The 72089-nt window shown below is 38.3% G+C and overlaps 1 non-coding gene across 1 annotated transcript; it reads left to right on the top strand.

The window, feature by feature from the left end:
- The first annotated feature begins 28499 nt into the window (after positions 1-28499).
- LOC142441629 (small nucleolar RNA SNORA48) lies at positions 28500-28643 on the top strand. Its single transcript, XR_012782992.1, has one exon. It is a non-coding gene; the product is annotated as a small nucleolar RNA SNORA48 (small nucleolar RNA).
- The last annotated feature ends 43446 nt before the right edge of the window (positions 28644-72089 follow it).

Genomic DNA, 72089 nt, shown 5'->3' with positions numbered 1-72089 from the left:
GAGTACATGCGGTATGTCTTCAGTCTGACATTGATTAGAGTAGATTGAAGTTGAAGGACATTTTTAAAATTTCTTCAAACTATGACCTTAAGTTCATTCCATCTGAATTTCAAGAATATGTCAAGAACAGATTTGAAGCTTTGAATACCAAAGATCAAAACTAGACAAGTTGTAGGGTAACATCATCACTATCCCACATGAAAGAGGAAGGTCATTCACAAGACAAAAAAGGAAGGAAGGGGGAAGGAAGAAAGGAAGGAAGAAACCGAAGTGTATGTCAGAAGAGACTCTGAAGCTTCATCTCGAATGATGAGTATATAAAGCTGAACAAAAAATGTAAAAACACTGAGTAGAAAATTTCAAGTCATTTCCCAAAGTCAAAATACACTGTCAACAGTGACATGTGCAAGGACCTGGAATTAAAAACCACAAAGGAGGGAAAAAAAATTAACCTTATCTCAACTGGATAAAATGACAAAAAATTAAGCCTCAGGTATTAATATTGAATGATACAATAGGTAAAATATTGAATGATATAAGAAGTATTAAAAGATATTGGAAAGAGTACACAGAAGTTGTCTCAAAAAGAAAATCAATGTTTATGCATTTCAAGAGAGAGCCTCTGAGCAAGAAGCATGATATTTAAGGGAGAAGTCAAGCTCCACTGAAGTCATTAATGAAAATCAAGGTTCCAGGAACCGAGGAGACACAATGTAATATGTCAGCAAGCTGAGGAAGCACTGGCTAGTCTACGCCAAAGAGTTTGGAAGACACTGCATTGCCAACACACTAGAAGAGACCTGTATTTGCACCCACGCCAAAGGAAAGCAACCCCATAGAATGCCAACATTATCAAACAAGAACACTAATGTCACATAAGTAAAAATTTATTGAAGATAATTAAAACGGTATCAATGTCACCATTACATTGACAAGAACTGCTGAAAATTCAAGGCAGGCACATAGAGCAAGGGATATTATTGTTGATCTTGGTTAAAAGCAGAGAATACTAGAAAGATAATTTGTTGTTGTTGTTGTAAGAAGTCATCTAATAGGTCCCTACTCTTGGCAACTTTATAGACAACAGGACAAAACACTGTCCCATCCAGAGTCTTTCACACATTATGTTTGATCCCATTATTGAAGCCACTGGGTCGATCCCTCCCATCGCACATCTTCCTCCTTTTCACGGACCCTCTACTTTACCAACATGATGCGTTTTTTCAGGAACCATAGCATGTTCAAAGTACACAAATGGAATTTCACCACCCTAGTTTCTAAGGAGCATTCTGGTAGCACTTCTTCCAAGACAGATACATTTGTTCTTCCTGCACCCATGATAGCTTCAATATTCTTCACTAATATCTTAATTAAAATGCATCAAGTTGTCAATGATCTTCCTTATCCATTGTACAACTTTAATATGCATACAAGTGGATTGAAAATTCCAAGACCAATGCACGACCGCTTTCGGTTTCGTGGATGCTCCTCTAATGAGCATTGATTCTTATTCCTAGCAGAATGCAATTCTTTACAAATTCAATCAGTTCTCTGTAGACCAGTATGCTATCTAATGGTCCCTATGTGATGCTTTCTGCACCGAGTTTCAATCCATACTGCAAACGTAGCATTCATTTGATTTTCATAAGTAACTGCTTATAGCCTTATTTGTTTTCAATAAATAAGACTGTCACTTTCAGATCACAAGTTGTTAATCAACTTTCTCCCAATCCAAATGCCCCACATTCCTTTTCATTCAGTCAAGTTTTTCTGATTATTTGCTCACCATACAAATTAAATAAGAATGGTGAAAGGACAGAGCACTGATACACACCTTTCCTGATGAAAGCCATGCAGTATTCTCTTCTTTTGGATGATTGCTTATGGGTCTTTGTACATATTCCTCATGAGCACAATGATGTCTCCTGGGACTCCTTATTTCTCACTGTTATCCGTAGTTTGTTATACAGTTGAAAGCCTTTGCATAGTCAACAAAACATCAAAAGTCAACATCTGTCTTGTATTCTATGCTTCCTGCCAAGATTCATCTGACATCAGAAATGATATCCCTAGTTCCTTGTTCCCTTCAGAATCCAGTTTGAATTTCTGGTGGCTCAAGGTAGATGTACTTCTGTAACAATTTTATAAATCATCTTATACAAAAGTTTATTCTCGTGTGATATTAATGACATTGCTTAATAATGTATGCACTGAGTCATCTTATACTGAAATGGGCACGCATGTGTACCTCTTCCATGCAGCTGTAGTCCAAGTTGATTGGCATATGCAAGTAAGTATATCTGGTGCTTCCTCAGCTTGTTGAGACATTTCTATTAATATTTCAACAATTCCTGGAGCCTTGTGTTTTCACAATGCCTTCCCTTCAGCTTTGGTATCTTCCTTCAATAACATTTCATCACAGGCTGCTTTTGAACCGGTTGATCTCAACACGTTATTTTTGATAGTGATTGAGCATTTTTGAATCAGTTCTTGGGAAGAGTTAGGAGTCCAGTGTGCTATCCATTGCGCCACAAAGCCCAGCTGATTGGGCATTTTTTCTACTTTATTTTGAAGATGTTTGTATTGGTTTTTTACTTTGCCCATGGAATGCTAAAATATTTTAACCCCTGACCTGAATATTTTATTCCACTACAGCATCTTGAGATACATGGATTGTGTTCTTCCTCTCTTGGCTTTCTAACTTCGAGTCTCAAGACGTTTCATTATAATAATCTCCTTTGTCTTACTGAAAGTCACTTTGGAATCATCTGTTCAGATTTTTTATTTCAGTATTTCTTCTATTTTCTTTAGTCAACTGATGCTGAAGAGTAAGTTTCAGAGTCTTTTCTGACATCCATTTTGACCTTTTAATTCTTTCCTATATTTTTAGTATTCTTTTTCTTTCTTCGTTTATGATGTCATTTTGTTGATATAAACCTCTCCATATAAGTTTCACTAGTTTTTATCTTCTAGAGAACTTCGCCTGAGACAATCTTTAAATGTGTAAATTCTTATGAATATGAATGTACATAATGTTTCAGAGCTATGCGGTCTGTATCATTAATTGCATTAAAGATTGATTACAGGCTGTGTGAGTCCTGGTAGATTAGAGAAACAAATCCATAGAGATGCATATGTGTAAAAGAGAGAGTTTTATATAAAGAGTAATTGCACATTATGAAAGCATCTCAATCCAGTCCCGAACAAGTCCATAACCCAATATTAGCCAATAGGTCTGATATCAGTCTATAAAGTCCTCTTCAGACTCACGAAACACACGCAATAACACCGAGTGCAGGACATATTCCTAGGATTGTAGGATTAAGTGTAAGTGTTACTTGTGGTAGTTACATAGTCTGGTGTCAATTTGGGACTTGAGAGGATTAAAAGTGAAGGGGTGGAGTCTACTCTGCCAATCAGATCACAGTCAATGAGGTCTCTGTGTGGGCATGGCCTTCTCCTGAGAATTCTGGGAAATCCAGTACTTCCTCCTTGGAGACAGGAGACAGTTTTCTCTCTGGGCTCACTCCCTGGGAGACATTACAGCTGACAAAACACATGGAACTACACTAGTGTCCTGAGGTGGAGAAGCCACATGGACCTCCCTGATGCAACCAGACATCTGAAGCCAGAAAAGCCAACTAGAGACCCCTGCCAGCGCTGAGATGCTTACAGCATCACTGGATCCAAAGACTATCTACTCACTGGCCTGTGAGTGCCCTGCATTTGGCATCATTGCATGTATTTCGTGAGTTTTAAAAGGACTTTATTGATTGGTATCAGACATATGGGCTAATCTCAGACTTATGGGGTTGAACTGGGCTGGGTTGGGATGTTTTCCTAATGTACACTTACCCTTTATATAAAACTCTCTCTTCTACACATATGCATTTCTATGGATTTTTTTTCTAGTCTGCCCAGACTAACACACAAGCTGTGATACATTTTATTGCCAAAATAAAGGAGGAAAGGTTGTAATCATGAGTTTAAGCATACCTTTTGGAATTAAGGTATTTAATATTGAAAGCTCATTCTTGGGACATGGCAGGAGAGGTTGGAGGAGCATCGGGGAGCTAATAACAGTGAGTACAGCATAGAAGAACAGGCCCTAAAATTGCTTGTGATATTGATTGTACAACTCCTCTTGATATAATTGAACTATTGAAGTGTGTTGTGTGTGGATTATTCACCAATATAGTTGTTTTAAAAAGCAAACAAAGAAACAAACAGATTTATTAATGGGATCTGTGGAGCCTGATAGAATGGAGATAAAGAAAATGGTAATCTAATATTCTAGCATCAGGGAATTTAATCTTTTTAAAGAACTTTTTTGAAGTCAATGTGTTTATTTTACAAAATTATATTTTAGTTCACTAAAAAGTTGCATTGAACATAGGAGTTTAGATTGCATAAACACAGAAATTTATGGGAGAAGAGAGTATATGGCATTACCAAGGCCATAAATCTAAAACAGGCTATAAAATGAGAGGATACATCTGAGATCTGATCGTAAAAATGAAACATCCCTTTAAGAAAGATAGAGTCATATTTCATTTTTATCCAGATCTAAAGTGACTGACACATAATAGTCAATTCAGGGACTTGTGCTGAATAAATGATCATAATAAGCATAGCAGTGTGAATAGAGATCTCTGGTATGCTGTAAAATGGGTCCTCTCCATCCATACATCTATTGCAGTGAATATGTGGGTGAAATGTCTTTAGTTCTGTACTCAGTGACATGGTGCATGATAACAGACTCCACTCTATCACAACAAAGTAATGTTAAATAATCTATACAATGTAGTCAATATTGTGTGTGTGTGTGTGTGTGAGAGAGAGAGAGAAAAAAAATTTTGACTACACATCTTCTTAGAGTCATGGCCACTGTTGACATAGCACATTGTGAGCAATTGCCATACCTTTCACAACATGAAGGGATTATAGGAAAGAAAGTAATATAATTTCTCCAGGGAAAAGCTTCAACTTGAATATAAGTAGAAAGACATAACCCTTAAATGAATGCTAGTTTACTGGACCTGTAATACATTATTAAGTTAGTCATTTTAATATAAAAAATGACTAAAATGATGTAAAGTTGTAAGGGCAGTGTAAGATATGACAAAATTATGTTAATTTATAAATTATCAAGGGTTCATGAGGGAAGGGAAAAGTGAGGAGCTGATACCAAGAGCTCAAGTAGAAAGCAAATGTTTTGAGAATGATGAGGGCAACAAATATACAAATGGGCTTGACACAATGGATGTATGTATGGATTGTGTTAAGAGTTGTACAAGCCTCCAATAAAATGATTTTTAAAAAAACCAACCTTAAACTTCATTTTTATCAGTAACCTATGAAAAAATGAAACTCATTAACAATAAAAAGCAATCACTCTTAAATTACTTGCTTTCCTTTGGTTTATACTACAATTTCGAAGCCTCTACTCTCATTCTCCAAAGAACCTTGATGACAAGGTTAAACATCGGCTGTAGACCCCAAGGTCAGTGGGTCCGTGGGCACAGGATGAAGCTCTGCTCCTGTAATTACCATCTGGGGTACCATGTGGCTGGTGACCCTGAGCAGGAGGCAGCTTCATGACAGCAGTCTTCTTTTGGAGATTCATCCTCCGGAGGCCGTGAAAAATATGTTTCAGCTTGCTTCTTTGGGATGAAACAGGGTTACCAATGGAGAGCATGGGGTATCTTGCTTTTAGATGACATTGTATGTTTAATTAATTCCAATAGTTAAAACACAATGCATAAAATAAAAAATATTATATGACTAACTCCACTGTGACCTAAATGTATTATTTTAGGTAATTTCATTCTGCTGAGGTGATGTGCTTTTCTCCATTTTTATGACAAAGGGAAAGAGATGAGTAGAATCTGATATTGATGAAATCTTGCTTTTGTGGCAGAAAACATTTTTTAATTTAGTTAATTAGTCACCAAATATAACAGAAGTACAATAACAGTAATTTTGGGATGCTTTTAGAGTGTGCTTTAAATAACTATTTGGATCATTATGGTAGGTTTGGCTTTTTCAATTAAATTTAGTTTTAAAATTGCATTAGTTGATCATCCTTAGCTAAGCTTCTCATTCATTCACTTATCCATCCACCTAATTATCCAGTGCATATTTATTAAGCTAATTAACTTTCCTACTTTTCCCCAATCTTTCAGGGAAGTTGATAGTGAAGGCAGAAAAGAAAATAAGCATCAATCTTTCCATTTATTTTCTGTTTAGCCTTGGGTATCAACTTTCCAGAAAGATTGGGCAGAGGTTAGAAAGTTATATATATTGGACACCTCAGATTTCAATTCAAGCATTTCCTTATTTAAGAATGAATAGTCCTGAAAAAGAAATAGTAGCTTTATCACCATCGATCTCCATAGCTGCCTTTGGGTCTGCGCCCATGACTCTCCAGGGAGAGGATTTTGGCCTGTGGCTCTGCTGAGCTACCAGAAACTGTGATGACGGATGTGAGGCTGTCATTCTGCTCTCAGAGCTGGCAAAACTGACTGGTGCCAGAAGGTGAAATATAAGGCAAAAACCTTAAAGGAACTCTGTAGAGCAAGACAGGGAACGAAAGGAAATCACGGAGCTTCATTTTTAGGATCTTCAAAACTGCCACTCTACATTAAGCTCCCTTCTGTATTATCTACATAAATGATAAAAAAGAGAGATAAAATTACAGCAAAAGGAGAAATGGATTGATTTAAAAAGGTATTTTTCACATAAAATTACAAATGCAAAGACACAGTCTGAAAGATACACAGACTTTTCACTGACATGATTTTCCCTTCAATTACTAACAACAACTGGACACCTCTGAGCGAGGCAATCTCATTTCTTTCTAGGAGCACACAGCAAAGAAGAAGAGTATTAAGTCCCTGTTAGAATTCTTAGATTCCTAAGCCACAAACAAGACATTTTGTTCTACCCCTAATTTATGGCTTTATGTACATGTTATGGTTTATTCCTGTGGGTGATTAAGTATAAATTTATGGCACAATTTATTCTGTTTGAATTTAGAATCCATAGCCAAAGAAAAGGAAATTAAATTAGTTGTCAAAAGCTTCCCAAGAGTAAATTCATACCAATGGCACAAAATTTTATTTCTGGGTTGATCAAACTTGTTTCAGTTATTCTGGAAACTGAAGGTGCTCCTGAGGCTAATGAAGGTACTACTGTCTTCAGATGAGAGGCACATGACAACAGGAAGCTACAGGGGAAACTTGCACTTCGCTGTGAAGTCCAATTGTCACAGACTTCCACCATTTATCCTCGTGCAACTCATGATTAATTCCTGTCTGCATTCATCTCTTATTTATGAGATAAGACTTTATCCACTCAAATGTCTCACTCTTTCGGGCTCTCTTGTTTGGTCTTTAATGTTTTTCTATTTATTTTTTCCTCATTGTTCAAGGTCTCTTTATCCAGGCTTATAGAGTTGTTTCTGTAATACACAGATCATTGTAATAGGATTAAGGATATATCCATTAAAATGATGGACATGTTTATTTCCCAAATAAATAATGAACATTTATTAACCTAATCCTATAATCCACACTCAGAAATACAGGGTCCATGATACTTACAATTAAAGGTAATTATTATTTTCATATTACTTGTAGATTATATAAACTTCATAATATGAAGACTAATTATATTCTTTGGAATTTGGATTAAAATAAAGAACATAAACACTTAACAAAAAATAGCTCTAACATAGAAATAAGATTTAAGGTGATATAATAAATAGTTGTTAAGGACAACGATATTAAATTTTGATTTATTTTCATGAATTAGATAAATTCATTGAAAATTACAGATAATATATTTATAAAAGAAGGATACTTTGTCTTAAAAATGACCATTCTAACAAATAATTAAAATATGACTATTGTATGTTTTAAAATGTATTATTTATTTCTTAATTTTAATGATTTGTGAGTGTACAAATGACTACATTGTTTATAGTTCCGATGTTACTTGAATTACCTCTGTAGGAACAGTTAGTATTTTCTGAAATCTAAAGGACATATAGATTTTTGGATTTCTTTCAAAGCAGTATATTATATGATCCTGTTTGTGCCTGGAATTTCAGTTTGAAACCTTTAATCTGGGCCTGCTATGTGTTGGAATTGACTTGACAGCAGTTGGTTTGGTTTGGGGGTTTTGAGCTTGGATGCAAATTCTTGTTTGAGAATTTTGCAGAATTCTTATTGAGGCAAGATACATCAGCACACAGAACATATAGTCATGAGATAAGCTTCTAAAATGATATATTTGAGGATAAGGGAGAATGCAATCGTATCAAAATTTAATTGGATATAATTAGGGAAAAGTTTTTTGATAAGATTTTCTTTAAGACTCCTTTTAATGATAGCATTCAAAATAGAATTACTTTTAATATTTAATTACATAAACAAGTAAAGAGATGTAGGATTGACTCTTTGGCTGTTTCTATAATACTGATAGTACATGTATAAGTATCCCTGGTGGTATGCTAGGTTAAATATTGGGCTTCTAATGGCAAGTCGGGCATTTCAAATCCACAAGATACTCGAAGAGAGAACAATGCAGCTGTCTGCTCCCATCACACTACACAATCTCAGAAATGATTCTCTCCTACATCATTGCTATGAGAAAGAATTTATATAGTAGTGGGCTTGGGTTTTGTTTGATTTTTTTCATGTTGATATGATAGGGAAAAACACCGTAGCTAAAAATAAAATAAGACGTTATCATTTTCTTGTTATTAAAATAACACTTATAGTAAAATATATAAATTAAAAAGTGCCTGCCTTTCTACACCCCTTTCAGATGGCCAGTAAAAACCAGGTCAAAATAATATTTTTAAAAATTTACCAAACTTTCTGCAATTATTCTTAAACAGCAAGATAAATGAGCATAGGTTTGGGCTATGTCAGAATATTTATTCTTCTCAAAACTAGAGTGATGAATATAATTAGTTGAAGATAGATGTCCTTGGGGAGAAGTGTTACAGCAAGCTGACTTAGAACATAGCCAAATAAATAGCATTGAGAATTCAAATAGTAAAGGCTTATGCTCTTGGGAAATGCCTGATAAATCTATGAATATGTTAATAGTTTTGAAACTATAAGGATAATTAAGCACTTACCTTAAGAACATTTTCAACTTAACTCGCCGACAGGGAAAGATGCAACAAGTAGCATGGACTGGCTATATCTGACTTCCTGGCCATCTCTCTTGCCATGAAGCAGGGGGTTGACAGGCCTTACTCTCCATCCTTCTGTGCCCTGCTCTGACGCCAATCATTCCTTGCAATGGCCAAACATCTCATAGACAACATTCATGATTAAGGGGGTTTATTAAAGCTGCTTACCATAAGTCAAGACTAGTAAAGAGTGAGAATAGAATCATTGGTCCACAGCAACATCTTTCCTCAGCCAGCAGTCAAGTCTGTCTCTCTCTCTGAATCTCAGCCTGGGTGCCCATGGACCAGTCCCTTAAACTGGAGCCAGATGAGGAGAAGGTACCCCATAGGTGCTGGTCCTCTGAGCCTCCTTGTCACAGTCTCTGGTGCTACAAGCTAATCTTTCCTATGCCATTCCAGATAGGTCTCGATTGTGCTCTTCAATTGGTTCTAGCAATTCTTTTGTGCCCAAGATGAATTTTATACACCGAAGAATGCCTTTGATGGAGGTGTGGTTTTTGTCTTTCATAACCCCCAGGAAATGGAGGATGTCATTTGTTTCACACCTTCTACTCAGGTTGACTTTTTGTTAGGTGCCATCTAGCCAGATCCAACAGAGAAGCCCTATGTACATTAGAAAAAAACACTGCCCAGTCCTGACACCCCTACAATTGCCCCTGTGATTGATGCTATCATTGCAGACACTGTTAATCTGTCTCCTTAGGGGCCTTGCATTTTTTCACTTGACCTCTACTGTACAGAGCATGATGTCCTTCTCCAGGGGCTGATCTCACCTGACAACCTGTCAACATATAATTCCACGTTAATTCTGTCCAGTAGTGTAACAGAGAAGGCCCTCCAAGTTGGGAGTATAACCACAGGCACAGAGCCCACACGTATCACATTCACACGAGAAGCTCTGGCTAGAAAGGCCATATTAATTGACTACACATCCAAAATGAATGAAAGGAAAATATAAAAAGACAGAAGGTTCTGATAAAAAGGTGTTTGCTTTCAGGTTATGAAGAATCCTAATGGTGAAAAATATACAGACACATATACAGCCATATTGCATTTTATTATTAAATGTTAAGTTTAGATAGTGGGTGTAAAATAACAGCTCATTTTATTCAGTTATTTTAATCTTATCTCTTTCCCTCAATGACATAAGCATTCTTCATCTTAAACTTTGGTCTGTGACAATATACATAACATTCACCAATGTGATAGTCTGCACATACTTATATAACTCAATTGTGTAACCATCACTGCAATTCTTTCTCACATGATGGCATCCCTTTTAACACAAACTCACAAACTAAAACTATTCATTACCATGTCCTTTTCGCTCCTGGTAATTACAAACAACAGTTTGTGCTTCTCTACAGTTTCTTGTGTACATAAGTGAGATCCCAAATACAGTATTTGTCCTGTTGAGACCCATATCACTTTGCGTAGTGTTGACAGCACTTGTGTTGTGGCATGCACCAGACTTAATCTAGTTTTATAGTTGAGTAATAGACCAAATATTTTACATGGTGACAGCACCATTTTACAACATATACCATTTGGCAACATAGCCTATAAAGTACAAGTGTACATGTGTATATCTAGACCAGATTAAGTAGAGCAAGGCCATCAAAGGAGATGTTATCTGAGTTTCAGCTTGAAGGACAAAAACACTGCTTTGAAAGGATTCTTTTGACAGTAATATGCATAATGAATTAAATAGGAGAAGCACTTCGTGTCAGGTAAACAAAGGCAAGCACTAACAAAGATGCCATGTGGTCAAAGCAGGATCTGATGTCAATTTGTTTTAATCATAATGGATTACTGGAGAAAAAAAAAACTCCTCCCAAGAATGATAGTTTTAAATTAATATTATACGTATATCAGGTGACACTGTGGTGGCCAATGCACTTGTAATAACCACGATGCTAATGAGGCCAGGGTTATGGGCTGCTTGCTCTGCTCTATGACCTTCAAACACAGGCCAGACAAGAATCTTATAAACGTATCAGTGAATGACATGGACACATAATGCGAACAACTACATGAATTTCATGACCACGATGATCACTATTAAAATGGCACTGTTTTTGTTACGTACTATCAAGTTGTCAAGTTCTTACCCACAGCAGCCTTTGACCTGGAGCACACACCCAGGGTTTTGATGGCCGAGCCTATTGCTGCAGTCATTGCCTTCTCATTGCTGACGTTCTGCTTTATCAAGCAAGAGTCCTTTCCCCAGGAACTGGACTTCAGGTAACATCTCTGAAAATATGAAGCAATGCCTTTCCTTGCTCACTTCTAACTAGCATTCTGGTTATACTACTTCCAGGATATATTCTTTTGGCAGGCCCTTGGTATAGTCATGTTCCTTGTCAATTTCAGTAAATACAATCCTCAAATATGTATATTCAATTGAAAGGTGTCCCAGAACCAGCGCATTCTCAAATAGAATTATAATATCCTAACAGAATAAAGATTCAGGTAAGGGTTTTGTTAAAAAAAAACAAACCAACACCCAAAACCGAATATATTCTCAGAATCCGCAAGGAAGTGGTGAATAGTGGAACATATTGACAACTGATTATATTTATTCATAAATATTATTTCCAGAAGTGTTATCTTCACAAATCAGCATTTTCACCACTTCTACTTAATGGCGGTAATGATAATTACAACAACAAACATGAAAAGTAATAGTTAACATAGCCTAAGTAATATGTGATTTGGGTAATGTATTAATAAATAGATATACTGTATTTAGAACACATGTGCTAAATTCTTTACATATCATTATACAATTTGATTATTGAATTAGGAATTTTTATAAAACTATGTTGCAGACGAGGAGATTGTTACTCTTATAACTACAAAGTGGCTAAATTAGGATTCAAACCTGTGTATATGCCAAGTCCGGTAAATTCTATAATATTACGCAGACTCTAAACATTATTAAAAATATGAAAATGAATTTCTTTTAAAGGCTCAATATAAGCCTGGTCCAAATGATGTGGTTAAACGTATTTTAAATATCTGATTTCCCTAAAAATGCTGTAGCACTCCATCAGCCCTGTTATCAGCTCCCACTCATCCCTTCGGTACTGTCTCTTGTGCCCCTGTAAGGCTCATAGCTGGCAGGAAACATGGAGGAACTGGATTGAGTGGTTTTGGAGGCGAGTACATTCCAAATTCATAATTCAGACATCAGACTGTAAGATTCTCATAATATCCATCAGTTCCGACGGTTAGTTCACAGGACTGCCGAAGCTTGTGAATTGGGTTAGATGACAATCTTCTGGTCCAAGTAGTAAGAGCTGGAGGTCAGGACAGATAAAGGTAAGCCACATGCAAGGTCCCGAAGGGAAGAGTAATCATCATCAAAGTGGCTGGATGCAGCTGCAGAGCCATGAGACGATGCACAGTGAAAGAGCTCTTGCTCGGTCAAGCCGAACTAGCGCACCAGAGCCCATGCCGCTAAGACGGAGCCTTGCCCACACCAGAGCCTTTTAAGGAGGTGTGTATGGTAGCTGCCATCTGCCATCCGAAGGTTACTTAGGTACAGGATATACTGATTGAACTCTCTCCTGAGGTGTAGATTGAAGATATAACCCACCCCAGTTCTGCCTAATTAGCGTAACATTATTCTTATTCCAAATTGAAACTGTAGCCACAGGTGTAGAGTCTGGGATGTAGAACACATCATAAGCTGGAAGACTGTAGCCAGAATGCTATCATATTAAATAATTAAGTACACTGCTATGACTCCTATAAACATTTTTAGGTTGGGCGCTTCCTGCTCTGGCTGCCTAAACTAAATGTTTTGTTCATTGGAATGTGTGGAAACAAAAGCCATATGATGAGTTGCCTTCAGCAGTGATTGAATCTCTAGTCAGAATAGTGCTCCTAGGGTTTCCTTGTGATATTCTAAGATGAAAACTTTTATTTGGAAATTCAAATCGAGTTTTTAAATAAAAAAGGGGTGTGTATGGATAGCTGTCCTCATATCCAAAGAGTAAGCTAAAATACACTCCATAATGCTATGATATGGATTTCCCTAACCTCTCAGTCTGCATTTTTCTTCCTGGTGTGTGACACTCCATCTAGTTCTTGAAATCACAGAGGAGGCAGAAAGGAAGTGAGATGTCAATCCACTAGATTTTGTCCCAGATCTTCAAGACTTTGTTCTCTGAATGAGTGATTGTGTGTGCTTGTTCCTTACACAGTGTCAACCTAGAGGCCCCCCAACAAGAGGAGCCTTTGAAGGAGCTGGGTGGTTACTGCAATGGTTAAGTGCTCTACCAACAACAACTCACTAGTGTGGGTTCAATGCTATCTCATAGTGACTCTCCAGGAAAGAGTAGAACTGCCTCTGTGAGCTTCGAGACTGTAAGCAGAAAGCCCTAACTTTCTCCTGCACAGTAGCCTGCAGTTTCAAACTTCTGATCTCACAGGGAGCAGCCCAAAGCACCCACTACCCATACAGGGCTCTCAACAGAAAGCATACATATTGATACAGTAAATTCACCCAGAAGCAACGCGAAGATGCATGGTGTTCTACTTCCAAAGGGTCACAGAATTTGAGAACCCTCTAGAGCAGTGGCTCTTAACCTGTGGGTCACAACCCCCTTTGGGGGTCGAATGACCCTTCCCCAAGGGTCGCCTGATTCATAACAGTAGCAAAATGACAGTAATGAAGTATCACCTAAAATAATTTTATGGTTGGAGGTAACCCCAACATGAGGAACTGTATGAAAGGGTCGCGGCATTGGGAAGGTCGGGAACCACTGCTCTACGTAGTGTGTTTACGCAAGTGAGGAGACTGCTCCCCGAGAGTACAAAGGTTTTAATCGTCACAGGGAGGAGCACTGAGAAATGTGTTTGTTGTTTTAATCCTGAAAAGAGAGTGGTATGCCAAATGAGTGTGAGAACCAATGTAGGGTAGAAGAGTATGTTTCTATTCAGAAAAAACTGGGGCTGTAATGAGTTGCAGTCAACTTCATTACGAGTGCTTCTTTCCCCCTTTTTTGCAAAGAAACTCCACCACTTCTAAAATGACATGTTTAGGTATATTGAACAGGGTATTTAATAGTATGAAGTTGAGAGGGTGAAAAACATCCTGACGTTTTCTTCACCTGTTGTTGTTCTTGTTAGGTGCCATCAGGTCAATTCCAACCCATCCTACCTGATGCACAAAGAACAAAACACTTCCTGGTCCTGCACTGTCCTCACCATTGGTCCTATGTCTGAGCCCCTTGTAGCAGCTACTATCTATGTGAATCCATCTCCTGGAGGGTTTTCTTCTTTTTCACTGCCAAGCATGCTGTCATCCTTCAGGGACTGGTCTCTCCTGACAACATATGCAATGAATGGAAGATGAAGCCTTGCCATCCTTGATTCCAAGGAGCACTCTGCTTATACTTTTTCCAAGACAGATTATTATAATCTTTTAGCAGCGTATGGTGTTTTCAATATTCGTCTCCAGAAGTATGATTTGAATGCATTGATTCTTCTTTGGTCTTCCTTATTCCCATGTCCAACATTCACATGCAGATGAGGCAAATGAAAATATTGTGGTTTGGGTCAGCACACGATAGTCCTCAAAGTAACACCCTTGCTTTTTAATATTCTAAAGGTTCGCATGCAGTACATTTACCTAATGCAACACCTAATTTACCTAATGCGATCTTTTAATCTCTTGACTGCTGCATCCAAGAACATTGATTGTGGGTCCAAGCAATACAAAATCCTTGACAACTTCAAATTTTCTCCATTTATCCTGATGTTAACTTTTGGTCCAGGTGTGAAGATTTGGGCCTTCTGTACGTAGACTCACAATCCATACTGAAGGCTGCAATCCTTGATCTTCATCAGCAAGTGCTTCAAGTCCTTCTCACTTTCAGCAAGCAAAGTGTGTTGGGTGCATATCACAAGTTTTTAATAAGCCTTTCTTCAAGCTTGATGGTGCATTCTTCTTCTATAAACCAGATTCTCTGATGATTTTTTCAGAATACATATTGAATAAATATGATGAGAGGATACATCCCTGATGCACACCTTCCCTGATTTTACCATGCAGTACTCCCTCGTTCCACTCACACAACTGCCTCTTACACTGTGTACAAGTTCGCAGGAGCACAATGAAGTGTTCTGGAATTCCCATTTTCTCAAGCTGATCCACAGTTTATGATCCACCCAGTCAAATGCTCTGGTATAGTCAACAGAAAAACAAGTAAACATCTTTATGGTATTCTCTGCTTTGTTCCAAGATCTATCTGACATTAGCAATGATAACCCATTTTCTACTCCCTCTTCTGAATCTAGCAGAACTTCTGTCAGCTCCCTGTCAATGGACAACTGCAAATGTTGTTGGTTGAGCTTCAAAACTTTACTTGCATGTGAAATTAGTGACATTGCTCTCTAATGGGGCATTCTTGTGAGTTACCTTTCTTAGGAAGAAGTACAAATATGAATATCTGCCTTCCAAGTAGTTGGTCAAGTACCTGTCTTACACATTTCTGGCATAGAAGACCAAATGCTTCATCAGCTTGTTGAAACATTTCAATTGTCATTCCATCCTTTCTACCAATCAACAACAACAAACAACCAAAGTCACTGCCATCGAGTCCATGCCATCTCAATGACCATGTAGGGCAGGGCAGTACTTCCCCTGTGAGTGTCCAAGAGTAACTCTTCACAGGAGTAGAAAGTCTCATCTTTCTCCCATGGAGAATCTAGTAGATTCAAACTGTTGACCTTGCTATTAACAGCCCCATGTTTAACCACTACACCCTCAGGGTACCATTTCTTAGCCTCATTATATTATCACAATTTTCCCTTAATCCTGAAATTTTTATCCTATATTAACATATGTATTAGTCACTTAATTCAATTGGCATATGCTAAATCTAGTATCATACATTTTTTTGTTATGAGGTGCCTTAGAATTGGTTCTAACTCATAGCAACTGGAAGGACAAAGGAACAAAACATTCCCATCCTCACAATTATTGTTATGTTTGAGACATTGTTGCAGCCGTTGTATCAATCCACTAAATTTAGTGTCTTCCTTTTTTTGTGTTGCCCCTCTACTTTACTAAACATGATGTCTCTTTCCAGGGACTGGCCCCTCATGATAAGATCCCCAAAGTAAGTGAGATAAAGTCTTGCCATCCTTGCCTCTAAGGAGCATTCTGGCCCTACCTCTCCCAAGACAGATGTGCTTATTCTTTGGCAGTCCATTGCACTTTCAAGATGTTTTTCCATCACCATAATTCAAATGTGTTGATTCTTCCGTGGCATTAGGGATAAAAGTCAAGTTGACTTCACTGTCATAGTAACCTACCTGGTTTTGACTGCATCTGAGATATAGGAGTTATTGGGTGGCGCAAAGGACTGCTAGACCATCACTGCCATTGAGGTAATGCTGATTCATATCGACCCTATGGATTTCTGAGACTATCACTGTTTACAGGTGTATAAGCCTAGTCTTTCTCTTGAGGAACTGCTGGGGGTTTTGACCTGCTGAGCATTGGATCACAACCTATCACACAATCACTATGCCCACCAGGGCTCCTTAGTGTTAGACTATGGTTAGCTAAACAAGGTGTTTTAGTCTGGGTACTTTAGAGAAACAAATCCACAGAAACTCATGAGAGAGTTTTACATAAAGGTTAAGTACACATCAAGAAAATAAACCAACCCAGTGTTGCCCAAGCCCACAAGTTCAACATTAACCCATATGTGTGACACCAATCCACAAAGTCCTCCTCCATCTCACAAAACACACACTATGATGCAGACTGCAGGTGGAAAGCCGAGTCAGTGAATGTGTAAGCATCTCAGCACTGGCAGGGATCTCCACACAGCTGCTCCAGCACCCAGGGCTCCATCGGGGTAGATTCTTGTGGCTTCTCCTCAGGGATGTCTTACAGGAAGTGAGCCTTGCCATCTGAAGCAGGGAACTGGTTAAGGCAGTTGCACCCTAGTCCGACCATGACAAAGCAAGAGACCTGAGAATTAGAAAGGCCAGGCTCAATGAGTCATTTATCTCTCCACCCTTTAATTAACTCCACATGTGTTTATTGGCCAGGTTGGCACAATAAACTAACTACCACACAAGGTAAACAAAGGGAGGAAAGGTGATGATGGTAGAAATATGGCAGGAATTTGGGGAGAGGTGGAGGCAAGTTTCCCCACAAACATTTCCAGTATCAAGGAAGGTGAAGGGCATAACCCTGGGAGGTAGAGAGGTGATGGGGGAGGGGTGCTCTAAAATTGAAGGGGAGGTGATTATACATTTTGAGGTGATATGATTGAACTATTGAATGATATATTAAATTATGTACCAATAAAAACAATTGGGGTAAAAAAAGAGATGCATTTCCTTATCAATGGAAGAGTCTGGAGATAGGTGAGAGGCTGGTTGGAGAAAAGGAGGATGTTTACTCTACCCGCACATGACTGAATAGACTCTTGGGTTTGGGGCTCGCACACAGGGACAATGGGATATTTGGGGTGCAGAATTCACCTACCTGCAAAGAAGGAAGCACACTACACGGAACCAGTCAATAGCAGAAGAGCTTCCAGGAATCCAGCCAAATGGGGGAGGCCTGCCATCAGTGGAATAAAAGACCTGTGTCTACATTCTTCCAGGCCCTTTAGACTTGCTAAGGCCCTTTGAACTTCTTTTCCAAGGAATCCACTTCAATAAACTCACTCTTTCTGTTCAACCATTTTCTCTAACTCTGGTCTCAGTTTTGTCGTTTGCTTAAAATCATTCTTATGAGTGGGTTAATAACCAATAGGTCTAGAGAATGGAAACCTAAAGCCACCTCCCAGTAACATCACTTAATGAAAAGATGGGCAGTTAACCCACCCAGGGAAGTGTCAGAGAAAAGGCCTGTTGATCTGCTTCTAGAAAGATCATAGTTCTCTTCAGTAGCACATGGGATCACCGTGAGTCCAAATTGACGTGATAGCAATGGATTGTGGGGTGTGACATATTTCGTCAACATCTTTCTCAGGTAGAAAAGGTTTTGATGATGAACGAAGCAGTAAGCCCAGGGCGATGCAGATGATGAGATTTATTGGCCGGATCGGAGCCTGAGTTACTTACCAAATATAGAAGTTATATGTTATGTTCAGATGCCATTATTCCGAAAATAAGAATTCACCAATGGCATATTTAAATCTAAATAATAATAATCCAAAGAATTTTCTATTAATAGTCCTCCTGTTGAAAGGAGTCATGTGACTCCGTTTTTTAGAAAGAACAGTTGCAGACCATGGTCAGCCCAGGGCTCAGAGCATTAGCACTAATCTTAACTTAGTTATAATGACTTTGCTTTCAACGGGCCTCTGCAGAGCTACCAAAGATGTGCATTGACTCAAGTTTTGACTAATTTACAGGAAAGATATTCCAGTACCCTCTGCTTTATTAGAGTGTTACTGCAGCCTTGGGGCCCAGGAAGTAATATGGTATGTTTATTCATCTAATGGGTTCCATTTATGTAAAATCAGGCTGAATTAAAAACTAATGCAAGCTTGAGAAGATAAAAGAAGGTGTAAACAAGGAAAGAAGAACTCTCGGCTTGTTACGGCTTCAGAGTTTGGAGTGTGGGGACAACTAGTGCATGCTTTTAGGAGTCGTTACCAGCACGAGTATTAGGATTAGTTACTAACCCCTTTCTCAGAGGATATACCCCCATGGTTCCTTCCCCCAGTCACCACACCGAGTATTCACTAAATCAGGGTAGTTATAAGTGGGGGGGGGGGGTTAGGATAATTAGTTTGGTTCTTAGAGAAAATATGGCATTCAATCGACTTTGTGCTTTGGCAAAAGTCTATACAAAAAAATGCAGCAGTTGAAATAAATCCCACTTTCTCTCTTCTTCCCTATATTTCTTGCTCCTCTCCTTGTTGGTAATAATGTGCATACATTATTTACCTGTTATATTATGGTCATCCTATTATGTGTGTAAATCATATATCCTTACTTCAAAAACTATTGCAAATATTTCAGGTAAATAGAGGCAAATGCTAATATATATCTTTGTCAAGTGTAAAGGAAAAACAATAACAAAAAACCCATATATTGAAGTTATTGTCCAAATTCAAGCAACTAGAAAGTATAAGAAATGTAATTAAAATGCCTCTTCATAAAATTTATAATTTTACAGGTTGTTACACTCTTTTGCAGTAGCATAGAATAGTATAAAACATATATACTCTTCTATTTTTTGTTTATATTGTAATTTAAAGAATGAAACAAAAAACCAAAATCACTGCTATCAAGTCATTCTGACTCATAGCAATCCTGAAGGACAAAGTGGAATTTCCCCTGTGACTTTCTGAGACTAGAAATCTTTATAGGAACAGAAAGCCTCTGCTTTCTTCCATGAACCAGCTGGTAGTTTGGAATTGAAATAATAGACAAGCAAATACACAATCCTAAAAATAGAAAAAACTTAGAGATAGATATCTTCATTTTAGTTGTTAGGTTATCGGTGTTCCCGAAATAAAAGTGGAACACAAAATGTGATGGTGGACTACTTAAATGATGAGACAACGTTTTATCTGAGTATAGGCAGGAACCATTTCATTGTCTCTGAAAATCCATGAGCTCAGGCAGTGTGTGGTTAAAACACTTCCATGCTAACTGAAAGTTCTGTGGCATCAATCCATTCCTTGTCTCCCAGGAGAGGAGGTGGAGGTCAGTATTCAGGAAGATTTCCTGTGTTGGAAACCCCGTGGGGCAGGTCTATTCTTTCCCGTGTATTCACTATGAGTTGATATTGACCAGATGACAATGGCTTATCCTTTTCTTTTTTTTTCTTCTTCTCGCTGGAAACTTTTCTCCGTCTTTGAAAAGTTATTGATCACTTTATATCTTACACACACAAAAAAAGCTTTGTTCATAGAAGGCAAAATATCAACGTCCACATGACATTTTAACGAAATCTACAGCGTAAGCAGAAATCATCTCTTGACAATTGTTCCACTTGAAAAAGGGTCTGAGTCAGCATCTTGTAATTAGTACGATGAAAAGGTCACACTTGGTCAGCACGTGCACTGGGACTCTTCAATTATGATAGATCTGAGAGACAAATCCCAAGAACTCATTGCCGTCCTGCTGAGGCTGACCCTATGCATAGCACACCCTATGCATAGCACAGTGGAATTGCGCCTGCGGATGACTGAGACCCTCACTCTTTATAGCGAAACAAAGTCTTACCTTGCGCCCAGAGTGGATGGTGACAGTTTTGAACTGCTTGCCTTGTGGTAAGCAGCTGGAAGCGCAGCCCACTACATACCCTCCCAACAAACACACTCACGGTCTTCGAGTTGATTTCCACTCGGAGTGACCTTATAGTCTAGGGTAGAACTTCCCTTGTGGCTTTTTGAGTCTGGGAGTAAAAAGCTTAGTTTTTCTCCCAAGGATTGTTAGTGACCTTTCAGTTTGCAGTTCAATGTGCAACCCACTAAGCTTCCACGTGCCCCATAAATCCCAAGAGTCCCAGGCGACTTGGGTTCTTTGGCAGAGACCAACTGCTGACATGGAAGGAGCCAGCCGGCTCACTGGCCTGCTGAAAACGGGTGAGCTGCAGCCACCGGGCCTTTTTCCATAATTGGGAAACATCTATCAGGACTGGTAGGGTAAGTAAATGGATTGATTCATAAAATACACTCCATAGAAGAAAGGGCTTCAAAAGCTCATGGGAAAAAATCACAGTATTTTAAATTTCATTTTTACATGAGTTTTTTGAAGCCTTCTCAGAGCATCTTGTATAAAAGCCTTTTAAATCTTTTTATTTATCCACTAATTTTTATTGAAATGTCTATAGAACAACCTAAATTTTCATTCCTTTTAAATGCTATATTTTAGATATAAATACTCTTTATATATTTTTTGAAATTATTGTCACAGTCATATATTTTAAAATAAAAAGAACAAAATAAGAAACACTAAATTAGTTCCTAAAATATGAAAGCTGGTACATTGATAAATCACTACTGGTTCTTCCTTGGGCATTAATTATTGCAGGTGATGCTCTCTTCTCTGTTTGTGCTTGTGTTTGTGATTTTTCAGGATGAGTTTGCCTGAGTAACCACCCAGCAGCTCCATGGTAATGGGGATTCATATATACTTTGCAATGGTATCTATTTTAACTGACTTTTAATACGGTTTTACTTCCCAGGTGCTCTCCACATGTCCCCAAAGTTTAATAAAGCTGAAAAGCTTTTATTTTATTGTCTCAACTATTGATTATCTGCTTAATGTTGAAAACTGTGTTATATATTGCCCTCGCCACACTGATAAAGTGGATTATCTTAAAGAAGAAAAGCTTCTGCTTCAAAGAACAAAGCCCTAATGCAGTAAAACCGTTACTTTCCTATGTTGCTTTTGTCTCCACTAGGAAGCATGCAAACTTTTATTTTCCATCTCTGAAAGAAAAGAAACTCTATTGACTCACAACTGATTTAGATATTCCCAGAGGCACCACACAACAATTTAGAACTCTACTTCTCAATTTTACTGCCAACATAAGCATACTTAAAGAAATGAATAACAGGAGTCTGACTTCAGAGGAAGGGAAATAAATAAGAAAGAAACATCTTTTAGATTTTGACCTCACTAAAAGAAACCAAACAAAAAAGAAAGCATCAAACTATTAGGGACAATATGGAATTATACTGTAAATAGTCAAGCTAATCCTAAAATATGTCTGATCTTAACAGAGAACGATAAACAAATATGGCTCATGTACTGAAGGCTGCAAGAGTGTTAGAGAGTCCAATCATTCATCTGGAGAATGTATCTTTAGCGAGGAAATTTAATAACATATCTGATTCACTCACAGAAATAGAATACTTTTCCATCCTACTAATCACATAGGCCCTAAAACAGACATGTTTTTCCAGCCAATATAGGTTATTAAAGTAATAGTGTCCAACTTTTAGAGCAGCCCTAGTGATTCAGTGGTTAAGCAATTGGCTACGAACTGGCAAGTGAATATCGTAGCCTTGGAAACCTGATGGGGCAGTTCATCCTGGTCCCATTGGTCACTGAGTCAACTTGACTAGATTGGAGTGCTGATACACATACGATGGGATAGCAACTCATTATCTGAATGGGATCCTCCTCTTCTAAACAAGCAAGCCTGCTCAAAATGGCCAAGTGGAGAGCATTTGAACTAAAACATCTCATCAGACTTTTGGGAGTGGGCAGAGGGCGAGGCGAACAGTATGCATGTCCAGGAGAACCAAGTGTGGCATGTTTTCATCCTCAGGGACACGTCCGTCTGCAGAGTAGAGAACACCAAAGGGTTAAGATGAATAGGAAAAGGTGAGCAGACTGAAAGTCTAGAAAATATAATAGTCTTGATCATTTCTATTTGATTGATGTTCGTCATGATTATGTGAATCAATAAATTCTCCCCTTTGCCTAATGTAGTTCAAATTTAGACTTTGTAACTCTCCCACAATTGGTTACAAGTTTTGTATCCAAAGGGACTAAGACAGGATAGTACCCGCAGGAGCACTTTCTAATACTGCATTCTGAAAGCAATTTTAGAAATTATGTCCAGCCTTTTTATTCCATGTATGCTATAAGGTATTTCTGCTGATTCTATTTTCTGTTTCAAAGGTTACAGAGATACTTTGAAAAAATCATTATGGAAAGGTAAAACAAGCAAACTCATCATGGAAATAAATGTGGAATTTAAGAATTCATAAAAATAAGGAATCAAATTATGATACCAACAATAAACTTCCTGATTCTAAATTCTGACCATTTATCTAGTTTGAAGTTGCTCCTCCAGAAAATACTTAACAGGGAAAATGAAACAGTTGCTAAATATGTCTCCAATATACTATGCAAAAGACTTTCATTTAGTGAAATAGCATTACAATCTTCCCTTTATTTCTTATTCTTTACCAGTAAAATCTTCTAGATTAACTTCAGAAGAATTGTCTGGACCCATTTCATAGGTTATTTATCTATGATTATAGCACATGGAGTAAGACTAAAGGTACATATGTAATGTATAATTAATAACTTGATATATATTTTCACTACTTGTGTGTGTTAAATGTTAATGGGTCTTCTATGTAGAATATCCACTCTGAGAAGAGAACGTGAGTTCCACAAGGGTGAGAATTAGTATCCTGACTCAGTTACTCTCAGCTTACTGCAAGGGATTGCATGATCCTTGTAATGATTTAACAGTTTCTGTAATTGTTATTTACTTTGAGGTAATTTATGCTTAAAAACAGAGATTGATCTTTAAATAAAACTGAATAGAAATTTCAGGCTAATACCAACTATAATTATCAACTACATTGGGTTAAGTGATCAATGAAGTGAAAAGACATTATGTGTCTCTGCTGCATTAATTTTATCTCTGTAAGTTTTCCAGGCCTATTAGTAAATTTCCACATTTGAATGCTGCATTCTCTAGATGCATGCTCAGACTCAATATATTATCCTTTTATTATTCGATACTTCATCATATCTGCTTATTTATTAGTCTCTATTAATATCAGATCTATTTTAAGATTTGTTTAAATATTAAATATTTTGGCTGGCTTTTATTCAGTAGTTCCATGTTATCCCTAATAATTTGATGATTTATTTGTTTATTGGGGTTTTTAGTTTTTATTAACCTGCTACATATATTCAATTGATATTAATCCTCAATTTCTATTTTGTTGTCAGAGATTTAATTTTACTTGGATCCACAATTAAAGCCTTCAGAATCAGTAATCAGGAAATCAAGCTGAATACTGCATTGAACAAGCTTGCTAAAAGCTTGTTTAAAATGTTAAAAACAATATAACACTTTGAGGACAAACACTCGGATCCAAGCCAGAGCATTTTCAATTGCCTCATCTGTATGTGAAAGTTGGGCAAAGAATAAGAATGATATAAGAAGAATGGCTGCTTTTGAATCATGTTGTTGTTGTTACTTCCATGAAGTTGGTTCCAGCTCACAGCAACTATGGGTACAACACAAACACTTGCCCCGTCCAGAGCCATCCTCACAAGTGTTCTTAGGGTTGAGAGCTCACTGTTCTCAATCCATTTGGCGAGGGCCTTCCTCATTTTTGCTGCCTCTCTATTGAACAAGCATGGTTATTCCTCGAGGACACCCCATGGTGTAGTGGTTACGTGCCGGGTTTTCATCTGTAGAGTTGGCAGCAGCTCCGCAGGAGAAAGACCAGGTTTCTCCTCATAGAAACCGTTACAGTCTTGGAAATCCACGGGGTCGCTCTAAGTCAGCATTGACTTGATGGCAGTGGGTTCAGTGCAAGTTAGTTTAGATGTCCTTCTCCAGGGACTGGTCTCGCCTGCTAACATGTCCAAAGTAAGTGAGATGAAGTCTCCCCATCCTTGCCTTGAAGCAGCACTCTGGCCAGATTTCTTCCAAATCCAATTGGAATTATGCGATTGGTGAAAATATTGAATATAGCACGGATTGCCAGAAGAATGAACAAATTTGTCTTGGATTAAATACAACCACACTGCTCCTTAGAAGTGGTGATGGGGAGCGTTCGCCCATGCACTTTGGATATGTTCCCAAGAGGGAGAAAGACGTCGTATTTAATGATGATGAGCAAAAAATCCCGCCAAACAAACAAGGAAAATCTTCAACAGGATACTGACACATTGCCAACAACAATGGGCTCAATATAGCTATTGTGTGAGGATGGTCCAGTACCAACTGAACATTGGGGTCACTGTGAGGCAGAACTGATGAGAGGTCACCTGACAGCAAAAACAACCCTTCAATCCTAAAATTGACATTCTAGTTTGAGTCATTTTTAAGCCATATTACACATTTAATATGCACTAATTAAACTCATGATTTATTCATAGCATCAAAAAATTTATAAACATTATCAACGTTTCATTTCTTTTTAACTTTTTTTTTCTGTATTACCTGAAGGTTTACAGGGAAAATCAGTGCTCCTTCAACAATCCATACATATTTTGCTTCATGTCATTGATTGCAATCTCTACAATGGAGTAATATTGATCCCATTTCCTCCGTGTATTTCCGGTTTTATTTCCCTCTCTTAACTTTTCTTTCCTTGGGAACTTTGTCCTTGGGCACATGCTGCCATTTTGAGGTCAAGAGTTTTGTTTTTCTAAGCGGTGTACTCCCTAGTATTATTGTTGTTTACTTTATGGGCATGTCTTGGTTGAGAAGTAAGCCATGGAATGAGTTCAGTTCCAGGCTGGAAGGGGAATTAGGAGCTCTAGTATCCAGGCTTCCCCCAGTCTCTACCTGACTGGTGGGCTAGTCTTTATATTTTTGAGTTTCATATCTACTTCTTCTGGTCTCAGCATTGTAGAGGCTGAGATCCAAATAATCCCCTAATCTATTGGACTAATTATTTTTAAACATATTCAAACTTGTTTATTCTTCTTTGCTTCATTGAGGAGAGACCAATAATGAATACATTGTCATATACAAGCCAAAGAGAATTTTAAACAGCCAGTTCTGCACCTTCTGGAGAATGATAAATCTTACCTGATGTTAACCCTCATTCTCACACCTACTGATAGAAAGCGTAGTGACTAGCAAGATTCTTTTAACATCTTGCTTGTAATAAATTCATCTAATTTAACAAAATATGTATTGTGTTTGTTCTACAATAGAAATATTAGTGTAGTAGTACCTGTGTATAATTTATAAACACGCATATTTGCTTTGCATTTTCAATAATTTTTATGTGGTGAATAATTGAAAGAGTAGCTTTCTACACTATTATCTCTTATCTAGGAGTGTGAATTAGTTATTTTTAGGAAATGTATTTTACTATGCAAATGTCAGGGCACCATTAGAAATTTTGATTTTAGGATGGGGTCCTGACAAATATAGTTTCAAAAAATTACTATGGGCTTCAAATCAATAATTCCCATTTGTAACAGCATAACAATTTTATTAAGGTCATTTCTTGTATAATGCTGCTGGAAAACTACAGACACATATCTGCTGCGGTTCCACAGTCCTGAGACTACGAGAATGTCCATCTTGTTCCTTCTTTGGCTCTTGAGGCGGGTTCAGGGGAGGGGGGTGAGGAAACTGCATAGGCATTTCTGTCACTATTTTTGCAACCCTCTATTTACTGATTGGAGCCTTGATCATGTAGACAGTTATATATCAGGTTACTAACCACAGGGTTACCAGTTCAAAAGCAGCTTCTCCATGGAAGAAAGATGAGACATTCTAGTCTCATAAAGAGTTACAGTCTCTGAAACCCAAATGGGGCTATTCTACTCAGTGCTATAGGGTTGCTATGAGTTGGATACCGCTTAATGGCAGTGAGTTTGGTTTGGTTTTGGCTGGTTGACCAAGTAATCTATAACACAGGGATTGGCCTTCCCTGTTAATCTCAAAAATATATGAGATGAAATTTTGACATTTTTGCCTTTAACTGGCATTCTAGCTGATTTCTTCCAAGAAACACTGATTTCTTCCAAGATTCACTCATTCTTTTGGCTGTTGATAATATAGTTGATATCCTTTGTCAAAACCGTGATTTGAATTCATCAGTTATCCTTCACTTTTCTTATGATTGGCACGCTTGCACATCCATATGAGTCGACTGAAAATGCCATGGCTTGGATCAGGTTGCATTATTGTCCACAACCTGATAGCCTTGCTTTGTAGCACTTTTAAGAAGTCGTTTACAGCAGATGTATCCAATGCAATATTTCATTTGAATTTTGATTGCTGATAGCATGGGTCCTGATTGTCAACTGAAGACAAAGAAATCCTCCACAGCTTCACTCTTCCTTAGTTGGTCATGTTGTTTGTTGAGATGTGGCTCTGTATCGATAAGGAGGTAACCTGAATACAAGTCTTCTGTTGCCAATGACTTAGTGCTGTCCTGTCAATTTCAACCTGCACAATCTAAAATGATTCAGAAGCAATGTTAAGAATAATTTAAAATTGAACACATCTAAATGCTAGTTTTGATGAAATGTTTTCTATTCGGATTCAATTTGGAAATTTCTCTATGTAAAAGAAACTTATGCAGTACTGTTGCATTAGGCAACACACATTTTGGTGCCTTAAGTGCAAGACTTGTTTCTAGGTAAGTTTGACCTGCTGATTCCAAAATGACACCAGTTTCATCCTCTCAGCGCTAATTGTTGTGATACAGAATAGATGCCAAATACCACTCTTCACTCTGATCTCCCATAACATCAGGATATTTTTATGTAGTGTTTAAATTATTATCTCTTAAGTATGAAGGAAAAAATTAAAAAATAATAGTTTACGCATGAAAATCTGCTTATTTCCTAAGAAAAGCACATATTTCTAATGCAAACTCCCCAGTTATTCAACACACAAGAAGTTCCTTTTTTAAGATTCTGAGAGTGGGCTATGCCGGGACAATCCTGATTAAGATTCCAACAGTGCGCTGCCAACATGTTTCCATCCCATCTCCCTTGATTTCTGGCTTCCATCGTTTTTCATCTTGGTGCAGATTTTCACCAAGGTTCTCTGGAAAGCGATCTAAGTGACAGTGTAGATAACCCTCATGGGAAAGCCCAGCCTGTTGAAATGTAAGACAATGTTGTTGTGAGGTACCATCCAGTCAGTTCCAACTGCACAGTCATCCTTTGTACAGCAGAATGAGCCATAGCCTGTTTCTGAACCATGTTCATAATCGTTCTATTTGCAAGTTATGTCAATCAATTTTTGATGGCGTTCACTAAGCATGAGGTCCCTTTTCAGGGACTGGTCTCTCCTGATAACAGATACAAAGTATGCAAGATGAAATTTTGCCATCCTTGCCTTGAAGGAGCATTCTGGCTGTACTTCTTCCAAGACAGATTTGTTTATCCTTTTGGAAGTCCATGGTATTTTTAATATTCCTCTCTAGAGCCATCATTCAAACTCATTCATTCTGAATCAGTGTTCTTTCTTCAAATGGAAGTTTTCACATGTATCTGAGGCAATTGAAAATAATATGATTTGGGTCAGGTCGACCTCAGTTTTCTAAGTAACATCCCTGCCTTTCAATACTCTCAAGAGGTCTTGTGCAGCAGATGTACCCAATGCAACTTGTCTTTTGAATTCTTGACTGCTGCTTCCATAACCATTGATTGTGGGTCCAACCAAGCAAGACACAATCTTTGACAACTTCAGCCTTTTCTACATTTATCATGATGTTACCTATTGATCTAGTTGTTAGGATATGAGGATATTAAAGAGCATATCCTCTACTAATTGTATGTAGTTGTCTTCTGATTTCCAAGAAAGTTTTTCACCATAGAACAAAGGAGGTACCCCTGGCTATGGGCAAAGAGACACCTGATTGGTGGTGGTGCTCTTATATCAGTCAGGGGCAGAGCAGACTGGCAGCACTTTGTTCATCCTAGCTTGATGCCCAGATCGTGGCCAGGGCTGTTTCATGCATAGGACACATTAAAAAAAAGAAGAACAAAGGAGAATCAGGTACATGATTCATCAATGCTATTTAGAAGTTGTCTGTCTGTGGACCATCAAAAATCCCTGCCTTTAGTTTCTACATGATGAATCCACGTAATTTAAGTGCTATGTTTTCAATGCAGAAACTGTCTTTGTTTTTAAAACTTTCAAATTATGTAGTGGTGGCAGTATGATTCTATCTCACGCCATCAAAGGTTTATTGATGACATTCTTTTTTTCCTTCAACCACTATATATTCTCTTAGAAGTCAATGTTTTCTTTCCAATTGTTCATGTTTGGTTCACTAGCCCAAAGGAATAAAAAGCAAAGAGACTTCGTGTGGCCACTTGGTTGACCAAGAAGAAAATTAATTATTTTCAAGTCTACACAAACCATCAATTGATATTCTTGGTAATTTACCTTTTCCAAGACTAAAGAGATGGCTTAGTACTGTTCGTTTATCCCGGTGGAGTGACCAATTGGAATGGAACCTATTTGTTTAAAAGAACACATTTAAAAGAACACATTTTGCACTATGTTTTTAATTGTTGATGAAAAGAGGCTACTGACTTAATTAATATTTGAAAGAAAATCTTCTATAGAAGCTTTCCAATGTCATTGCAGAATCCCAAGAGGTGGCCTTTCGTAAAGATGGCAGCAAGTACATTTCTTTTTCTATAACATTGAAATTATTCCAGGCTGAAATAGATTTTTTTCCTTTAGTCTGAAGGCAAGCAATTCAGAAGACTCATTGGAAAGATTGATGTTCATGATCACATTACTCAACTCATTCTGGTCAAATCATGTGCACATGAAGTTGTCTGGAATTCTGGGTCGCTGTCCCCACCTTCTTTACCTTGGGTCGTATCAGTCCTGCAGGACTCACCCTCAGCAGTGTGGTTGTTCCTGGAAAGATGGAACAGGTACAAGACCGGTGTTTGAAACAGTTCACATAATAGGGGAGGAAGAGAACCGAGAGCTGTGAAACAAAGGCCATTGTACACATACACACAAATGTGGGTAATTTAAATACATACATTTCCCATTTAAATAAGAAAACTTATAACATCCCAATTCTGTGCAGGAAATATTTTAAAGAGTGGACAAAAACTTAAAAAAAAATCAATCCTGCCTAAGAACCTAGAGCTGATGCTGTCAATCCAACGATGTCTTGAATTGGTGCCCCATTCGCCTTAGGGCCCTTGAGGCCTAAAAGCCGAGACACCAAGAAAAAACATTTTGTTGTTGTGGGCTGTCTTATCCTTGGGAACACTGAATTAATGCTTTTTAAACCTTATAACAAAAATATTCCCTGAAGTCATCTGAAAACTGTACAATTGTTTAGTTTAACTAGTAAACAGTTTGGATTAACAATAGATTACTTTAACTAGTAAAAAGGCTACCTTTGTGGGACATAGCCTCAGCAAAGCCATTTTGTATTTAAAAGTCATACAACAACTGGGTGGGGAAATTCCCGTAAAGGACTCAGATGCTTGGAAAAAATCAAAACTTAGTAACATTTGTTTAAGCACAAAGGGGCTAGAAGACGTAATGACCAGAAACTTACAGATAATGTCCCCAGAATGTTCAGAACATTGTGATCAGAAACTTATAGATAAAGTTCCCAAAATGTTCAGCTAAAGGCTAACCGCAAGGTCTGCTTCTGTTCCTGCTTGCTTGCTTGCACAGCTGCAAAGCCCCGTATTTATCCAACCCTGTAAAAACCCAAGTCTGTGAGCTACCGGAACCACTCTCTCTCCTCAGAGGGCTGGTCCCTGCGCAGGTTCGTTTTCTCCTTTATGTCCCCCTTTAATAAACTGCTTTGCTTTTCACCAGAATCTGAGTAGTTCCTGTCCAGTTCATGTACAACATTTTGGAGGTGCCACCGAGATATGGTGACCAGGTTGTACGTTAGCAGGACAAGAGAGACCCTCAGCCCCAGTTGTTGGATCCTGTCCAGAGCGCTAACAGGTTGGTATGCACTCTCCAGGTTAAGAGAGAGTAGGCTGGGTTGGACGTAACATTCGGGCAGTCCCAGAGGTCCAGGGAGACGTCTCTGTGACCTCCTGTATCTTTCAGACTGATGCCCTACTGGTGGCATATTATTATTTTCCTTATATGTTTAGGTCCTGTGTTATTTGTCTTCTGTTGTTTTCGGTTGTGTGTGGCTTGCTTGCGCTCCCGCTGGTCTTCTGTGAGTGTTTGACTTTTAACAGGTGGAGCGGAACAATGGGTCAGACACCTTTTTCTACCTCTTTTATAACAGGTGTGGAAATATGTTGATGAAAAACCAAGTCATCCAGACCAAATCCCCTACATAGATGTGTGGATTGACATAGCCTTTAATACACCTCTGTATATTTGGAATGTTCTTCCCCCAAGCAGGTCCTGGTGGCAACAGAAAAAGTAACTCAATCCAAGGACAAGAAGCCCCAGCGACTCTATCCCTTAATCCAGAGTGCCGAAGAGGATCTTGAAGCCCGTTCTTCACCCCAAGCTCCCCTTGAGGCAGCCAGGCCCCCTGTTCTGCTTCCCCCTCTCTATCTGTCTGCGAGGCAGGCCCAACCCTTACAATGAAGGCTGCCCCATTCAGTGTCCCCACACCCAAGGGGATGGGTGGGGAAGTATATGCAGAGCCAGGAGGGGAACAGGGCAAGCCTGCTGAAGCCCCAATTGGTATTTTTCCTTTAAGACAAACTGTTCCTCCACCTGGGATAGACCAGGTGGTCCTGTTAGGTAGCTTAGCCTAGGGAATTGGGAAGTCCATTTACGCATGCCCAGGAGAGCCAGCAAAGGACAAAAGCTGGATTTTCCCGCAGGTGGGCCCAGATGGGCGTTATACCTGGAGCAGCCAGGTGATTGCAATTCAGCCAATGGGATTGACCTGGGGTCGTTCACCACACCTACCCCAGGAACCCTTGAAAAGGCAGGGACCGGAAGGGAGAGGGGACTTGGCTTGTCTTTGTCTTGTCTTGCTTGGTGGTCTGGTTGTCTTCGTGGGAGGGAAGAGATCCTTGCGTGACCTGGGGCAGTCAACCTGGGGCAGTCTCTGCCAGGCCGCTTGGTCAAAGGAATCCTATGGGTGCTGCGTAAAACCTGATGCTTCTTTGAACTTTCATTAAATTCACTTGGATCACAAGCCCGGCTTCAGCGTGAAATCTTTCTCGCACAGAGTCAAGGACTGAGGTTGGGATCTAGTCCCGGAGAGAGAAACCTAACAGTCCCTTTCATGGTATATGTTCCTTTCTCCACCAGTAATTGATGTAACTGGAAGCAGCAAAACCCATCCTTCTCTGAAAAGCCCCAAGTCTTAATCTCCTTATTGGAAACTATTTTTTCATAGCCACCAACCCACGTGGGATGATTGCCAGCAGCTTTTATAGGCCCTCTTCACTGCAGAGGAATGAGAGAGGACTCAGAGAGAAACCCATAAGATATTATTCGGCGTAGACAGGCAACCTGTGGCTGTCCCGCATTTGCAAGAAGTCTTGTTTCCAACCCAGCGCCCACCATGGAATCCTAAGGAAAGTCCTCACCAGGTATCACACATTTCTGTTGCAGGGCCTCTGGGGTGTGCTAAACAGCCCATTAATCTAAGGTAAGTGAGACAGTGCAGAAAGCTACAGGTGAGTCGCCAGCCACTTTTCTTGAATGCCTCATGGAGGCTTACAGGCTGTACACCTCAATTTACCTAGAGGCCCCTGAGAACCGCCGGGCCATTAAGACAGGTTTTGTAGCTCAGTCAGCCCCAGAAATTAAAAAAAAAAGCTCGATGGGCTTGAGGGAAAAAAAATCTTAGTGAGTTAATAGAGATAACCCCAAAGGTTTATAACAACAGGGAGGATGCACCAGTAACTGCTATATGGCAGATGGCTAAAATCATGGTGGCTGCTTTTAAAGAATAAGAATAGAAAAATTAAAAACCACAGTCGCATAAGGAAAGAAACGGAAGGTGCGCTTGGGGGCGGCAGGAGCTGTGGAGTCGGGAATCAAATCAAAAGGCCTGGGAAGGCGGCAGAGCGGGAACGTGGGCGGAGGTGGAGCTGGCGGATGAGGGGAAAGAATGAAAGAAAAGAAAGATAAAAGAATGCTGATGGCGCTAGGATGGGAGGAAAGGAAACTGAGAACCCCTGCAGTGGAACAGTGAGATGGCTTCAACAAGATAATGATGCTAAACCATGCCTTTGGAAACCCTGTAATTGCTTCTCTGGTCCTGAATAGACATTGCCACTTAAGTCCCCAAATGAAAGAGTACATGGGAAACAAGCGAGCTGCTGTGGAAGTGAAGGATGCCTTCTTTTCCATTCCTTTGTCTCCTCTAAGGCAGCCCGTTTTTGCCTTTGAATAGGCCGATCCATAAAGAACTTTCACTGGGCAATTAACCGGAACTGGGTTGTTTCAGGAGTTCAAACACTCCCCAACCCTCTTTGGGGAGGCACTGAACCAGGACCTCCAGGAATCCGGAGTAAAGAGATACAAAATTCCACAACTCCAGAAGTGGACTCAGGCAGCAGGTGAACAATGTCTGTGATGTGCCCAAGTTAACATCCCCCACAGAGCATGTCAGCCACCTTAGCCAAGGGCACGAGGACATTCCCCTGGTCAATACTGGGAAGTGAACTTCACCGAGGTAAAACCAGGACTGTATGGTTATAAATATTGGCTTGGAAAAATCAAAACATAGTAGCATGTGTTTAAGCACAAAGGGGCTAGAGGATGTAATGACCAGGAATTTACAGATAAGGTCCCCGGAATGTTCAGGACGTTGTGATCAGAAACTTACAGATAAAGTTCCCAAAATGTTCAGCTAATGGCTAACCGCAGGTCAGCTTCTGTTCCTGCTTGCTTGCTTGCACAGCTGCAAAGCTCCATTGCTAACCCCACCCTATAAAAACCCAAGTCTGTGAGCGATCAGGACCACCTGCTCCTCAGAGGGCTGGTCCCTGCGCAGGTTCCTTTTCTCCTTTCTGTCCCCCTTTAATAAATTGTTTTGCTTTTATCAGAATCTGAGTTGTTCTTGTCCAGTTCGTGTACAACACCTTGAGTGTTATGATCCTGTAAAAAATACTGATATGGAAGGATAACTGGTAGTTCAATGTGTTAAGGATTGGGCTGCTAACCTCAAGTTTGGCATTTCAAATCCCCCAGGTCTTCTCCAGAAGAAAGGTGAGACTTTTTGCTTTCATAAAGGTTTACATTCTTGAAAGGCCTAGGAATCAGCGCTACCCCGTCTATAGTGTTGTTATGCATCAGACTGAACGGGATGGTTTTAGTTGCTAGGTGCCATCAGGTGGGTTCTGGATGATGGCGACAGTGTAAACAACAGAAGGAAACATCACTTTGTTCTGGGCTAACTTCACCGTTGTGAAATCTGAGCCCATAATTGTAGCCGTGGTCATCAATCTGCGTCATCGAGCATTGCTCTTTGTTTCTGAGCCCCTCTCCTTTACCAAGCTTAAAGTCCTTTGCCTCCACTTGTCTGAAAACCTCACGAATAACTGGTGGGAGTGGTCAGTAAATCTCAATAACTTGCACATGCAGAAACTCTTGAGTTGGTATATGGATTACCGTGTATGCGAGTCCTGGGGGCTTAACGGCTACGTGTTAGGCTGCTAACCCCCAAGTCAGCAGTTTGCAACCACAAGGCTCTCTGAGGGAGAAAGCTTTCTATGCCTGTAAAGAGTTAGTCTCAGAAACCAAAATGGGCAGTTCTACCTTGTCTTATAGGATCACTTTGCATTGCCATAAACTTGATGGCAGTGTCCATAAAAAAAACCCCAAAAAACTCAATGGCAGTGAGTTCCGAATCTATTAATGTGTATGTTAACGACATCAACAAGATAAAAAATAACTAGGAAAACCCCCCAATCATTAGGGAAATGCTAAATAATAGTTGAGAGAAAGTATGATGGAACATAAAAACAGTATAAGTATAGATACTTTTATGCTAAAATATTTTTACATTGTGGGAAAATTACATTATACATTCAAAATGCCATCTACTTAGAGATTTCAGCATCTACTTCAATAATTTTTTCCTTTTTAAAATATAAGAATGTGAATTATTAGGAGCACATGTAATTTTTCCAAAATATTAGGAGTAGAGTTGTTTATCTCATCATTATAATTATGATTTCAATTTTAAATGTAAAATTTTAGACCGAGCGTATTTTTTTCTTCAAGAAATTATGTTAATATTGAAAATAAATTAGAAAATGGAGGTGACCATTCTAAATTTTTGCAATAACCAAACCAAATTCCCTTAAATCATCAAGTCAAAAAAAACCCAAAAACAAGTCCTCAAGTCAGCAAAGCCCAACATCAAGTAAGAAATGAAAACTACCCTGTCTGAGGAGAAGGAATGGAAAGGCAACCAATTTTGATTCAATATGTGTGTGTGCGCGCACATGTTCACAGAGCTTCTGGGTGGATTTGAACCAAGTATCTTTAGGATGGCAGTCATTCCTAAGTCACTACTATCACTGATCTTATTATTCTCCCTCTTTACTCTCCCGTATTTTTCCAAAATTTGATTCCCCGCTTACCTGTTACTTCTTCATGCTACTGCTGCAGTCCCTGTGATGTGTCCTTCCTGACTCTTTGTTTACCTGCACTTTTCGCTTTCTTCTTTTGCCTTTCCTCTCTTCCAATTTTATGCCCAACTAGCATGCTAGCTGGAGGCCATTTGTGAGTTGCACAATCGGCCATCAGGTAGCCAACTTGCAATTAATGTCCTTAACCGGTTTGAATGATTGTCTCAAAGAGTTCACATTTTTTATCAGTGACTTCATATACTAAAACCCAATGTCACTGCCACAGAGTCAATGCTGACACATAGTGCCCCCCGCCCCCCAAGACCGCCGTGGCTTTCCTAGACGGGAACTGTTTATGGACGTGGTAAGCACCATTTTTCTCCCACAGAGTTGTTAATAGTTTCAAACTGCCAACCATGCAGATCTCAGCCCAATGTGCAACTACTACACCACCAGGGCTCCTCAGAGACCTCAGATAAATTAATTAATTTTGAATGAATCTAAGTGAATATTGGTCTAGCAATTCTACTCTAGGGATTTTCTAAAAGTAGCATTTGATGGAGAGAATTTTTAATGTCAGTGTTACTGTGAGAAAGAATCCACTTGATGGTAATACCATTTATTTATTTGGTTTACTCTTTCAACTAGAGTGATTCTTTTTAGAGTCTTTCTTAATATGTATTGTGTGTCCTAAACATATTTTACTACATGTTTCTGTACTTACATTATACACATAATCATGTGTGGCATGCTATTTTTCCTCAGGATAGAGTTTGATACACATTACTATTACACCATTAGAGAATTTAGTTCATAATGCTTTGAATTTGATCAAGAACAAATAGCAAATAAATAAACTACTGATAATAAAGTGCAATTATCATGAAGCCTATACAAGACAAATATGATCTGTGATAGAATTCGACATGAGAAATGGACCACCGTCGATTAGCTGCGATGTCTGCAGTGCTGTGTTGGAGACAATGAAGGAAAAAAACACAAATAAAACACATTTCAAAAAGAATAAGATGTTTGGCTTCTAAGAACTTATCATTAGACTAGCATGTTAAATGAGTCCTGCTTATGATAGAACATGACAACTGCTTAAAATTTGCAATAAAACAATTATTTTGTGCAAAATATTCAGACATCAGTTTGCTCTTCATTCTGTACCGCAGAAAATCATTATTTTGGGCAACTGAAATATATGTGTACATATAGAATAATATCTTTAATGGCCTTGCTAGAGCCGTTTATATTTGCTTGAGCACTCACATTTGTGAATAGATCGCAATCATTTCATAAAACATGAAATCTGCTAAACTATTAAAAGTAAACACAGATTATAAAAACATACACGCTTCTTTATAGGAAGTGAGAGAAGTGAAAATAATGTCGTTATTAGAAAATATTTGCAAATTGTACTCAGGCATGTCTGTTGTTTTCCATCTAAGATCCCAGAATTGGACTGCTCTTTAAAATAACTGTTAGTTCAACATCCCTGGGGCTTTCTCTAAGAGTAAAGAAGAAAAACTCATACCATAGTAAAGATACAATCAGTACCAAGTGCAAATAAATGTCCAAATGATTTTATGACAGGCATTAACATTCTTAATCTCTACATGGAATGAGACTGTAACTAACTTGGGCTGATTAATGGAATGCTAATGGTCTAATGGCTAGGTTGTGATTCAGTGGTTTATTTGAATTGTACCAGTTTCCTGAATGCAAGGAGACATTATTAAATAATAAATATTATATTCACTGCACTTTCAAGAAAGAAATCTTAGAGGTAAGTGGATAAGGACATTCAGTATATAATTATTGAATCATTTAAAAAACAATGTGACTCTTAAGGATTAAAAGGAAAAAAGTGTAAAATGTGCTTATTTAATAATTAGAAAAGGAAATGACAAATCTGATTTAAAAATACTCTAATAATGTATTGGCAATGCAGAGCAATGAAGGCTTGACCACTGGTGTTTCTATTTGGTACCGGAAATGAAGAAGGCACATTTCCCACCTCCAGGAGTCCCTAGACCCTGTCCCGAAGCCTGGTGCTTACGTTTAAGTAATTGGCAGAAACCTAATGGACAAAAGCTACTAGAGGGCTTTCTCGTGAAGCAAACAAGAATTAAGACTTGCCTTTTCCACAGCCATGTGTTGTGATAACTTGTCAAAAATGTCTGAGCTGAGTAGGACGGGCAAGTTCTCCAGTTTCACCAAGTCCCTACTTTGTCTATTTTTCCACTGAAAGCTCCTTTGATCAGGAAGAAACCACTGCAGGGGTCCAGAGTTGAGCATGCCCTGAAGGAAACCTGGAAGACCAGCCTGCTGTTTGTCATGCAGAGTAAGTAGAGGTTCTTGGCCCCTCAATAGTTGAGCCTATGATGCTAACAAATCCAAAGGGCATCAGGATAAAGGGAGTTTCCTACATAGACAGCTGCTAAGTGACTGTCAGCTGAGAAGTTCAAACATTTCCTCTCCGTGACTTTGAATCCTATTTTAATTTGCAGCTTTTTTGATCATTAGTAACATCAGGCAAGAGACTCAGACAGCAGTATCTGGCCTACCAAGAGCCTCTTTGTTTTTCTTGTCTACCCTGCTGTGCTTCATAGGCATGATTTATCAGAAAAAACTTTATAGATGAAACAGAGTCGAAGTCTAAAGTCCAGTATACTGAAGGAAGAAAACCTGCCATCTTCACCTTTGAGTTGTTAAAAGGAAGTTTTCTCACTCATGGATGTCCTTCCATTGCTAGACTATATATACATAATTTTGTATCTTCATTAGAAAGATTCAGCTGGTGAGCTGCTGACAAACAGCGATTCTCAACCTGTGGGTCGTGACCCTTTTTGAGTGGAATGACCCTTTCACAGAGGTTGCCCTATTCATAACAGTAGCAAAATTACAGTTATGAAGTAGCAATGAAAACAATTTTATGGTTGGGGGGTCCCCACCACATGAGGAAAACTGAAAGGGTCATAGCATCAGGAAGGTTGAGAACCACAGCTAGAGCTGGGTCTTAAACAGGAGAACTGGACTATGCCTTTCTTTCATGACATATCTTAGAAGGAGGTTAAAACCGTTGTCTTGAGTTGAGACTTTTATTACAGGTAATTATACTACTTGGAGTAATTCAGCTTAAACTGTGAGACAAGTTTCAACAGGCTTTGCTTTACCTCCTTCTGAAAACAAGTCTTTAATGAACAACTTAAAAAATTTAACGGGTCTAGCAAGGTACTTGTTTCCCAAGTATCACTTATCTCCAACTGTTTCCTTATGTCGTCCAGCAGGCGAAGGGAAGAATGCTTGGGATGTGTGTATGTGCATGTGTACATGTCTGCTGAAATTTTACTATGTTGCATCTTAATCATGCACCATTGCCCACAATCATGTTGACTCTTTCCTGTTTCACATCATGATAGACGTCAGACATCTGGAAGATACCAGCGTTATTACCAGGAATGCAGAGCTACTTTTTTCTAAATAAGTTGGAGTAGTCCAAAACCAAATGTCCAAAACCAAATTTGCCTACCACACATAGTCTGTGGTACTTTATCAGTTCCACTGTATTGAAAAGTATCTTCTATGACTTTAGTCCTTTGGATAAAGAAACACCCAAGAAGAGCAAGAGATATGCTGAAAGAGACAACTAAAGAGGGGTTATCCTTACAAGATACTACACTAGGATATAAAATAAAGCTATATCATGAAAACAGTATGCTATTGGAATAGCATATAGGTGTAACCTTTAAGAATCAGAATAGGCATGTAGACAAGTGGATTAATTAATATTGCTCTTCTAGCCAAAGCCTTGCTGACTATCCCCAAATAAACTCTGTTTTCCTGATGGATCTGAGTAAGACATTGGTTATATTGTATGATATCGCTGTGAGTAATTATTAATAGGGTTAATTTTGACAACCCTCTGGCTGGTATACAATTAGCCACCTCTAAATAGGAGGGGACTATTACTCCCAGAAAGAGGGAAGTGCCAGGAGTGGAGTCCATCCTTTGGATTCCACGCCCCCGCACACTGATCCTCCTCGATCTGGGCGACAATTTTGCCAGTAAACTAGAGGAATGGCAGAGTGGCAGCAGCAGCCGAGCCAGGAGCCAGAGCAAGGGAATGCATGTGCACTGCCCTAGCTCACAGACGGAGTAAAAGCTGAGCGCTTTGGGGCAGAAAGCGGGCTTGTGGAGGGAGATACACAGGAGAAATAACTGCGGGAGATGGGTTTGTGGACCCACCAAGCTACAGCTGTCTTTGGCCCGAGCCTTAAAATGGAGTGGCATTCCCTTGGGAATTTATTGTTGTCGTAAGGTGCCACTGAGTCATTTCAGAATCAGTGGCCCTATGTACAGCCGAGCAAACTACGGCCTAGGCCTGTGCCACCCTGTAAAAATACTCATTCTAATGTCTGCGCTGATTGTTGCTGCCACTGTGTCAATCCATCTGTCAAAGGTCTTCCTCTTTTTCATGCCCTTTACTTTACCAAGCATGCTGCCCTCTCCAGTGAATGGTCTCTCCAGATAATACGTTCAAAGCACGTAAGATGATATTGTAACATCCTGGCCTCCAAGAGCATTCTGGTTAGGTTTCTTCCCAAGCAGACCTACGGGTCGTCCGGCAGTCCACCATAATTTCAATAGTCTCCTCAGCTCCACCGCCCCAATGCACCCATTCTTCTTCAGGCTTCCTCACTCAGTGGCCGCCTTTCACCTGCATATGAAGCTATTGAAATATTATGCCTAGGATTACGTGCACTTTAGTCCTCAAAGTAACATCCTTGCTTTTCAACTCTTTAAAGAAGTTTTGTGCAGCAGATTTACCTATTTATTAGCAGCCCTAAAAGAGCTTTGTAATGTAACCTGAGCAACCCAGAGGCCTTTCCATCAGACTGAGGTCCAGAGAGAGGCCTGCGTACCGCACAGCAGAGAAGAAACTATCCTGACTGAACAATTGTATACTAAATATTTTGGACCTGAAGTGCAACCTGCCCACTTCCCGAATACAGCCTGTTATAGTGAGCATCATCTTGTGAGTTTTGTGGAACCAGCTTTCCTCTCATGGTACTTTGAATGGGAAACTCATCTTTCAGTACTGTATCAAAAAATGTTCCCATGCTGTTTGAAAAGTTTTCATTTCCTACTCCCTCGAGATAAGATTGCCAATTCTTTCTCTATAGTTTATTATTGGTTAGAGGCTCCATTGAAAAGTATTCGCTCTTGGCAACCCTGCTAGTATTTGGAATTCAGGTGGTTTTTCCTCCAGTCTTACAGCAACGTTTAAGCGACCACACTGTAACAAACTGATAGAAGATTGGAAGGGCATTTGTGGCTCTGTACAGAAATAGGAATCTTAATTAGAGTGCCTCATTGGAAGCTTCATGAATAGGCAGTTAGATCTTTAGATGACTACAATATAGAAAACCAAGAGGATATGAAGCATAACATTGGAATCATGGTAATAATATGATTATTATAGTCTTAAAAGAAAGGGGGAAAGTGGAGCATTTTAGGTAAGTACTAATGATAAGTAGCAAATACTTTAGGGATATTACAACTAATATATTTAAACATAACTATGATGTTTAGGGTAAAATTGGTTTTAATCTCTTCTGAGTTTTCTTCAAAGAGTTAAACATCTCACCTATCATAATCAAATGAGTAAAATAAATTGAAAATCAAAGATTATGCAAACAATTACATAGCATAAAGTATTTTTTCAGCTTACACTGTCATCGATATTATTGGATAGAATTCTAGATTACTTGATTCAATATTAGCAGTAACCTTGAAAAAATAGATATGTAAACTTCATATCATAGTATTTCAGAATTAGCAATATGTAACAAAGTCGGCAGAGATAACCATTATATTAAAATAAAAAACATAGATAATTAACTATAGCAAGGCAGAGAGGGTACAAGCGTCTTGGAAATAAGCCAAGGTAAAGGTTACCATAGTGTTTGTGGTGTGTGTTGGTATGTGTTTTGTATTTAAATGATGAATTAGATCTAGATGTTAAAATAAAATTCTGGTTTCAAAGAAGTATAGTGCTATTGTTAATGCTAGGATAAGATTTAAACTTATGTAGAAAACTTATTGTAATTGAGCTACAATCAGGCTTTTAAAATCCATTTCAAAGTTCACTATCCTAATAAATATGACTTCTTTATTTCTTAAAACTTATTATGATCTCATTGATTTCAAAGCAAACACATCTACGTTAGTCATCATTCTTCCAGGAATGTATTGCAATATGATCTGGGGGATTTTTTATTTATATTTTATATTTATAAGTATGCTCATAATACATACCCTCAAAGACATCCTATCTGGTCAGTAGGGTAGTTAATTTAATCTCAAAGAGTAATACATTCCAGTGGATGGTAAAGGGTTGTGAAAGAATGGGAGGTAAATTGTAAATGAAGTCAATTGTTGAAAGGATCAAGAAACTGAGGACAAATTGTGGGATTCAGAAAGGGGTTTCCCCAGGTTGTCACCTCCTTGCTAGCTTGTTGTCTGTCAGCTGCTTAGAAGTTTTCTCCCTGAGGGCAGCAGCCATCCAGAGCAATCAGACTATTGTCTGTCCCTCCATAGGTGGGGCTCACTCCCTGCAGCTGAGGACAGTGATTGCTCCTTGAGGGAGAGCACAGAGAATAGGTCATGCCCACTCAAGGAAGACCAAGGCTAGGCTGCCATCTTGAATCTAGGATCCACCCATCTCATGACATGTGTACCCCTAGTCCCTCCCCTTCCTATTATGTGTACACCCCTAGCTCATCCCCTTCCTATTCCTTTTATGCCTCTTGTACGGCCCCTTCCTGTGACGTATGTGGTCACCTGTAGTCAGAGGGGCTTGCATGCCCTTAAGTATATATGAGCCTTGGTTAGAAATATCCTGCCCTCTGTCCTCCTATCATCTCCCACCTCCACGTGGACCACCAAGAGGGGCTGAGGTGAGCGTGTGACCATAAAATGTGTCTGACTCCTTTATTTTATCTTCTCTCCTATCTCTCCTCTCTTCTATGACTTTACTCTGATCCTTACATATTATCACCATACAGTTGCACCTATGGACCCCATAATATTGTTAGAGGTTGGTTTACTCTAACAACAAAGAATCAAAGGGCAAGAGATAATATAGAAGGAAGATATAAACAGTTTGTGGGATGTATCAGGCTTGCACAAGATGGCAAACCTTTTGAGCACAAGTTCCCATCTGGATTTGAGAGGGAGTCAATATGCGGTCTTACATTTTCTCAACCCACACTCATTTATTAATTCACACCACACATATTAAAGGCTAGCACATGTGGGATTTCTGTGACCAAGATCTGACCAAATGGAAACTGGCTACTCTGGCTACTGTGATAAAATGTAAGATTAGTGTACACATTAGTGAAAAGGCTAAGTGTATACAATTACAGGAGTTTGGTGTAAGCATAACACAAAACAGAAAGACTTGAGGGTTGTAAATCATGAAGAATAAACAACAGAATAGAAAAAATAAACACAGCTAGTTCTCAATTTAAAGATATGTTCAAATTATGACACATTGCACTATGACTACCCTCCTTTTTTACCCTTTATGTAATAAGTGTGTGCTACATACAATGTTGCTTCTGGAAACAGTAGCCCAGAGATCAAAGGGCACATTGAGTGGGTAAACCTGCTGCACAGATTTAGAGTTGAGAAGCACGGGGTGACTTTGAAGACTAGGGTGCATCTGATCTAAGCAATGGTTTTCAACCAACTCAAACATGTGCACGCTGGGCATTGAATAAATAAGATAGAAGAATCAATGCATTTCAACTATGGTCCTGGTAAGGAATATTGAAAATACCAGAAGTTCTTCTGGCCTCCCAGAAGAATGAACACATCTGTCTTGGAAGAAGTATAGCTAAAATACTCCTTAGAGACATGGAGGGACAGGCTTTGTCTCATGTACTTTGGACAGGTCAAGAGAGGACATCATGCTCAGGAAAATAAGCAGACATTCAAAAGAAAAAGAAGACTTAACACAAGATGGATCGACACAGTGACTGCAACAATGGGCTGGAGAAAAAGAATTGTGAGAATGGTGCAGGACAAGGCAGTGTTTCATTCATGAGGGTCATTATGAGTCCGAACTCACTCAATGGCACCTGACAATAACAACATACAATGTTGCAGCCTGTGATTGGTTGATGTTATCATCTTCAGGTTCCCAAAGACAAAGTTAGGATTTATAAAGATGCTGCTAGTAAAAAAATGAAATAATAAAAAATTTTAAAAATTAGTCATTCAACTTACCTCAGAACTAACTTAAGATGGAATCATAACAAAGGAATCTCCTTTATATATTCAGTTGTTTTTTAGTCAAAGTTAGCTATAATTTTACATATACATATTTTAGGGAGGTGGGCAGAGGGATAACATGGATATTTCAAGCCATTGAATGGATGTGATGAGTAAGTTTCAATGTTAGAGTCTGCAGGCCTTCTACCTGCTGCTGAATATTGGTAAATAAAATTAGAATAACAGCTGGCATTCTGCTTGCTGGCTCTTGTGAAGGTATGACATAACAATTTATTTCTTAGATAAATGAAAAAATGATAATTACATTAGGTTGCACCAGTATATGTGTTTATACATAGTTCTACCTTTGGCATTATCATTTTCTATTTCACATATATTTATTTATTGAATTAGCAATTAAAATGAAAGGTGTTGTAAATAAACTTACTATGAACTGGATTTGATTGTCTATTATTTGGAAATTATAATTTCTAATATAATTATTACATTCATTTAACAAATACACAAAATCTGAACTCCATTAAATTAACATGGTGAGCTCTTTATTATTCAGAAACTGTATGTCCTGCAAATCAGATCTATTGCTCCTCCTACTGGCAATGTTATATTATTCATTAATCTATCACTTTGAAGAGTTCTCTTCTGGCTGCAATGGCTGTGACAAAGATGTGTGCAAAATTAAAAAGAAAATAATATTTTATGCATTAGCATTTTCTTTATTGTTTTGGATATAACTGTTAAATTAATTTATTACAAATCAATTATGTAAATTAAATTATTTTATTTCCAATATTTTCTACCACAAATATGTGATTGTATTTACAATTAGGTAGATTTGTTTTTTTATATTTCCACACACTTATCAACTTATACGTTCAAAGTAAGACCTCAAAATATTGATCGAGAGCATTTTGATTCAACTTACGATGTAGGAAATGTTTTAAATATGTAATAAAAAATAAAAATAATATTTTCACTTATTTTTTAAACAGCACAAACCTTCAGAAACTGACACATTCTATGACTAAAAAAAAGCTTTTCAGTTTATACATCCTGTAGCCTCAACTCTTAACAGAAAAGCTCTTAACATTAGTCAGATTTCAATAGATTTGCTTTGACATGATAAAGAGATTATCATTTACCATATTCTCCCTATAGAAGGGTTAGGATTAGTGATAAAGATAACAATCTCTAAAACTAACTCATAGGCTTTTGAGCTGTTGTCATGGAGTTAATTCTGATTGAAGATAACTCCATCCATAAGTGGCAGTTACTGCTTTTTAATCCTTTGGAATTGAATATTTTGGCACCAATAATATTATTAAGAAGATTATCTTAAAAGCTTTTTTATTAGGACAAATGCAACTGATTGCAATATCTTGGGAAAAGACATGATGGTTCAGATATGATCACCAGCCATCTGTAGTATGTAGCTGATATAATATGGGAATTGGGGTCAGGCTCAGGATATGTGCCAAATGATCCTGAAAGACTCTTGCCTTATGGTGTTGACGGAGAGAAATATATTTTCCAATATCTGCACATTTAATCAGTTGGACTAAAGATTCTTCCTATATAAACTGTGGAAGGGCCGCCAGTTTCTGAGATGATTTCCTGACAGTAGGTTCCTTGATAATCAACTACACCAGATACCATGCTGACTGAGGAGATTCTGGTGCCCAGACAAGTGCTGAAGCCTGTGTGGATTGGCCAATACCACAAATGTATATAATGGGGGAGAGCTAAAATACAGGAGGCCAAAAATAAAAAAAAGGCCACAGTGAGTCCTTATTGATACTAAAGAGATCCGCAGTGTAATGTAATACATACAATTTTTAGCTATTAGAAAAAAATACATTTTTCATTTAAAAGAGAATAAATATATCGTAGCCAAAAGGAGCAGTGGATGCCAGGTTAACTCAGTAAGAACAGGTCTTTGCCTTGTGTCTGCCTTCCGACTTCCCACTGTGCAGGGAAAAGTTAAGACCGGCAGGAGATCATTGCAACCAAAGTTATTTCAAGATTTCTTCTTAATAAGCCAGGGAAAATAAGAAACATTCTCTGGGTTTAATTTTAGTTTTTAAAAAATTTTTCAGTTATCCTGAGATGAGCACTTGCCTTATCAACTAGCCGTGAAGGCAAAGCAAAGAGGAAGCAAAACCCACTTTGATAGCAGCCTCAGTAACATAATCTCTCTGGCAAACAAACCACACAGTCATTTCCCAGGATGCTAGGTCTGCACCTGGATTCTGAATGAGCTGAACAGTGTTTCTATTTGTTTGTTTGTTTTCTAATGGAAGTGCCAGTTTCCCTATTGATTTTTCAAGCTCTCCACACTGTGCTCTCAAATATCTATCTGCTCTGCCATGTAATCTCTGGGTCTATACCGACAGAGTCATCTAAACCAGGAAGGATTTATTAAACAATGCCATGTACCTTGTATTCCAGGGAATAAGAAATATGTGGACATATCCTTCACTCTTAAAAGGCGAATCTTTATTTTTGTCATAATCCACAATACAATTGCATTGTATACATACTCTTATCAGCAATATGACTTCTATTACTGCTTGAAGAGGCAGCAGGAATGTTAATGACTAATTAGGCACCTTGTCTTTAGATGTAGAACATTTTCTTTCCTTGTTATTTTTCTCTCTTGTAAGTTCATCAGAATATCTTTCAAATGTTCACTTCATCCCGTTTATCTTGCCAATTTCCTTTTGAATGCCATTGAGTTTTATTTTCTCTTTAGTCTAACTTATAGATTGCAACCTTACGTATGGTGGTACTTCCATTCAAGGACCTATATGATATGAGCATTCATGAGAGAGCAAATAATCAAAGTTGCTGGTGATCGTGGAATTGCTAACTTATCTATTCTTCAGTGAGTTGAATACAAGAATATGGGCTTTTAAATTCTACCCCCTACCATATTTTACAAATATTTATTAGGAATCTGAAAAATAGACTCATTTTCATTTTGGAGCTCTATCTGTGGCTGTGTGCTTTGGAGACCACGTTCAAGGGGACAGCACGTACAGGTGAGACAGAATCTGGAATCACAATGGTTGCTTTCTTTTTCTCTCCCCAGATTTTCATTTACTCACAACTACTCATTTAATTTACTCACACCTAGTTGTATCACTATTTATATATGTAAGTAGTTTGCTAAATTTATGAATTCTTGATCACAAAAACACCCAACATATGAATTCTGGTGTCCGAGTGTGGGGCATTCTAAAAATGATAAGCCCTTAAATGGTAGCTACATTATTGCTTTAAATGATTGCACTTTCCATAGTTCCATATGTGGAACATAACATATAATCGGTGATTATTATATGTTCAATGAAAAGTTGCTCCTCATCTTGCTATTTTTATATGTCGCATCATTTTTTATCCTGTATATTTTCATAATTCCTTGGAGCTTAGTTGCTGATGAACTGTATGTGTCATCATCACCATTAGGCATTGCTTCTTGAAAGGGCACGGATGGACTTACCTCAAGAAAAATGAAGTGCATCCCTCTGGTTGCCTCATCTGTTCAGCAGACGGGCAAAGTTTCACCATGCAATCCACGGTTTTTCATTTGTAGTTGACACTTGAGTGATATTCTATCTTGTTCTATTTCTCATTTCACTTGACTACATGGATGAGGCTGATCTGTAAGAAAATCGATGTTGATGACTTTATTGGCATTATCCTCAGTGTCATTAAAGTTATCTTAACAATTGGGCATTTTCTACAGTTCTTGTAACAATTCCAGCTACATATCAAATCTAAATTTATGTGGATATGGAAGTTGTGATATGGACATTGTCTTATTCAGAAATCATTCTTAATAAAAGAAATGTATTTTAAGTATCCCATATGGCCAAGGCATAGGGTCAAGCACAAAGAATACAATTCCTACTTTGTCTCTATTGAGCTTAAAGACATATGTGTGTGTGTGTGTGTGTGTGTGTGTGTCTGTGTTGGGAGGTGAGGGGTATGGCAAATCCAGTTAGAGCAACTATGAAATAAGAAACACAAACATATGTTAAGAGAATAATAATAATCATATGTTATAATGATCAATCCACTATGGTGGTTCAGGAAGAGAATGTATCTGAGCTTAATTTAGAATTATGGAGTGAGATTTTTAACTCAGAGAAAATTTAAAGGATAAAATAGACAGAAGACAATATATGTAGCATGAAAATGGTAGAAGTAATTAATGAAAATTTGATGACCTGAATTAAATATTTAATATTTGAAGCTAGCAAAAAGAGGACATATTAAACTGAACGTATTTTGCATGTTTGAATTCATGCAATGCCTTATGCTATCCTATGATTTTCATCTTTAATACAAGAGTAATGAAAGCCAATAAAAGTTTTATGTGAGCTCATGGATGTATTGGTAGGAAAATGTGGGTGAGATAAACCATGGTTAAGTTTTCAGAGTATCACACTGGATACTCTTTAAAAGGGAAAAATCTACTGAAAAAGAGAAAAATACTACATATTGCTGAAGACTAAAATAGAGATGATATGAAAGTGTGGATTTCAAATAAAGATAGGAGAACAAGAAATGCTAATAACTTTAATAAACTAATATTAAAATATTATTGATAAACTGTACTGAGGAAGGTTGGAAGGAAAAGTTAATACCAAAATAATCTCTTGGTTTCTTGCTTGTGACCAATGCCAATCATATCATGTCAGAGAAATAGCAAATACTAGAAGTTCAGAAGGATATATATCAAACATTTGATTTGGACATGTTAAGTTTAGGTATATAAGGTGTGTATAAATTTACATATTTGTATATAATTTGAAATTCAGAGGGAAAATTAGGCTATATGGATGCAGAGGTAGATAATCATTGACTTCTGCATCCATATAGATATCCATTGACTTCTGCATCCATATAGATATCCATTGACTTCTGCATCCATATAGATATCCATTGACTTCTGCATCCATATAGATATCCATTGACTTCTGCATCCATATAGATATCCATTGACTTCTGCATCCATATAGATATCCATTGACTTCTGCATCCATATAGATATCCATTGACTTCTGCATCCATATTTAGAGACAGGAGAGGATAGAAATAAAATGCACTCTAGATTAATCCCTAAAGGATCCCTACAGTACTAGTTTGACAAGAGTGAATCAAAGAACACATTAAGAAAAACAGTGTGCGATGATAACAATGCATTAGCAGAATGTGGTGTCATTGAAAACAAAGTGCAAAGAGTATTTCCAGGAAAGAGACAGTGTCATAAATACGGAGATGGTGTCAGACGCACAACAGTGAGGAAAAAAAATTTTAATGGTTTGATTGGCGTGGAAGTTTCAGGGGAGTAAGGAAGAAGAGACAGTGTGGTAAGTAGGCAGTTTGCTAAAGAAGCTTGCTGGAAAGAGGCTCAACAAGATAGACTATTAGCAAGAAGATCGGGGGTTGAGTGTCATATCAAATACCACGATGCAACAACAGGGAATGAGTTGTTTTGAGGGTAGAGAGAGGAGAAGGTGAGAGTTAAGAGGGCACAGACAGAAAGGGAGTTACTTTACTCTTCATGGGATCTCCTAAAATAACATGATAGAGAAATTAGAGTAAGAGACTTAGGCAAGCTATTAGAAGAAACCAAGGGGTACCCTCCCCCCAAATGGTAAAATACAAAGCCTCTGCTAGGTGGAGCTTTCTCAGTACGCATTTTTCCTGGTAGGCAAGCATCAAGTAACTAGCTCTGAGTAGTGCACTCAGTGGCATCACCTGGGAAAGAAGGTTCTCTCTCATGGTGAATTTTTTCATAAAAGCCGTTTTGCTCAAGCCTGTTTTAAGAGAACAGCTTGCAGCTCTGAAATTTTGTTTCCCTCTCAGGAAAGATGCTGCAGAAACTGTTGTGATGTTGAACACAGCTTACAAGGATGGCGCTGTGGAGAAAAACTCAAGTGTAAGAGTGGTTTTCTCAGTTCAAAAAAGGTGAAATGTCCATTGATGACAAACCTTGTTCTGGATGTCCGCCAACTTCCCAAAAGGACAAAAATGTGGGAAAAAAATGATGCACTTGTGCTCGAAGACTGATGATGGGCCACTGACGGGACAGTAGAGCTCTCTGGACTACCTTGGAGCTCAGTTCCGTGAATTTTAGTGGAAGATTTGGGAACAAGAAGTGTCAGGACGAAATTTGTGTCTCGGGTTCTGTCTGACCAGGAAAAAGGTTATTGAGTGGAAACATACCAGGCTCTATGACAGCAGCTCTGAAGCGAACCAGAATTTTTTTTTGCTAGGTTGTAACTTGTGATGAGTCCTGCTGCTATTTTTATGTCTCTGAAAGCAAATATCAGTCAAGCCAGGGGAAGACATGATCGTCACTCCACCCCCCAGAAATCTTGGGAAATGAAATCAAAGATCAAGATGATGCTCATTTGTTTCTCTGATGTGAGTGGGACAGTGCATTTGGATTTCATTCCACCAGGTCAGACTGTTAAATCAAGCTTTTTAGTTTGAGGTTTTGAAAAGACTGCCTCATAGTGTACAACAAAAAAAGGCCTCAGTTTTGGCAGACGGGGACTGGTTTGGCCACCATGACAATGTACCAGCTATCACAGCCATGTCAGTGCGCCAGTTTTGGCAAAATTCAGCATGCTTTTTTTTGTCCCTTGCACCTGATTCACCTGACCTTGCTCTATGGGACTTCCTTTTGTTTCCAAGAAGGAAGAGGACCATGCAAGGGCAGTGATTAGATGATGTACAAGAGGTGAAGGCAAAAATGAGAATGTGCTCTCAGCCATCAAAACAGATGAGTTTGAAAAATGTTTCCAAGAATGGAATTGTAGATTTGACAAATGTATTCAGTGTAATGGAGAGTACTGTGAGGGTGATAAGGTTGTTTTGTCAATTAATTTTAATAAATAGCTTTGAAAAAAAAGTCTTTCCTTTTTTTTTGGTACCCCCTCATCTACTTGATTGAAGATATCGAAGCTTTGGAAGGATCTAGTCTGCTTGCTCCTTCATTTCTAAATCATGCAATCCTCACTGTTTGACTTGGATATGGCCTCACCCAAAGAGAAGGGAATGGGCAGATCATTATCTTCATAATCTTTATCAATTTTTATAACTAAATATACCAATATCACAATATGTTCATTTCTAACAGGAAAAGAGGAGGCTCTTCTTTCTAAAATATGTACATTATGTTTGAGTTTCTACATCTTTTGGTTAAACTCTGTTTTAGATCATAGAAGACAATTCAGTGACAATATTGTGTAAGAGCATTTGAAAATCCTTTTCACCAAGGTATTGCACGTAATTATGTCTAGGTAAGATGTTTTACAGGGAAAGCTTATTACGCCTACATTCTGAAAACTATGTGCACACCTGAAATGCAAGAATGGTGTCTATAAATGTGTGATTTCTCATCATCTCACATGTGCGAACATTGAAATCAAAACATGCACTGTATTATTTTAATGTGTGATCTCACATGCAGCTGCTAAAATAAATTTATAAAATATAATATAGAAAATAATATGATAATCTTCACATCAATATAAGTTATTTATTCTCATTAAAAAAGCACACAGACAAATCCATTGCAATTGAGTTGATTCTGACTCATAGCAATCCTAGCAGGTAGACTGAAACTGTTCCTGATGGGTGTCTGAGACTGTCCTTTTTCAGGAGCAGACCATTTGTATTGTCTTCTGCAGTGGTTTGACCTGCAGCAGTTTCTTTATCCACTGCTTCACTGTGTTTCCTTTGCATAAGCTCAGATCACTGTCATTAAACATTGACACTGATGTAAAATACAAGCCTCGCACACCTTTAAGCCTTTACTTTGAGGACTAAGGAATTCCTTATAACAAAGGCCTTTAGCGCATCACAACTGCCCTTTTATTGATATCAGATTTAATAGCCACAAGAAACAGAATTTGCTTTTTCTTAGATAGCATAATTCTAGAATGAAGCAAACACTAAATAGCACCTATTTTTAAGTTCATTAAAATACTATATATTATTTCCTTCAATCATTATGAAGTTTAGGAATTCTAGGACATAAAATGTTTTCTTATAAAAGTAAAAGCAAAATGAGATCACTAACTTCAATATCTTGTACACAGCTTCAGCACTATAAAAGATCAACTAAAGGGGAAACCCTGTCTTCCTGTGACTACTAATCCACCTTGTGGTAGTTTTGCCAAATCATCATTAGATTTCTGTACTTAAATCTAAGTAAGCATAGTTGTACTTGATATATAATGTGTGTAAATTAATAAGTAATACATAGTTTCCTTTTTGAAAAGGCTAATTTAGCAGGTAATTTCCAGTCTATCAACTTTTTTTGGTTTGCTTCAAGAAGGAACTTTTATAAAAAGCAATAGGCAACAGCCAAATTTGTGATTCTTAGCACTGAGCACGTAAGACATGATATATAAATGAGCTGCCCTCAGGCAACTTTAAATTATGCAACAGTCTTCTTTTTTTCCCCAGTAGGAAATTCAAGGATTTAATGACCTTGGCCACACAGTAACAGTACTGCACATAAAATATTGCAATATATTATAACAGAATGACATCATAAAGCATCTGGATTTCTTGAGAAATAAAATATCTTCTTAAGCATTAGCTATATAGCAATTATTGCTATTCAGATACCTTATGGAATACATATCAAAGCTCACATAGACTTAAGGGACAGAAATAAATGATGGCAGAAACCAATATATCTTTTCAAAAATGTTATAGTGTAATATAAGAAAAATAAGGTAAACTGTTTGCTATTTTTTCTTTGTAATCCAAATAATTACTTTATTTTCATTTGGGGTTTCTGTGCAATTGTTTTAAGATGTAGATTTTTATGAGCTAATTCCATAGAGTAAATCAATCACTCATCTATGTGCATCTACATATATACATACATACATCTGTGTGTAAATCTTCTTGAAATCCATAGAACTTTCAATAGCATTTGCCATAACCATAATTAAAATGCATTCATTCTTCTTCAGTCCAATTATACATATGGGGCAATTGCAAATACTGTTGAAAGCAAAGTACAATCAGAATGCTAATTAGGGGGGCCCATCCCAATCCCAACTACTATGTGGAAACCTGCCCCTTTATCCCAGAAGGATTTATTTCAAAGGACTGCACTGAATCTGCAGCTCCTGGAGATGGACATAGCTGATAGGAGCACACAGGAGCAGATGAAGGGGAAGGAGAGAATGGACCACATCCTGGTCCACCAGACCATGAGAACAATGTTCCTGATTAGAGCAGCCAGATCACAGAAAGGACTACATGGCTGGCCCTACGACATCCCTCACTGACTCATAGCTCTACAGGGGACAATATTGGAGACACAGTGTGGGAATTGCACCCTGTCTGAGTGTGCCAAACCAAGGCAAAATACTAAGGGAGTGCAATAGAACAGCAAGGGAAAGGAGCGGAGAGGTCCCCAGGGAATGTGGACTTTGAGGCCAGGCTATGGTGCCCCAACAGACTGGACTAAAAACACTCCTAAAGGTCAACTAACAGTCCTTGAACTAACTACAAGCTTTTCTTTCTTGTTTTGTTTATTTTTGTCATTGGCTTGTTGTTGTTTTGTTGTATATTGTTGCTTAGTTTTGCTCTCTCTTATTTCTGTGCATGTTATTATCTCTGCAGGTCTGTCTAAATGAGATAGGTTGGATGAACAATCTGGAGGAGAAAACAATGAACCTACAGTTCCAGAGGGACAAGAGATAGGGGGAGGTAGGGGGAAAGATAGTGGTGTTAACAAACCCAGGGACAAGGGAACAACAAGTGATCCAAATTGGTGGTGAGGAGGGTGTGGAAGGCCTGGTAGGGCATCATCAAGGGTAATTTAACCAAGATGAATTGCTGAAACCCAGGTGGGGACTGAGCAGGATAGTGGGACAGGAGAAAAATCAAAGGAAATAGAGGAAAGAGCTGGGAGGAAAAGGACATTTATAGAGGTCTAGATAAAGGCATGTACATATGCAAATATATTTATACATGAGAATGAGGAAGTAGACCTATGTGCATATATTTCTAGGTTTAGTATTAAGGTAGCAGAAGGACATTGGGCCTCCACTTAAGTTATTCCTCAATTCAAGAATACTTTCTTCTATTAAATTGGCATTCTATGATGCTCACCTTCCCAACAAAACCATTGAAGACAAAGCAGATGAATAGGCAAATGTAGTAAAGAAAGCTGATGGTTCCTGGCTATCAAAAGATATAACATCTAGGGTCTTAAAGGCTTGAAGGAAAACAAGCGGGCATCTAGCTCAGAAGTAACAAAGACCACATGGAAGAAGCACACCAATCTGTGTGATCACAAGGTGCCGAAGGGATCAGTTATCAGGCATCAAAGAACAAAAAGATTTTATCATTGTGTGCTCACCTCCCTGATGACAAATGGGTGTAGAAGCAAATGTGGCAAAGAAAGCTGATGGTGCCCACCTATCAAAACATATAGCATCTGGGGTCTTAAAGGCTTGAAGGTAAAAATGAGTCCATCTAGCTCAGAAACAGCAAAGCCACATGGAAGAAGCACACCAGCCTGTGCGATCATGAGGTGTCGAAGGGATTGGGTATTAGGCATCATCAGAACAAAAAATCTTATCATAGTGAATGAGGCGGGGAGGGCAGAGTGGAGATCCAAAGCTGATTTGTAGGCCACTGGACATACCCTTACAGAAGGATCTCGGGGAGGAGATTAGCCAGTCAGGGTGCGATGTAGCAACGATGAAACATATAACTTTCCTCAATAGTTCCTAAATGCTTTTTACCTCCACCCCTCCCACCGTCGTGATCCCAGTTCTTCCTTGCAAGTCTGGCTGGACCAGAGTGTGTACACTGGTACAGATAAGAACTGGAGGTGCAGGGGATCCAGGGAAGATGATCCCTTCAGGACCAGTGGTGTGAGTGGCAATAGTGGGGAGGGTAAAGGAAGGGCGGGTTGGGATGGGGAACCAATTACAAGGATGTACATGTGACCTCCTTCCTGGAGGACAGACAACAGAAAAGTGGGTGAAGGGAGATGTCAAATAGGGCAAGATATGACAAAATAATAATTTATAAATTATCAAGGGTCCAAGAGGGGAAAAATGAGAACCTGATGTCAGGGCCTTAAGTGGAGAGCAAATGCTTTGAAAATAATGAGGGCAATGAATGTACAAATGTGCTTTACACAATTGATGTATGCATAGATTGCGATAAGAGTTGTATGAGCCCCTAATAAAACGATTAAAAAATTAACTTACTTGCTTAAACTTAAATAAAAAAATATCAAAAGCAAAAAATGCTAATTAGATGTCATAATGTCAAGATTTGCCTCCCATGTTTTGGATATGATATCAGGAGAGACCAATTCCTAGAAAAAGATATAAGAGGAGTTTACATACTAGCTGAAAAAATATACACAAACCGAACAATTTTGGGGATAATAAAAGTCCAAGTACTGTTTTTGCTGTACAGAGGATTTTTATGAGCTGGAATGGTTGATGGTATCTAACAACAACAAATATATACATAATGTAATCTTTATGTAAAATATATATCTTAGTGTAACACAGATTTTGTAACGAAGACCTAAGTCCTCACAATTGGAGTAATTGGGTACATCATGAAAAATGGAGAAATGATTGAAGTTGTCAATGTTTTCATCATGCATGGATTCACAAACAGTAGTAATAGAAGCGGTAGGCCGCAGACTGAAGAACACATTTCATTGAGTAAAACTGTTGCAAAAGACTTCTTTAAAATGTTGAAAAAGAAGGAGTTTACTTTGAGGACTAAGGAGCCCCTGGCCCAAGCCTCGGTATTTTCAATCACCATATGTGCATGTGACAATTGGTGTTTCAGTCAGGGTCTCTAAAGAAACAGAACCAGGACACTTGCTTATACAGTGAGAAGGAAATAACAGCTAATTAGTCTACACAGCAGTACAGAGGGCTCAGTTCATCTCACTTCTGTGGAATAGTCAATATACAGAAAGTTCTTCAACTCACTTGAGCTGCTGGTCCAAGGCCAAGGAAGTACACGGAGAAGTCTTCCCTCAGGCAAGATTGGCAGAGTCTGTCAGAAGGCAACAGGCTGAGTCAACACCACTGAGTAGCACAGGGAGCTTAGGGAAGCAGGCATTGATGGGATGTCAAACTCAAGGGATGCACGGTGACAGGATCCACCAGCCTCATGCTCAAGCAATGTATGTGCCAGCAGTGTGGAGAAGCAAATCTAGGATAAGCCTCAAGCTCTAATCTAGGAGAAGCCTCAAGCTCTAGCAACACGATCCACAGGTTGGCTTGACCCACAAGGTAGTGCAGCACACGGTTGAGGCAAAGGACTAGCTCAGGTAGCAGCATGCTTGTCCAATCAAAAACGAGCAAGAGAGAGATGGGATGTCAGCCATCTTTATTTATCTTGGTTGCCCTCCACTCAATCTGTGACCTGATTAAATCCGCCCACATGTTCCTATTGTCCTGGTTGGCACAAAAAACCCAACTATCACAGTTGGACATTGAATAAGGAAGACCAAAAGAGATCTGATGCATATCGATTATGGTGATTGCGAAGAATATTGAAATACCATGACTGCCAAGAGAACAGATCTATCTTGAAAAAATACAACCAAAATGCTTCTTAGAGGCAAAGATGGCAAGATTTTGTCTCACTGTGGACATGTTATCAAGGGAGAAGTACATTGAGTTTGGTAAAGCAGAGAAGAAGTGACAAAGAGGAAAACCCAATACAAGTGAAATTGATGCAGGGGTTGCAGCAATGAGCTTAGATAAGAACATTTGTGAAGATGGTACAGTACCTGGTTTGTTATAAATATGTGTGTGTATGTATGTGTGTGTGAGTGTGTGTGTGTGTATTAATTACACTGGTTCTGCTTCTTTAAAGAAGCCAAAGGCACTTAAGATGTAGGATTGAATACAAACTGAAAGCATCTGGATTGAAGCTTGACGTGGCCTTGAAAGAACCTGATAGGGGGAAAAATTAATAAATAAATAACAGGGTTTGGGGTGGTCTATTTGGTTATCCTCTTTGAGCACATGAGAAAATAGGTTAATTATGGAATATACCTGAATAATGTATAAAATATCCTAGCTTCCTGTCCAGGTATCTGGAGAGAAAACCATTAGATGACCAGGACAGCAATATTTATGATAGAATCATGATTGGATATATGAAAACTGATAGGAAGATGAAGCTATTTATATCACATGTTGAAATCTACCAGAGATCATTTGAAGAAGACAACCCCCCAAAACAAAGAGATAAAACTACTCTGTCCATGTCAGCCAACCATTTCTAGTTCATTTTACTCGACACATGAAACCAACCATGGTGGGCATATTTCAATGTAGTGATGCATGAATTTAACCACAGTTTATTCTTCAGGAATAAACTCTTCCAGATGTGAATCTGTCTTCCTGTCCACAGGTCTTCCAGCACCACTTTCTGGAGACTTACCTAAATCCTTATCCATAGACATGAGATCCTGGAAAACAGAGAGTCCAACTGCACAGGAAATTTATGCTAAAATGTACCCATTACTTTGAGATTCATTGGTTATGATGCATTTTATGCCACTTTGATATGTTTGGAATTATAAGGACTTGCTGACATAAATCGGAGGTGACAGGACATGTTATAGATTAATACAAAAATAAAGACGAGTATATGCCCCTATGTCTACAAAAGGAAGTATGGTATCAATTCAGGGGCCAAAGCAGAACACACAAAAGTGTCTCTGATACCATTACCCCAATTACCCATGATGACGAGATGAATCCCAGCCCTTAAGTTTGGTATTTATCAGGATAGCAGACAGACCTGATTCTGATAATAACTTGGGGTGCATGCTTGCAAGGAATAGAGCAAGGGTCTTAAGGCACTACAAGTTACAGTTCCCTTCTGGGATTTTAGCGACTGGCAAGCAAGTGAGGGACTTATGATCTTTCCAGGAGGCACTCTGGTGGCATGGTTGGGCTGCAAATTCCATGTCAGCTGTTGGAAACCATTTTAAGTTCCATGAGAGAAAGATGCAGTGAAGATTCCCAGTTTTGGAAACCCACATGGGCAGTTGTACCTTATCCTACAGGATTTTTAGGAGTCGGGTTGATTCAAAGGCAGTGCATGTCTTTCCAGGCATAATTTCCTAAGTAGCAGCAGAAGGTACAGACTCATTTCCCCCAAGTAGATTCTGACTCACATTGAAGCCAACCTATAGGAAAGGGCAGAAATGTGCCTGTGGGTTTCAGTGATTCGACCTCTTTCCAGGAAAGCCTTCCCTTTCTCCAGGCAGGGGGAGGCAGGGCTTGGTGTGTTGTTGTTCGTTTGTTTCATTTTTGTTATTTGGTTTTCTCTCTCTGTTTAACCATGGGAACAAAAGGGAGGATGAGTAGAGCCTGAGTGATTCACTTGGGTTGTTCATGGTACCTCCTTCCATAGTTGTTACTATCAAAGACAAGTGCAGCAGGGCGAGCCTAAAACAGGTCTGGCTACTAAGGTCCCATTAACCTCAGAGATGAATATGGGTTTCACTCAGTCAGGGAGACCCCTGTGACTAGTGGAAGAGGTAACATCGATCGATGAGCGCATAGAATACATTTTGGAAGGGAGAGAAATGAGTGTCCCTTGGGCCATCAAGCCAACTGAAGAAGTCGGGGCTTGGTTTTCACCTGGCTTTGTTCCCTTCTCTTTAAGAGGAGGAACTTCCGAGTCTTTGGGGAAACTTTATTCCAGATGTACATGGAAAAGCAATATTGGAGCAGGACAATAAACTATGGGAGATTTGGAGATGTGCATCTCAGGTCATCCTATAAGAAACAAAACAAAATAGAATCATTGTCCAGCTTTTAGCTTTATCTAAATCTACCTTGATTTTCAGTTGAGATGCTGCTTAGCTGGTGTGGTACCAGTAAAAGACTGAACAAACTTTTACTCACCAAGAACATGTTCCTCCTCCACCCGCCAAAAGCCTTAGACACTGTCTCAGCAATAAAAAAAAAAAAAAACTTTTTCTATGGGGAAAAAAAATTGTTTGCAAACTGTTTTGGGCTGATTGAGACATTATAGTGGCGCGCTTCTTCTACCCCATCATCCTGCCTCCTCTTCCCCTTCCCTATAAAAACTCCCACACTCCCAGCTCAGACTTGGGGTTTGCCTCCTGGAGAATTAAATCTATGACAAGAATGACCTCCATAATATAAATAGAAGTAGTGGTTTGATCTCTGCTACATAAGGGAGTCACTAAAACGGTTTCTACTCAGCCAATCTTTATTGAATGATGCAATGCCATATAGTATGTAACATTTCTCAGAGAAATGTCCCTTTGTCCCCTGGAGTACAAACTGATATAGTTTGTCATGATAGAGTTGCAGCTGAAGCTATGAGACTGGTCCATTTCTCTCCTATAAATTTTGTTATCTTCATTGAATATAATTATATTAAAATTAAATAAGACACCAAAATAAACACAATGATTTCATGAAATATTATACTTTATAAATTCATCAGCCATGCCTTCAAATTAAAATGTTTTTGTTTTGTTGTTGCTGCTGTTGCAGATATTTTTCAATGAAATATTTATACTGTGTATGTGTGCAACTGAGCTGAGACTCATACATAGTCAGTGATTTGGTCAGTCACAAAAGGCAATATAATAAGGGTACTCTCATAAGCTGAGGGTTTCTAAATCTGTCTCATGTCTTTAGGCTCTAAATTTCCTAAACCAAATATGATTAATTAATTTAATTATGGTAGTCGTGATATTTTGTCAAGATGGTCAAGCATAATCACATATTCTATATCTGAAAATACATAAATATTTAAGTCTTCGGATCTTACCATTCTAAGACCAACAGAAATAGGTTTTCCACACTAGGCAGAATTTGTGTTTACTTTTGAAAGAAGTGGTGAATTAAAAGGCGCAAGATGTGACGCTGGATTTGTAAAATCGAATCTTTCTGTCCCAGTGTCCCACTTTTGAAACAAGGAGCTCAGCGAACCTTCGAGATTAAGGAAACTGTCAATATATGTTCCTTTTTTTAATGGGAATGACAGTCTCAATTCTCTTTCGAGTGCTTTGGAGACAGTGCAGAGGCAGGCAGGAAATATCAACAACAACATTCTAGGTTGATGGGAAGTAGGGAAGGGATCATTCTCTGTTATTTGTTTGTTTTTCTTTTTCCTCATTCACTGAACCACACAATTGAAATCACTCTTTAACATTTACTTAACACATAAGCACACATCTGGAATACGTTTTCAAACAGATCCAAGACATAGTCTTTGATTCCAGGGGAAAGATATTTGGTAGAAAGTAAAAGGGAATACCAGCCATAAAAAGTTACTGACTTCATTCTATTGAGGGTTAATTTTATTTGAAAAGAAAACACATTTAAAGGAAATGTTATTCCCCTGAGAAAATGAATTCCATACTATTAAAATACAATATATATTTAGAAATCAATGAATTAAAAGGCAAACTTTAATTCAGTACTGGAGTGAAGGGTATAATAGATTTGGAGAATATAAGAGTAACCACATTGGTGTGAGGCCAGACTCTTTGACAAGAGATGGATCCTTGTAAAGTTCCATTGCCCCTGATGTCCACTCCTGTCAGGCTAAACAAATAAACAAACAAAAAAAATACCAACACTACTGGATCTTGGCAATAATTGAGTGTCTCTGTCTTGAATAGATATTCCATCTATTTAAATGATCATATATTTAACTAAAAATCAGTTACTATTGCCGTCATTCCTTGCCTATCTACATATCAGCATTAAAATAAATATTATTCAAAATCATTTTTATTTTATATAACTTTATCTCTGATTTCAATGCCAGAACTTTAATGCAATATAATCTGCAGAGCAAATTGTGATGTGAAATGAAAGTGAGATATGTAGGGGAAAACTCAACATTCCAAGATTATATTATCTATCAGGCCACCTTAGGGCACTGCATCAATTTAATTAAGTTATTATGGAGTGTTTGTGTAGACATAGAATTACTCAAGAAACTTTTGACATAATTCCAAACATGTCAATGATGAGAGAACTGGTAACGTATTATGCTATTGCTCTGTAGTTTAAATACCAAAAGGAAATGTTCGTTTTGGTTTTTAGTGAATTATTTGTACAAACTTTGTATCTCAAATTGTTGTTTTCAACTGACAGCTTTAAGGTTAGAGCAATAACTTAGCCTTAAAGCCCATTCAACTCTGTCTTGTAGGGGTGTTATGAGTCTGAATTTATGGATGACAATGAGTTTAGTTTGATATTGAAGATAAATTTGTTCAAAAATAAAACAAAACAAAATAAACCTGATACCTAATCCCTTCGACACCTCGTGATCACACAGACTGGTGTACATCTTCCATGTGGGTTTTGTTACTTCAGAGCTAGATGGCCACTTGTTTAGCTTCAAGCCTTTAAGACTCCAGACACTATCTGGCATCAGGAACAAAAATAAATCATATCATTGGGAATGAGGGGGAGTGCAGAGTGGGGACCCAAAGCCCATGCAGGCAACTGGGCATCCCCTTACCAAAGGGTCATGGGAGAAGATGAACCAGTCAGAGTGCAGTGTAGCAATGATGAAATGTACAAATTTTCTCTAGTTCTTAAATGCTTCCTCCCTCCTCCCCACTATCATAATTCCAATTGTACCTTACAAATCTGGCTAGACCAGAGGATATACACTGGTACAGATAGGAACTAGAAACACAAGGAATCCAGGACGAATGATCCCTTCAGGACCAGTGGTGAGTACGGTGATACTGGAGGGTGGAGTGAAGATGGGGTAGAAAGAGGGAACCGATTACAAGGATCTACATGTAACCTCCTCCTTGGTAACAGACAACAGAAAAGTGGGTGAAAGGAGATATTGGACCATTAAGATATGACAAAGTAATAATAATTTATAAATCATCAAGTGTTCATGAGGGGAGGTGGAGTGGGGAGGGAGGGGAAAAATGAGGAGCTGATACTAAGGGCTCAAGTAGAAAACACATGTTTTGAGAATGATGATGGCAATAAACGTACAAATGTGCTCGACACAATAGATGAATGGATGGATTGTGATAAGAGTTGTACAAGCCGCCCAAAATTGATTTAAAATAATCCAACTTACTTTTGTTTGTACATTTACAGTGAGATTTAAAGGGTTAATTTTTGCATGCTCTTCTGGTAATTGAATATTTATATCTATTGTGTGTGTGCGTGTGAAATATCTATTTTTACCCATCAATTTTATCATACTACATTAGTTGTTTTTCACCTCACATTCTGTTTAAGACATAGAATGCTGAGGACTATCATTTTACATGTAGATATTGAAAATTCCAGCTTCAGTAAAATCTTTGGGAGCTCTAAGAATAAACCCAATTGATTATATTGAGCCTCGTTTATATAGATTACAAACCAATGTGATAAATAAAGATTCCTAAGGAACCAATGGAACAGATTAGAAGTTCCAGAAATATGACCAGGCATATGAAATGAACTAATGATTGAAAAAGATAATACTTTAGAGGAGAAAGAAGGGTTCTTTAACAGCTCATGTTTAGTTGAATATTATACTGAAACAATGCATTTGACTCCTTCTTCATGCAAAGCATGAATTCCAGACATGGAGGAAACCCATATGTAAAGAAAACCTTTTTAGGGGAAAACACACTTGTTTTACCACCAGCTTCATCTGTCCCTGCTCCTACTTCTTCAGCTGAGAGAAATTGAAGAAATAGATGGTATTCCAAAGAGGGTTGATATCATCCTATAAATTAATATACCAACATGAGTTTATGCTCCAGTTCCCTTTTCTTATTAATGAATCTCCCACCATCGTGTCCTAGCAAAGATTAAACCAAATTATAAACAAACAAACAAACAAAAATACCTCTACTCTTATTCTAGATCCTCTCTGCGTTGCTTCTTTTCCCTCAACTAAGAGAAAAGTACAGATCTTGATTGCTCCTATATCTTTTGGTAATTGTAGGTACCAAGTGAAATATGTGTAAAATGCTTCAAGAGCCTGACACACAGTGAACCTTAAATCAGAGTTACTTACTACTGTATAGTGCAAAATATTTGGAGGAAGCTAACTGTATCTACGGCCTCCTTATCTTCCCCTCTCTTTTATTTTCCAAACCATAACAATAAACCTATATTATAGATAATAAATTAACAATTAAATAATCAGTAAATAATATTTATCATCTTCCTATTGAACGTGGATAAATTTCCATTAGTTCTATGAGGTCAAGGTGAAAGGTGACCCAAATGTTCCAATTTTCCAGACTATTTTACCACCCTCTCTTCTCCAACATCAATCATTTGTCCTCCCTTCAGTAGTCTCCTCTGGTCATTGTGTTTCCTAATATACTGCAAGATCTTACACAACACCCAAACCATATTGCCAGTTAAGTGCTCTCTAGGGGAAGCAACAGGGTACAATGGTAATTACTAAGAAGGAACAATTTAGGCTGTAGTTTTTTTATCAGTAAATTGTTTACTATCTTTTGTAAGCCACAAACACCTTGTATGTATATACATACATATACATATATATATATATATATATATATATATATACAGTCCTGTTATGTAGGAATTATGAAGACTCTGGCTAGAAGGGCCATATTAAATAATTCACTACAAAGCACTGGAATAAAACTTAACCCTCTCACCATCGTCAGGTTCTTGGTCATGTCATATTTTTTCTAATTGTTTTCCATTTTGCTCACTCTTTCCTAGATATAAAGATATTTCTGTTCCTCCAATATGCTCAGTTAATTTTGACTTATGAAACTATTGTTGCATAATCCTCCTTCCCCATGAACCATAATGAAAGTTGATTATGTCTCTTTATTCACCAAAGAATCTTTAAAAAGTATAAAATGTCTAAGCTTTCATTTTTTTAGCTGTATTTGAGTCAGTTTTGACTCATGGCAATCTTAGCTATAGAAGAATGAAAAATCGCCCAGTCCGGCTCCATCCTCCTGCTCCTTGGTTTGTGGAGGTCACTGTGACAGCTAATATGTAGGACTCTCCAAGCTCGGGCTCAGCTTCCACACAATGTTGGGAGCCATAGGTTTTCATTACGTTTTTTTTCTTCCAATCTGTCATAGTCTAAAGGTTTATTAAAACCTGCGTGCCATATGTCAGGCATCATTATACATTTAGCTCAACTCTACAGCTACGGCTCAATTACTCTGGATACTTTCGCACTTTTTTTCACGACTGACTCCTTCGCTTCTTTCAGTTTACGGATTAGCTGTTATTTCATCAGCAGATCGATTCTTCCCTGACTTTCTTGAATAGGGTGTTTGTGTTTTTGCTTTTAATCCATGATGAGACAATTCTGTTTTGTTCTTTTTACTTCCTTTCTTATTCTTTTCACAATATTTAAAATATTTATATTTTTGCCCATCAGATTTGCATTCAAATCTGATGAATTCAGGAACCTCATCTTCTTTGCCTTACCTGCAAATTTTTAGGTTCTAGTGCAACAATATGCTTTCTTGATGTTAATGAAATTATTTGGATAACTGTTAATATCACTTGTGGAGCCTGGTGGGGTAGTAGGTTACATCACATTACCTGGATAGTCACATAATTGGCAGTTAGAACCTACAAATAACTTCATGGCAGAAAGATGAGGCAGTCTGCTCTCAGAAAGATGTAGAGCCTTAGAAATGCAGGGGCAGGGCTGTAAGGTTGATATCAGTTGAAATGGACTCCAGGACAGTGAATTCTAAGTTCCCCCTAAGTGTGGTCTCAGACAAGTAGCATTGGCATTACCTGACAGCTTGTTATAATAATAAAAAATCTGCCTTTTCTTAAAACCCCAGATGGCTTGTATGCACATTAAAATTTGCGAAGCACTGGACTAGCAAACAGATTTTTCATTTAAGCAGTTACTAAGATTTTTTCAACTTAATTAAGGTTAATAAGAAAACACTTTTGGAAATGAGGAACTTTAAGAGTATTTTGGAAGGGGCAAAATGACCAAGTATAGGCATAAAGCCCAACTAAAAGGAGAGACTTGGTGACATCATGTTTAAGCGTTGGGCTGTGATCCTCAAGGGCAGCACTTTGAAGACCACTGAGGCTCTGTGGGAGGACGATGAGGCTTTCTGCTCCGATGAAGAGTTTCAGTCTGGGGAACCCACAGGGGCAGTCCTACCCTCTCCTATAGGTTTGCTGTGAGGCTCCATCCACTCAATGACTGTGAGTTTTTTGGTTGTTACTGTTTGTAAGTAATAATAAAAAAGGCAAGTTAACAAGGAGAAATTGAAATTTCCTCACACAGAAAGATGGAATCACAGTTAGCCAAAATAAAGTATTTGTCTTTTATATGTGAAATAACAAATAAAGTATAACTGTGGAAATTAAGGAGGAGATATTGGCGATTGCTTTACTCTAAATGTAATTTAACCTGTGTCTATACTGCTGTAATTCATTGTTTCGTGTACAAAGAAAAATTGTGAAATTAATGCATTTTCTACTATATCTTGAAAATATAAAACAACAAAAATTAACAACACAGCACAATAAATAAGCAAATAAAATTGATCTGATGCCAAAAGCTGTTCTTTGGGATAAAGTCTTGGTGTTCCTATTTTTACTGCTAAGTATAAGTTAATGAGAGATTAGCCAACAAAGATTCTCTCTCCACAAGAGCAAGAACACTAATAACAATATGAGACTAAGGATTTTCCACATGTAAGAATAAAACCAAGACATTTCTTAGCTTATATTATTTAATTTAGCACAAATATACTTTGGACTTCATCTTATTTGGGCCAACAATAAAAGCTCATGGAAGCAGCAATCAAGCTATCAAATGACCCATTGAATGGAATAAATCAGCTGCACAAGATCTCTTTCACATACCAAAGAGAAAGGAAACTATTTTGTGGACTAAGGTACATCTGCCACGGTGTTTTCAATGGCGTCATATATGAGAGGGGACATTGAGTAGGGAAAGGGATGAACTGATGTATTTGAATTATGGAATTGGTGCAGAATATTGAAATTCTGTGGACTTCCAGAGGACACATTTGTGCTGGAAGAAATACAGCCCAGGTGCTCCTAAGAAACAAAGATGGCAAGACTCCATCGCCTCAGTCCTTTTGTTCCTCAACAGTTTTATTGGAACATAATTTACATATCATACCACTTAATAGTTCAACCCTGCAATCATATCAAGGGGAATTATGCAATTAGCATGACATCTATCTTAGAACATGTTAAATCACCTTTAAGATGAGTTGTGCAATCAAGATCCATTCTAATGCTGCCTCCCCCCTCCTGCCTTCATCATTTACTCTCCAAATCTCCTTTCCCTCCCAATCGCCCATCCACACCACTGCATTCCCCATAACGCCTTCTATCAGTTATTATCATTAGATAGACACTCTACCCGTGCTTTAGAGGCATGTGTCAGTCCCTGGAAAAGGACAGCAAACTTGGCAAAAGTAGAAGGGCAATGAAAAAGAGGATGCTCCTCAATGAGATGGACTGACTCAGGGGCCTATAACTAAGCATTCCCACATAGCAACCATTGTGAAGATAGCAGAGGGGCAGGCCCTGTGGGAACAGGACCGAGCTGTGAATCATTCTGTTGCACTTTAGGAAGCTAGGAGATGGACCTGACTCCATTTAAAGGTGTTGTACTGAATGATTGTACTGTATTTTCTTTGTTCTGGATAATGTACAACTTATCAATATTTTGTTGTCTGGGAATTTAAACGATGATAATAAAGCATATAAAATGTAAGCATGATGTATTAAATTTCTGTTATGGTAATGGACAATTTGACAAAGAACACTTGTGACAGTCATACAACACATTATGTAATTCATGTCACTGAATTTTATAGGTGAAAATACTGAAACAGAAAATAGTTTTTAATATAATTTAGCCGAATTAAAATATAATGGAATTTCCCATGAATTTCTTGAAACCTCCTTGCAATATAAACAAATACCTTCTACAACAATCAGGAGAAAGGTGAGGCTTCATGGTCTCCTAAACATTCACAGTTTCAGAAACCCGAGCGGCAGCTCTAGAAGGTCATTATTAGTCAAAATAGACTGAATTGTAGGAAGTTTGGTTCCCAACAATAAAGTAGTAAATATCTAATTTTATTTATCTTTATTTGCATACATTTTGATTAGTTTAATGCTGGCATAAGATATGTATCACAGTCACACTAAGGTACTAACCATCTCTTTACACTTCAGTCTTTGTAAAATCCATATATTTTATGCACACCATTTTAACAGTATATGATGATGTCTTAACATCCATGGTTTCCATTAAAGTCTTGGGAATCCAGTTTTAACCTCTTGTAGCCCCTGTACTACTGAAATTGTCATTAACTGCTCTTCAGCAACATTTAACTTACGTGTGGTAGTAATGATATTATTTCATAATTTAAAAATCACAAATGAGTGACTCCTGTGTTTCACAGGCTGGTTGAAATATTTTCATTTGCTTTACCTTACCTTAGGCGGTAGAAAATTCCCTGCTTGCTTAGCATTCAGAGTGGACTAAACCCTAACTTGCTGGCCACCCCAAGATCACAGAACTACACGACCACAAGAAACGCCCCCATCTATAAGAAAGTCCTTGTCACTCAGAGTGACGGTTGACCTGTTCTGTGGGCTCTCTGCACCTAATAATTAGGAAGGACAGTCTCTGTCCAGGGCATCTCCTCACGGATGGGGAAACTGCTTCTCATACACTTCCCATGTCTTGTGAGGAGGCATGAGTTTCTGGTGAAAGATAATCATGCTTTGTAACATACAGGATGCCACATTTTGTCTGTCAGCTTTCATACTGTGTTGACTTGTGAGTTGTTGTGATGCTAATGGTATTTACAATGTCATGAGTATTTCAGCCACCAGCAGGGTCACTCAAGGTGAACAGATTTCAGTAGAGCTTTCACATGGGAATTAGCTATCGAAAACCTTTGGGTTAGAAGTAATACATTTAGAGATACTGCAAACATAATGAACAGCCAGAGAACATTGTCAGAGATAGTCCCAGAAGATGAGTCCCTTAGGTAGGAAGGCATTCAAACTGTGACTGGGAATGAGCTGAATTTTAAAAGTAGAATCAAGCATAATGATGTGAATTGAGTAAAAGCTGTGGAGTAGAGCCTTTGTGACCTTCATTTGCTGACGGGGCAAAAGTGAAAATGAGACAAAATACCTGTGGACATTTATTAATAATTGGAACTTGGAATGTGCAAAGTAGGAACCTCGCGAAATTGAAACTGACCAAAAGTGAAACACAATACATATTCCTATCCTAGGGCTTAGTGGACTAAAATGGACTAGTATTTACCATTTTAAATCAGAAAATTATGAATTATTATACCAGGAATGACACGATCATGAATAGTGTTGCATTCGCTGTCAAAAAGGACATTTCAAAATCAGTCTTGAAGCACAGTGCTACTTGGGATAGGAAAATATCTACCTGCATACAAAGAAAGTCAGTCAATACAATATTATTTCAATTTACACACCAACCACTAAAACTAGTGATGGAGAACCTGAAGAATTCTAACAACTTCTCCAGTCTGAAATGGATCAAACATGCAATCAAGAAGCATTGGTAATATTAGGGAATGGAATGCAAGGGTTGCAAACCAAGAAGGAATACCACCTGGAAAAGATGGGAGAGCGATGGAAACGAAGCTGGAGGTAGTGTGATAGAATTTTGCAAGAACAACAACTTCTTCATAGGCAATACCTGTTTTCAGCAACACAGAGGGAGACAATATATGTGGACTTCTCCAGATGAATACATGAATTAAACTTGACCACATCTGTGAGCAGAGGCAATGGAGGCCCTCACTATCAGCAGCTAAACTAGGATAGGGGCTAAATGGGACAGGCCTTCAATAGTTTTATAAGGTCAGGTTGAAGTTGTAGAAAATAAAACAACTCTATGAGAACCAAAATATGACCTTGAGAATATCCCACTCACATTGAAGAACATCTCAAGAGCAATCTATGCTCATGGAAACATCACTCTGGAGATCAAGCAACAAATTTTTGCTGTTCAGTGTCATCGAGTCGGTTACAACCAACAGGGACACAGGACAAAACACTGCCTAGTCTTGAGGCAGCCTCACAATTGTCCCTATGCATGGCCCCATGGTGGCAGCCAGTGTGTCCATCCACTTCCGTGAGGACCTACCCCTTTTGTGCTTCCCCTTCATTTTGCTAATGGTGATGTTCTTCTCAATGGACTGGTCTCACCTGACATGTCCAAAGTCCAAAGTGCCTCTAAGGAGCACTCTGGCCATACTTCCTCCAAGACAGATGAGTTTGGCCTTTTAGCCATCCATGGTTCTTTCAATAATCTCCAGAACCTCAATCCAAAAACATAAATTCTTCCTGCATCTTCATTGTTCGATGTCCAACTTTCACATGAATGTGAATCAATTGAAAATACCATGACTTGCGGCAGGTGCACTCTTGCCCTCACAGTCACATCTGCTTTTCAACACGTATGCAGTTCTTATGTATACAAATAGTCTTTTGATCTTTGACTTTGCTTCCATGAGCTAATTGTGGATCCAAGGAAGACAAAATACTAAAACAATTCAGTCTTCTCTAGATTTATCATGATGTTATCTATTGGTTCATTTGTAAGGATTTTGATCTTTTTTTACATTGAATTGTAATTCATACTAAAGACTATGACCCTTAATCTTCATCAGCAAGTAATTGAAATCCTCTTTACTTTCAGCAAGCAAGGTGGTGTCATTTGTGTACCACAGGTTTTTGATAAGCCTTCCTCCAATCTTGATGCCACATTCTTCATCTAATCAAGCTTGTCTGATGATTTTGTCTGCACACAGACTGAATAAATATGGTGAGAGGGTACAACCTAGTTGTACCCTTTTCTTGGTTTTAAGCCAAGCAGTAGTCCCTTGTCCTCTTGACACAACTGCCACTTGATCCATGTATAAGTTTCTCATAAGCACCGTGTTCTGAAATTCCCATTCTTCTTGAGGTTACCCACAGTTTAGTATGATCCACACAATCGAAGGTTATGACATAGTCAATAAAACACAACTAGACAGCTTTCTGGTATTTGTTGTTTGAGGAAATATACATCTGACCTGAACAATTGTATGCCTTATTCCATGGCCTGAACCTCTGGCAGCTCCTGGTCAATGTACTGCTGCACCTGTTGTTGGACAATCTTCACCAAAATTGTACTCGCATGTGATATTAATGATATTGTTCTGTAATTTGCACATTTTGTTGAGTCACCTTACTTTGGGATGGGTAGAGTTCCATCAGTTGGCCATCGAGCTAATCTTCCAAATCTCCTGGCTCAGCTGAGTGAGCGCTTCCAGTGTGCTTGTTGAAATAGTTCAGTGGGTTTTCCATCAATTCCTGGATCCTTGTGTTGGGCTAATCCTTTCAGTGTCACTAGAATTTCTTCCTTTAACACCGACGGTTCTTGTTTAAATGGTACCTCCTGAAATGGTTGAATGTGCACCAGTTCTTTTCTGGTAAAATAATTCTGCACATTCTTTCCAAATCTTTGATGCTACCTGCATCACTCAGTATTTTGCCTATAGAATCATTCAATATCGCAAATTGAGGCTTACATTTTTCTCAATTATTTTAGGTTGAAATATGTCGAGTGGCTTCTTATTATTTTTGTTTCTAATTCTATGTCTTTGCACATTTTGTTACAATATTTAACTTTATCTTATTGAACTACCCTTTGACATTTTCATCTGGCTCTTTGACTTCATCATTTCCCCCAAGTTTTTAGCTGTTCTTTAAGAACAAATACTGACATCCAAGTCGATTTTTCGTTCCAGCCTTTTAAATGGCCCTTTATTTTGCTCATGTATGCTATTCTTGATGTTCTCCCACAGCTCATCAGGTTTTCTGTCATTAGTGTTCAAGCAGCAAATCTGTTCATGAGACGGTCTCAAATTCATGTGGGAAAGACTCTAGGTCATACTTTGGCTCTTGTGGATTTCTTTCTTTCTTTTACTTTTGTCCTGAACTTACGTATAAGCAATTGATGATTTGTTCCACAGTCAGCCCCTGGGCTAATTTTTGCTATTGATACTCGACTTTTCCTTGGTCTGTTCTAACAGATGGGGTAAGTTTGATTTTTGTGTATTCTTTCAGGAGAAATTTCCTGTGGATAGTCTCCGTTTGTATTGCCGTATAAAGATATTTGTAATGAACAAGTTATTGGTCTTGCAAAATTCTATGATGCAATCTCCAGCTTCATTTCTATCATATTTTTCATTTCATATTTTAATTTCTATCATATCAGCTTTATATATACCATATTTCCCATGTACTCTTCTTTCTTCTTAGTTTCCAACTTTTGCATTCCAATCACCAACAATTACAATGCATCCTGATTGCATGTTTGATCAATTTCTGACTGAAGACATTGGTAGGATCAGTGGTTGGTACATAAACTAGAGTAATAGTTTACTTATTGGATGTCCTTAAAAGCAAATTGATGTAATCCTATCACAGACAGTATTTCAAGATTGATTTTGAAACGTTCTTTTTGACAATGAATTCCCACCATTATTCTTTATTGTGCCATTCCTTGTATAGTAAATTATATGATTTTCTGATTCAAAATGACCAATAAGATTCCATTTTGTGTCACTATTGGATAGCACGTAGATTTTTATGTGTTTAATTTCATTTTTGATCGCTACCAATTTTCCCAGTTTCCTCTTCGTACATTGCTAGGTCCCATTGTTGGTAGATTTTTTGCCTTTACTGTTTCTTATCTTGAGTTGTGGCCCATCGGCAAATGAGGATCCCAAAGGTTCCGCTCTCAAAGGCCTCAGTGAATTCATGTTGCCATGATTGGTCCACCCTGAGAAAGAAGCTCCTCTTTGGGCACATTTCTAGTGCTTTCTGACCCCAGGGCCCTTCCTCTAGCTCGATTGCTGGCAATATTCTCCTTCCCTTCATTGGGCCTTTGATGTCTTAAATTTAGCATAAGGTTTTCAGGTTGTATTTCTTCCCAAGTGAGCAGCCTATTCCTTCTTTGTAGTCTATCCTTAATCTGAGGAAACCTCTTCATTGTGGGTGACCCTGATGCCATTTGAAATACCAGTGATGCTTCCAGCATCACAGCTACAAACACGACACCACCGTGCAACAGACTGAGGGACATGTGGCGCAATCATTTCTGAGTAGTTGACCTGCAAGAGGGCAGGAGTCTGAAACCAGAACTATCTGTATATCTGTGTATCTCTAGTTCATGGATATCTGTGCTTCTAAGTACCTTGTCTAAGTTAATTATATTCTGAAAAATAATTCTTGGGGCATACATGGGTCAAATACCTCCAGAAGAACCACTGTAATAAAATGTTCACCATAACAAAAGGCTCAGAGAAACACTGGCTAGTAGCCCATGTTAACAAAGTCCTGTTGATACAGGGAGAGTGAATTTCCCTGTACAATGTAGCACCAAAAGGAACCGTGCAAAGGTAAGAATACATAAAACATTTTTCTGTGATTGCATTGTTGTTCTACACTAACCAGGT

This window comes from Tenrec ecaudatus, chromosome 2 (genome assembly GCF_050624435.1).
Source record: "Tenrec ecaudatus isolate mTenEca1 chromosome 2, mTenEca1.hap1, whole genome shotgun sequence".
Taxonomy (NCBI): Eukaryota; Metazoa; Chordata; class Mammalia; order Afrosoricida; family Tenrecidae; genus Tenrec; species Tenrec ecaudatus.
Note: the sequence above shows the minus strand (reverse complement) of the source record. Positions and strands in the feature narration are given on the sequence as shown.